This window comes from Anser anser (genome assembly GCF_964211835.1).
Source record: "Anser anser genome assembly, chromosome: 2".
In the NCBI taxonomy this organism is placed as follows: Eukaryota; Metazoa; Chordata; class Aves; order Anseriformes; family Anatidae; genus Anser; species Anser anser.
Genome location: NC_139721.1, coordinates 136072205 through 136141444, shown reverse-complemented (window position 1 = coordinate 136141444; position 69240 = coordinate 136072205). Strand labels below are relative to the sequence as shown.

The 69240-nt window shown below is 42.7% G+C and overlaps 1 protein-coding gene across 16 annotated transcripts; it reads left to right on the top strand.

The window, feature by feature from the left end:
* The first annotated feature begins 25952 nt into the window (after positions 1 to 25952).
* Positions 25953 to 53383, top strand: SDHAF3 (succinate dehydrogenase complex assembly factor 3). 16 transcript variants are annotated; one of them, XR_014579932.1, is made up of 6 exons: positions 26083 to 26223; positions 26600 to 26727; positions 42647 to 42783; positions 43962 to 44146; positions 51434 to 51504; positions 52635 to 52782. XR_014579932.1 is itself a non-coding variant. In XM_083824581.1 (5 exons), the coding sequence occupies exons 1-4, from the start codon at positions 26053 to 26055 to the stop codon at positions 51464 to 51466; spliced, it is 477 nt and encodes a 158-aa protein (XP_083680707.1). In that variant the 5' UTR covers positions 25953 to 26052; the 3' UTR covers positions 51467 to 51504; positions 52635 to 52782. The 16 variants fall into 16 exon arrangements, 3 of the variants coding, with proteins under 3 accessions (XP_083680707.1, XP_083680706.1, XP_083680708.1); XM_083824581.1 differs by lacking the exons at positions 26600 to 26727; positions 42647 to 42783; positions 43962 to 44146 and adding exons at positions 30589 to 30737; positions 30884 to 31007 and having other exon boundaries at positions 25953 to 26223; XR_014579926.1 differs by lacking the exon at positions 42647 to 42783 and having other exon boundaries at positions 26600 to 26690.
* The last annotated feature ends 15857 nt before the right edge of the window (positions 53384 to 69240 follow it).

Here is a 69240-nt window from a genome sequence, read left to right as displayed (position 1 = left end):
GGGCTCGTCCCCCTTTCCCTCGCCCCCCAGCACCCCAAAACCCGTCCAGAGGAGCCGCAGCCGCCTCCTCCGAGCCCCGGGACCGGGGAGCGGCCGGGACGGGGCGAGCCGCTCTCCGGCTGTGCCCGGCCGCGGTGATTTCTATGGCGAAAAAAATGGATCGGATTTTACAAGACACTAAGGAAAACAAATAAAAGGCTGTTTTCAGTGACCTGGAGTTGTAGATTTTTTTTTTCCTTTTTTCTGAAGTTGTTTACCCTCCAGATTTAGCCTGTTTGCTCACCGAAGATCTCGTAGCCAGCTGGGTAACACTTGTAACACAACCGTGCATGTTGTACTTGAACTCATTGTTTGCTTTGGAAATGTCCACAGCTCATATAAAATCACATTAAACAAACCCCCAAGCATTTCATTATATGATTCACTTAGGTCTATGGAAATATCCCCCCCCCCCTTTTTTTTTTTCTCTAAAGAGAGGAACCGGAGCGGGACACGTTTACGACTGGGGAGGGGGGGGTGGAAGCGGGTTTGTTAAAGCTCCCGATTTGCATCCAGTCGGAGAGATTTTGAGCAGATGAAGAGGGGGAGAGCGGGGGGAAGCCCATCGGTGCCATAAATTCCAGGGCACTGCTCTCCAACACGCCCGGGCAGGAAGGTGCCGCCTGAGCGCCGGGGAGAGGAGCGGGGCCGGCGGCAGCCGCTGCACCCAGCCCCGGGAAATGGGGGAATAATGGGGAATAAGGGGGGATAAGGGGGGGATAAGGGGGGATAAGGGGGGATAAGGGGGGAAGGGGTGCCTGCCGCGGCAACGGGTGCTCTGCCTTTATTCAGAAGCAAGGGGAAAAAAAGTTTGGATGTTAAAAAGCAAGCGTGGGGGGGGAATCCGCCAGGTATACCCACAACAGCCCCACGCTGACTTATTTTTTTCGGAAGGCATCCGCAGCCGCTGCCGTCCCCGCCTCCGCAACCCCTCGCGCGTTGCGGGACTCCTGCCCCCCGCCTCCACCGTCCCGCACCCGAATTTCTGGACTTTCCTCCCGTGTTTTTTTTTTTTTTTTTGGCCGTTTTTTAGCTTTTTTTTTTTTTTTTTTTTTTCCCCCAGCGGTTTTTATTTAACACATCCGGTGGGGCGAGCGCCTTCGCGGGGCAGGAGCCGGCGCCTGCCTCCCACCCCACAATACGCCCATTGTTTACCCGCACATGCTCGCCGCGCCGCCCCGGGCCCCCCCTTCGCCGTTCCGGGCCGAACCCCGGGGCCGAAGCGGGCGGAGAAGGAGGGGGGGGGGGGGAGAAACCGACGGGGGGGGGGGGGTGCGTGCTCGGAGCCTCCCCGTGGCCGTGCCAAGAGCGCCACGCCGCGGTCACGCGTGGCAGCGGCACGGCAGCGCTACCTGCGGTGTGTGTCCCCCCCCCCCCGCACTCCCAAAGCTCCGCCGCCGCCGCCCCCTCGGGGCCCAGACTGAGCGGCGGCGGCGGGCGAGGAGCCGGGCGGCCCCGCCAGCGCCGGCCCCGGCGGGCACGGGCACCGGGGAGCGGGACGGGGCGGCGGGACAAGGCGGCGATTGTTCCCGGGGAGCCGCGCGGGGGCGGCCCCGGGAGGGGGGCGCCGAGCTGCCGCCGCCGGGAGGAGCGGGAGCACCCAGCCGGGCCGGCCCCGCGGGTTTTGGGGGGCGGGGGGGGGAGCTGCAGCCGGACAGGGCCCCCCCGCCGCCGGCCCTGCGTGGGGCTGCCGTGGGACCCCCAGCCCGGGAGCCCGGAGGGTTTGGGGTGGGTTTTGGGGAGGGTTTTAGGGAGTGTTTCCGTCCCCTCTCGCCCCTCGGAGCTTTGTCTCTTCTCCAGCCGACGGGCGAAATATTTCGGATGAAGCCTCTCAGAGTTTTGGATGAAGTCTTCTCAATTGTTCAGAGAAAAACTTTTTGCTTTCTGGATAAAATATTCTAGGTTGGGCACCGAGTTTTTTTTTTTTTTTTTCTTCTTTTTTCTGGAAACTGTATTTCCATGGAAATTGCTGGCAAAGAATGAAAGGAATTTTTCCCCCCCTTTTCTTAAAAAAAAAAAAAAAAAGCACACACACACACAACCTCCACAGTGGAAACATGGATTAACTCTTGTTTTACAGCACCAGAAAATGGTGGTTTCTGAAGAGCTTGGACAACTTGAGGGCTTTGCTGGAGCTCCAGCGCATCGGCTTAGGGCTTGCTTGGCTAGGGGAGGATGTTCAGCAAGGAAAGGTGAAGGGTCTGAGAGTCCTCATATTCAGCCTAAGGCCGGGAAACAATTGCATCTGCTTCAAAGTAAAAATCTTGGTGTGTTCAGTATGGGGAAAAGGTAGATGGAGGCCAATGAAGAGGGCTAGCGAGCTGCCCAGAAGGATGTTCACAGGGCGATGATAGAAGGGAAACATGCAGGAAAGGGGCTTGGAATAAAAAGAATTGGGAGCAGGGGAAGAGAAATAAACCCAAAAGAAAATCCAGGCAGAGAGCCTGGGATTTTCTGGTCAGATTTCAGTAGGTTTCTGCAGAGCAACCTTGCTGGGTCAGGAGGCAGAAGAGGGGCGTTTCCCCCAGGCACGACGCACACTGCTCTGGAGAACTTGTGGCCCTCCAAAAAACAGGATTGTGGGGGTGCCCCTGTGAATGTCACCATTCGTGTTGACGGAAGGATGCATGTTTGAGTCTGGGATCAAAGCCCTCGAGGTCTCCCAAGAGTTTGGGTGGGCGTTGTTCCTGCCCTCCCGTCCGAGCACTTGCCAGGCTCTGGTGGCAGCCGCTGCGAGTGCCCAGGAGGCGCCGGGCCTGCAGCTACCAGGCCGCAGGGTCAGCCTGGCCTGCAAATACGCCCCGCAGAAAGACCACCACCTAAAATGTGTTAGGGATCGAATTTGCCCTTTAACAAACTCAGGGCAAATTGTGGCTGTCTCTTTTACTTGCCAAGGAGCTTATGCTTCTGCCTATTTTCCCCCAAACTGCACCGGCCTGACTGAAGGGAGGAGCCGGGGCTCCATGTCAGCCTCAGCTGTGTCGGCTGTGAGGGACAAGCTGATACTGGGGAGATTGCTGGAGATGTGAGATCCCTTCCCTCCTCTCCGGCGTCGCTGAGGGGCTGCTTAGACATCTCTTGACACATCACAACCTTCCCAAGGCAGGGCATTGCCTTGCCACCACGGCCCAGCCCACGGCCTCCACCTCCAGAATGGGAAATACTTGGCAACCTTGCCCACTCCCTGGCCTTTCTGACCTCCATCCCTGTGACCTGGTGACATGGGAGCTCTCGCTCGATTCGTCTTGGCGCATACACGACCCATCTTTACAGGAAAGGAGACCTGCCCTGGGCTGGGCGGTGAGGAAAAGACCCTTCCAGGGTTTCTTCCTCTTTCCAGCCCATGTGCTTCCACCGCGGTGTAACGCCACCGGCCTCTCTGAGGTCATGGAGGCCAGCAGGGAAACGCTCCCAAGAAAATATTTGCGCTAGCTGCCCTTCCTGAGCGGCTGTGGTGCCACTGGGCAGGTCTGGCACAGCCGTGACAGCGGCGCGAGGGGAAGGGCAGAGGGGGAACGGACCAGGAGCCGAGGAGGAAAGGACCTCGGCCACCGAGGGCGCTGCCCCGCAGGCACGGGATAGGCAGGAGTGGCAGGAGGAATGGCTTCAGGAAACCCGGCGTCCTGCGTGACTGGGCAGCTGGTCTGGATGACTGTAATGATCTTTTCAGGCCTTAAAATTTATTGCTGTAGCTTTCAGCTCCGAGTAGCCACAGGCGGTTTCTCCTCAAGAAGAGGGCTGATTCATCTCCAGTACGGCAGCTCTCTCTGCTTATTCTCTCCCGCCTGTCACATCTCCTTCAGCCGTAACTCACTTCTCGGTCTCTCAGATAGGAGCAGGGCTGCCTCTCTGCGGGACTTCAGATGTTTAGATAAGTCTCTTTGCATCCCGATGCGGTAGGAATGCTTTCCCAGATCGCTGACATCCCTGTTAAAAGATGACTGACTGATCAAAGAATTTGAGGCGTAGCTTTCCAGGGCTGTTGTTTCCCTTTGGTCTGTTGTGGCTGGGGCAGAGCCGGGCAGGTTTGCTGGCAGAGAGGCTCGTGAAAGCCCAGGCATAACACGACACGTGGATCTTCCCTTGCAAACCTCGGGAGTGTAGCTTACCACCTTTGTTTTGCTCATTTCGTAATTATCTAATACCGTGTTATCCTACAGAGGTCAGCCAAACTTTCATAATTTAGACCTTGACGGATCTGCGGATGATGGCAGTGTTGGAAAAAGCTCTCAGAAAATCCCGTTCAGCTAATTCCGTGTTTGGCGCAAGGTTCGAATGCCTGTGCAATCAGCACAAATCAGGCAACGTTAAAGCATACAAATCAATGCAGTAATAAACCGCAGCAATTAGGCTGCTCAGGCAGCGAATACAAAAAGTGACATTCACAAGGGGCTGAGACACCTTGCAGGTTAAAGATCAAAATAGCAAAATCACATCTCTTTTCGTACCATTCTGTCTTTACTACTCCCATCACATGACCTACCGGCCTCTCCTGTTCAGTTTGTCAATGTGTACTCATGTACACATATCTAGTAGATAATATGTATAAAAAGTCTTACTAACTTGTGACTGTCATACAAAAAACACTCCATGTTCAGTTCCTCAGTACAGCTTTGCCTTTTTTTTTTTTTTCCGATAAATTTGTGCTAGACTTTCCCTGGCTCCAATTTCTGGGCTGTATCATTTTATCTTCTTCCTTAACTTTTACGTCCTTCGCTGAAATGCATACTGCCATGATTGAAACTTTGTCTCTTAAAACGTTGCTGTGCAGCACAGGGGAACCTTCTCCTCCTTTGTCTTTCGCAGTCCGGGCTGCAGCTTCGAACAGCCCTTCGGGGAAGCAGGACGTCAGTGGCTGCGTTGTCATGCCGGCTGTTCAAGGGGCTCTGTAAGGTCACCATCATGGTCATAAGCGTAGAGGAAAAGACTTTCCTTTCTCTGGTCTCCATGTTTGAATTACATCTTTGTCCCTGAAAGAGGCCCTGCTGGAAGAAGCATCAAGATGCCCTGCTTTAACACTCATTTTACATTCCTGTGAAGATCTTCATTTATTGGGAAAATGGAGGTTATTTTCTTCTTCAGCTCAGATTTCTTCATCACGATGTTCTCTAGCCAGTGACTGAAAAATAGCTGTTGGGGCTTTATCTTTTGTGCTTCTGTGAGCCTGCCTGAGTTCTTTTATTATTAGGAAAATGCCTTGATATGGGACTGAGAAATAAGGTGTTTTTCTTAAGAATCACTCACTATTTTGAGGCAGGCAAGTACTGTGAGGTAAAGTACTGCCTGGATGAACACCTACAGAAGGAAAAGGATTTTCATCAAAGGTCTTTAGCTGAAAATGCATTTGGGCAAGGAACTGGGTGCATTTGATTGATTAATTTAATTTTTTATTTGTTCTTTCAAAGAGGGTAAATTCATCTTTGGAAAAAACAAAGGGCCTTGGTGGCTTCTTCATGACTTGTACTTTTTCATGAAGATGGACTCCCCTTCCAAGTGGGACCTTTCAGTCAAGCAGAGAATGAAAGAATGGTGCAGAAATTACTAAATAGGGTTGTATGGCTTGTACTGTGCAGGAAATCAGAGCAAATGATTACTGTGGTCCCTTCTTGCTTTCAAACCTGTATATTTTTAGTAATACTTCTGCCGGTTTTATAAAAAAATCCACTTTTTTTTTTTTTTTCTCATGTGCTGCCAAAAGAAGTATTAATGGTTAATGTGACATCCCTCTGATTTCAGACTCGCTCTATGTTAGAAATGATGGGCACATGATGATGCTTGCATTTGGATTTGTGACTTTTCTTCTCTTGAAGGACTGGCAGCGAACCCTAGGATCTCTGCAACAAGGTGTGTGTGCATGGCTGCCTCTTCCTTTTCCCTGTCTTCATGGGGAACCTGCCTGTTGGTGGGGCTTACCTGGTACGAAACACAGACTTCATCCAGATCCTGTTAACAGCAGCAGAAAGGGTTTCAGTGGGGGTGGACGGATGTTTTGTGTGCCCATGCTCCTTCTCCCGTCTCATCAACAGCTGGAAGCACATTGCTGTAGCTTCTGCCTTAGCCTCCCCATTTTGGTTCCTGAGCTTTAGTCACCCATCAGCCTCCCGACAGGGCTGCTCACTCGCCGGCTCATTCTTCCCAGTCCCACTGCTATGATGGGTTTGGCTTAAAATCTTTTCTTCCTCTTGCACTTCTTACTGCTTGTAGGCAGACCAGAAATCCTCATCGTGCCTGCTGCTCCTCTTTGTCTCAAGGCACTTACAGTCCGGAGAAGGTATCGGGAGACTGGAGAGCAGAGAAAGCCATCTCCCTGAAACCTGTCCCAGGCTTTTTTGTGGCGTAGTACAAAAGCTGGCTATTACCCTTTCTGGCTTTGGAAAAAGGAGTTAGATAAAATGCAGAGATTACAAAGGGAGACAGTCATCTTGCAACAATTCTGGGCAGCAAAATAATAGTTCTGGGCCGAGTGAAAGGATGGTGCAGTGAGATCCAAAGGTGCGCTGGTGCCAGCGCGAGGCTTTCCAGCCACATTCAAAAGAACTTGACGAAGCCCTTTGTGTTCTTACACATGTTGATGTAAAAGATGAAAACTTCCATAGTCCAAAGTGGCCAGGACCTCATTGGTGTGATCTTACACAGGGTTTCGGGGGGGATAGCTGTGGGTTTTTACAGTCAGAATTTGCGCTGAGGATCTCTGTCGAAGCCTGGCTCTTCTTCTAGTGAATGGCTGGTGGGGAACGGCTGCAGGTCGGAGTAGAGCAGAACTTCTCGACTGCTTAACATTTCACCTTTTCCCACTAGGACTTCAGAGAGTAACGGAGTGTCAAAATAAAAATGACAATCACATATTTCTGCACGTTTTGTTTTTATAATTATGATATTATAGTGCTGTTTACTCAACCAATATAAGCCCGGTGCTCTTGGCAAATACTTACAATGTGTGTGCTCCGAATTTATTCTTTGCAAAGCAGACTTTACACGCCACAGATGAAAACACTTCAGCCTCATTTGAATAGGAAATAAAAGCGATTGCATTACTCTGTTTCTTTGCAAGCTGGAAAAATAAATAAATAAGAGGCATTGTTCTCTTTGAGAGTTCAGATTTCATTCTCTTCAAATGAAGTTGCGGTGGTTAGATTTACAAAACCTCTATTCTTTTATTTTTATTTTATTTTATTTTATTTTATTTTTACAGATCTGCAGATTTCCTATCTTTAAAGAGATTGCGCAGAGTCAAAAAGAAAACAATAGAAACAAAAATCTTCAAGCCAGAAATTCCAAGCTGGCATGAAAATGGCAAGAACAAGATGTGAACACTTTTTAATACCAGTGCAACCACCAGATTATTTCTAAATTCCTTTTCTCTGAAATTCTGTATTTTAGTTATCATGGCAAAACAGAGTATAAGGCAGAAAAGACACTTGTAAAGATTTTCTTGGACTGCTTAAAGCTATATCTGAGGACATATAGACTATAATAGAAACACATACACGGAATTATTATTGTGTTTTACATTTTGGCATTTTTGCTAACTTCCATAATTATGTCATTTTGGTACATTAAAACAAACAGCAAGGAAATAGAAAATACTTCTTCCACAGCTGTGTTTACTACCTTAAATGTGTTTTTTTCTCAACTAGGCAACCAGTCTGAGATAAGAGGTTTCCCTGCTGTGTAACACAGCATAATCAGGAGCACACACAGTACCCACCTGGAGTATTCCAATGTACAAGAGTAGTGGAAAATTAAAGCAATAGAATGGAAAAGTCAATAGCTTTTTCCAGTGAGACACATTTGACATAGTAATAGACTTACTTTTTAAATATATGAACGTGCAGAAGACCTCGGAGAGTTCCTTTCAGTGAAAATCCTGTTTATAGACAGAAAACAAGAATATCAAAGCTTCCTTAAACAAATTCAAGTTTTATTTGAAAGACTTTAAAGTGCATTTAACTATAATGTGAAACATTATTTTGCACTTTCTTTACTACTTTGGGGAGCATATTTCACACAAATGAAAGCTTAATCATTTATTCTACTCAAATGAAAATATTTTGTCAAAATTGCAAATATCTGAAAAATATTATCTAGTCAAAATTGACAGCACCTTCCAAGATCTCCTGAGGAGTTTTAATCTGCTTGAATATCCTCTTAGAAATTAATTGAACTTTTTCCTGGCAACATTTCTAGAGCAGAAGTAAGTTGCAAAATCATTGTAGGAAAATGTCTTTCACTTGGAATTAGCAATATTGCTTCCAATTTTCAGCCACTGGTGATATGAGGCAGCTACTTTTGATAAAATCTGGGCAATTTAGGTAGGACTTTATTTCACCGGAAAGACTGGTGGATCTTTTATAAACTTGTTTCGAATGATCAGTCAATATTTACTCTGAATGTTGCAGAAATCAAAAAATCTGACAAATTTTTTCAGGTCATGTAAAACACATGTTTTGCTTGACCTGAAATTAAATGTTTTACTTCAGCCTTGAGTGTTTCTTTATGGTCTTCAGCTCCGTATAAGGGAAAGGAAATAAATTTTGCAATCGTGGAATGAAAATGTGTTTTAAAACATCAGTGTAGAATTTTTAGATTTCCGCATTATTTTTCTCTCTTCAGCATGGACTGTTGGATAAGAAAATTCTGAAATGAAGTCTCAGGATATTTCTGAGTAACCAATGTACAGTTTTGGTTAAAAGAAAAGTTTGGCTGAAAAGAAGACATCTGAACCCACTTTGTTGTTTATACTTAACACTGAAAAGGGAGTGTCAGCCCCTAAGGTAGGTGCTTGGAAATATTCCTCTCATCCGATGAAATTTTAGGCAACCTTTTTTTGTCTTTTCTGAAGGTTTTGTGTTTGAGCATCAATGCAATCTGTTCTGGCTGGTCAATAAGTTTCGTTTACATGGGATGCAGCCCACCTAATTTTAGTCAGGTCTCAAGTCTAAGCCCACGTGCTCTGCTTCCACTGCTGAGGTGGAGAAAGATGGCTGTGTCTAGGGCAGGAGTTGGGCTCTCCTAGAAGAGACCTCATAAGGCAGCTGTGTCACTGCGTAGCTATCGCTTACACCAAGAATATTGTCCCACTCGAGCATGTAGGATGCTCGTGGATGCTAATATACACTCTGCAAGCTGTATTAATTTGACTTGTCAGCAGTGCTTTCCAGATCACCTATAACACAATCTGAGCGTTAACACTGAACTGCACGTAACCCAGGTGGTGTGTTGAGAAGCAGCAAATAGGGGTGGCTTTGCCGCGTGCGCACACCCCATCAGTTTAGTGTTTGAGTCCTCACGTTTAGGTAAGCAGGGTGTCCCCTGGCAAGCCTGCCACGCTGAGCAGGTCCCACTGGCTGCATGCTATTTCACGCTTTGCTATGTCCTTTGCAGTACTTGGCTTTAAGTTGTGCTTCGGAAGTGTTGTGCCCTGAGTTGCTAGCCGGATCGTGTCCCTGGTGTTCTGCACATGCACCTCTGGTGGGTTGGTCCCAGCCAGCAGCTAAGCACCCCCACGGCCCCCCAGTGAGTGTGCCGGGGCAAAATTGGAAGGGCAAAGCAAGGAAACTCATGGGTCAAGACAGAGACAGTTTAACAGGAGAAGGAAAGAGAAAAAAAACAGCAAGTGAAGCAAAGGCAGTCACTCATCATGTCCTGCAGGAAGCCTGATGCCCAGCCAGCCTCTGTGCAAAGGCCACCTTGGAAGACAACAGCCTCTGTGAGGTTCCCTGATGTGCTTGCAAACTTCAAATTCCTGAGAAATTTCCTGCCAACTATTCAATTTGGATGTGACCAGTTGCAAAATACAGATCCTTCCTCAAAGGGTGTCAGAATGTCTCAGGACTTGTAGCCACCACAAAGTAAAAAAAAATAGAAGAACAGATTTTTCTGACCTGTGATGCTGACAGCCCTTTCTTTAGGAGGGTGTGACAGGCACTGTGATGTGGGTTTCCTCAAGGAGAGTAACCGAACGAGAGGTTTTTTCTTTTTCCTTCTCTCAGAAGAGCAATGCCCATTTATTTAAGTGAACAATGAAACAAGCCTTCCCATTCAATTTCAGAAGAAACGTGGAGTTATGATTACTTAAAAAAAACACATTTTCTACAACACAAAGCACTGTTCTGCTCATGGAGATATTTATAGAAGAAATTAACACAACTTCTTGATAAATCTGTTGGATTACAAAGTGATGTGGCTGGCAAATGCAGGTTCCCTTTTAAGCTGTTTGAGGATTTCTGTCATAACAAACATTGTCCCCAAATGCTGGCACCCTTTCCTCTAGCAAATTTTTGAGCGGTGCTGGAACACACTCTGATATGATTCCCTTTCATTTCTGACACCGTTATGTCATTTCGTGGATTCGCGCTGACAGCATTTCATTTCGACATCATTATAGCATCTCAGCTGACTTTCCACACTGAGCACACCAAGCGAGTTTTGTGATGATACTATACTAAGAACAGTTAGAATAAATAGGTTATTAACACGATCGCTGGAAAAAAAAATGCTGAAAATAACTATTGTGAATGAAAGTGAGTGGGTTTCCTTTTTTTTTTTTTTCTCCTCTTTTTTTTTTTTTCTCTTTAGCCATTGCAGAGTTTGATGCTTTCTTTTTATTTTGAATTATCCAAAGATTCTGGATAAGGTAAAGGTAGCTGTGAGCTGCAGAGTGCAGTGTGCGGTCAGTGCACAGCGGTGCACCAAGCGAGCAGCACCCCCAGCACCCCCTGTGACAGGCGGAAATAGCATGGGAAAAAAAAAAAAAAAAGATGCAAAAATCCCAAACCAAAAAACCCACAAACCAACACATCTCTTTTTATCCCTCTCAGTGCTGTAGCTTACAGATTTATCACCTTGCAAGCCAGGGTGTGCAGGTGGTGTGTGGGGGAGCACCAGGTGCCAAGGCAAAGCCTCTCCCAGGCCCCTGTGATGGGGGGACACCAGTCCCACCTGCGATGCTCTTGCAGTGACATCCAGCTCCAAGTGCAGCGAACCTTGGGTGTATCAAAACGTACAGAGTTCAGAAAGTCTCCACGTGTTGGATCACACTTCCATAAGGGAGATGCTTTAATTCCATCGTCACACTTTTATAAACATCATCACACACAATTTTTTTCTAATTGGAACATTTGTGTTGGCAAGGATATCCAGAGCATGCTTAAGAAGTGAGATAGGTCAGCATTTTCCCTGCCATTTTAAAATAGCGATCCTCTGCTTTGGTTACTGCATTTGCTACAACAAGTAGGGTCGGTCACTTCTTCACAATCTTCTGCAGGAGCGTGAGCTGCCTAGTATCATGTAAGTACCTTGGTAACATTTTTCCTTGGGTGAGACGAGGAAATGAATAGTATTACCTCCCCAGACTGAGATGGAGAAATGAAACAGAGCAGACTTGCTGGAGTCCAGACGCATGTCAGCTCCCTGGGCTCCCTCACCCATCCCACCAGTGCACGGCCTCTGCCTCTTTGTGGGTGTCCACGTCTTCCCTTTGCTTATATACACCTGCTTGACAGCATCATGCTGTAACGAAGTCGCAGGTGGCATGAAAATAGTGTGTAACCGAGAGTCAAAAAGTTCCCAATGTGGCAGGCAGCCCTGGCGGGTGGGACAGGGAGCAGGCGTGAGAGGAATCAGGTGGGGAAGCGGGGAGCTGGAATACAGCATCTCAAGACTGAGGCTGCGTGTTTCTCTTCATATTTTAGTGAACCAGAAAGTCACCTGAGGGCAACTCTAAATCCTCTCGCTGAGAAGAGCAATCCCAGCTGAACGTGTGGGTCTGGAGGTGGAGCAGACCAGGCCTGGTCTCAGCTGGGCAGGGCATCCTTCAGACAGCAAGAGGCACCCGTGTGGACACGAACGTGGCAGATGCAGGGGAATATAACATCCCCCGCTACTTGGCTGATGGGCAATCACGTATTTTGTCACACGTGTCTCACGTTGGGCATCCTTCTCTTTGCCCAGGGGGAGGGCTTGGTAGTCTGGACAGCCAAAGAGGTCCTCAGGCCTGAAAGGGGTTTTGGTGTTTCCACAAGCAAACAAGAAGGCGAACGTCTCTTCTCGTATCTCCCTTAGGCAAGGGAAGAGCATCATTCATCACGGCATCATCTCAGGGTTTTCCTGAGGTAGCAAAGCTTGAGCAAGGAGAGATTCACGGGATGGAGCCCGTCCTTTCCGCCCCACGCAGGCTCCTCTCAGCTGCCTCACCCCAACGCAGCTGTGCAGCGCCCGGCCTCCAGAAAACCTGATTCATGGCTTTACCCGCAGCCCGCTGCCAGCAAGCGCAAGATTTCCATTGACTTCACTCCCTTAGAGGCCGGCCTCAGGGACTCGGAGCACGCTGCCAAAGGCCAGCTCTCTGCTGAAGCTCTCGAGGGTGTCCCATGTCACTGGGACCGGTGGCAAGTCGCTAACCAGCGAGGAGCCAGGCCCTCCGTGCCATTTCGGGTGCCATGCCGTGAGCTGGCTTTGCCCTCCGTTCGTCTTGGGCTTGTTCTCTAACTGGAAAAATAAGGTCCTGTAATTGAGACTGTAGCTTTGTAGATATCAAAGGCAGTTTAAATTAATTAAGTTTGGGAAAAGATGGTTAAAAATAGCACCTAAAATGGTGTCTCATGAGCTTTTGCTGATAAAAAATATGTCAGACTTTCCGGGAAACCCTGCCTCTGGGATGGATGCCAAGAGAGACTCGATTGCTACCATATTTTGACCTCGGATGGAACTTTCTAATTACATCACAAATATTATTATATCATGCAAATTAGGAAGCTGTTAACGTAGTCCAAGATGAAATGGCTGAAAAATAACAGGCCGCAGTGACTTTTCTTTACACTCGGAAAGTCTGAAAAGTTTTGAAGCGTAACTCCTCAATCCCATCTCTTCAAATATCGAAGAGCAGATTCCCCACAGCAAAGAAAGCTGATTACTTAAAGAAGCTGGCTCATCCCTGAGACATAATTTCTGCCCTCCTCTGCTGGCATCTTTTGTCATAATCTATTAACAATGATTTGTGTCCTGCTGAGAAAGCGGTGTTTGTATAACGCCATTGGCACTATCTTGGCTGAGACCAAGAGTGTTCTGGCTAGTTAGTCACAGCTATCAAATGCTTGAACTTAATTTTCACCCTTTTCTGGCTAAGCATCTTTAACAAATATTTTGCCTCGGGGTAGAAAAAGTCCTAAATAGTCAACAGCATTGTTTGCAGGACTGGACACGCATTTGCAGCCAGACGAATAAGCCTGACGTACTCTTGCGGTGGAAACACAATGACATCTGCTGGCCACTTCGGATGGCTGTAGGAGTGCTTGCATGAGGCTTACAAAACAATCTGCGCAGATTCGCCTCTGCGAGGAAAGGGGATGTCATCACTCTGGGAGGCAGGATAATAAATCAGAAGAATATCTGTAGATACTCCAAGTAAAACAATGGAAACTGTGCAAGACATAAAATACAAGGTATTTTACTCATGCATTGTTTGTTTACTGTTATTTAAAAACAACAACCACCAAACAAACAAAACATTGGCCAAATCCTCAGATGGTGCAAGGTTTCTCTATTGTCTTTGGAATTGGCTGTCGGATGAAAAAAAAGGAGTTAAAGCAACTTACACTGGGTGTAACCACAAGAAATCCACCAAAAACGTCCGAAATGCACACGTGCACCTCCTCCTCTGCTCTTGAACAAGAAATACGTGCAAGCACAGGTCTCTGATATCCCCAAATGACACAGTCCTGGTTTCTGCACCGCATTGCTATTGCTGTGTTTTTCTCTTACCATGATGCAATCTTTGTAAGTCTTGTGCAGAAAATTATACATAATGTACCACAAACATATGGTTCTCCAGCAGTGAGGTGTTTCTTGCAAATAATGTTGTTAAAATAAATAAAGGGGGCAACCAAAGCATGTCTGTTTCTGAAAACGTGAATGCTAATGATAGGAGAGAGAACAGATTTCCCACCAGCTCACACTTTGTATGTTCGAAGTGTATTATTTCGAAATCCCTTGTCTTCCATCAGCTCTGCTCCTATAATTTTAGTTCTGTTGCCTCACCAAGATGATGCAGTTCAGCAGAACCAGCACCTTAGAAAATCATCATATTTGCTTTCTAAGACTGGTAGGCTATGACAATTTACTCAGTGAGCGGCACTAGGGTGGAAATGTGACACAGCTATGGTATCGGCATAGCATCCAGAAGAGGAGCATACTGTGCAGAAAGGAAGATTTGATTCCACTTGAAGGAGGCAAATCAATCCAGAGCTGAGGGGTGGAGCATGGACTAGACTCAGTCCAGGGCTGTACAGGCTTCTAGGTGGTGAGAAGAAAATCTAAGCTGTCCAAAAATGGCCAAATACTGTACCTGGGAGCAGGATCAACAAAGATGAGCAATGGGCTGTTATAAAGCTCTGCATTAAAAGCAGCCACCCTAATCCAGGATGACTGGAGGACAGTCACACGTGGATTGCACCAGGAGTCAAGAACGGGCTCAAAATGGAGCATCACCTTGTAGGCTCTATTTATGATACAGGCGAGAAGTCTAAAGCTCTGTACAATTTTGTATGTTACTCTCTCACTTACATCCCTTACAGAGTGAAAAAGGGAATGTGAGCAAAGGGGTAGGAAACTGACCCTAATGTCACAACCCTACTGCTCAACAATGGGCTTTTCACAGTGCTGTTTTCAAGGAAAAAAAAAAAAAAGAGGAGGGGGTGTGGAAGAAAAGACAAGGGGGTGCGGAATAGAAGACAGAAGAAGAAAAGTCAAAATTCAGAAAAGAAAAAAATGATAAAGTGTAAGTAGTCCAGTCTGTTGTTATAAAGATTTGGTATTCCTCGGAGCAATAAAAAAGAAATCCATGACTAAAAAAAAAAAAATCTGACAGTCCAAATATTACAGAAAGTTCTTACCAGACCATATACAGCATATTTATCCTTCTGTACATCAGAATTAGACATCCCCTGCAGGGGATGTAGGGCTGCTTGTAATGGGACAACTGTGGGCTGAATTTCGCTCCTCAGATAATTCCAGTGTCAGAATGTGGCATTTGGTCCCTGACAGGCATTCAGGATGCAGGACAAAACAGGAATGCGTGTATCTGCTCGGCTGGTCGTCTGAATATGCCATCCTGGGTTTCGGTTCTGAATGGCGATATTGTACTGAGGGAAAAAAATCAAGAGCAAGAAAATGTTTTCCATATTTTCTGATATGTGTAAGTTCTTTAAACAGCGCTATTATGGTTGGCGAACTTTCACGTTAAGCACAGTGACACCTAATAATGAATAAAACAATAAATGAGATGCAGGTTTCTGGTCTGCTGTCCTAAGCTACCACGACACACATGCCCTCTGTAAGTGTTCATACATGTTATTGCTTTTCTTGCTGCAGTAACCAAGATGCGGCCTGAAAACATGAAACTTGTGTCCCGGGTTGGTGGTAACACAAACCTTAAGATGGCTTCTGCCTTTTAGGTTGGAAGGTGGGCGTACATCTGTATGTCTCTGAGGTCCACCTGATCATTGTCTTCCAGTGTTTGACCTCCACTTCCATTTCCCATGTACTTGGTTACATAAAAACTAGTAAGAAAAATTATTTGTTCAGATAATAAAGGGTGTTTTTTTTTTTTTTCCACCCAAACAAACAAAAAAATAAAGTCTGCTGAATCTCTTGACCAGCAAGAGGCCAGTCCGTGGTAACTTTCGCTCTCCCTCTGAGTTGCATTGCAGTGCCTGGGTTATTTGTTTAAAGGGATGCTGTGACGTCAAGCTGGGAGCTAAAGATAGTAATCGTAAACACAGTTTTTTAACAAACCAAAGACTTGTGGAGATATGTCTATGTTTATCATTTTCAGTGGACAGAGGGGATTTTGGCGTCTCTTTATTACAAATAAACATCTTCCCCTAGGCCAGTGCATCAGACAATGCAGCCTTATGCTAGTGCATGGGAGTAGGGTGAGAAAATGATGAGAAATTCAGTTCTTATCTATGTTGTGTCTGTGTTGTGAGAATGATGAAATACGGAGAAGCAGATTAATACTCAAAAAATATTCATGAATTCTCAGAAAATAAGGTGGAAGGGCAAAGCACCCTGGTTAAAAATACAGATAGAAAAACATTTCTCCTCAGGTGTGCCAGATGATGCTGCGGGTGCTTAGACAGAGTGCGGAAGGGACCTTTACATTATTATTATCTTTTTCTCTTGTTTTCAGTATGGAGGTCTGCTTGCATATGTGGCTGTATAAATATGTATTTTCTTCACATACATGTGTACAGCTGAGCCAGAGAGCTCTTCCTGCACAGAGCTGCAGTCTCCGTCTGGAAACATTTTATGGGCAAATTTTGGTTCTTCACCTTTGGGTGCCCACTTTGAGACACCCTGGAAGAACCCACTTCTCAGGAGCACAGAGCCTTTAGGACACTTAATTCAGCCAGCAGAAGCGATGAACATCTTCTTTCCAGCTTTACAGCAACTTCTGGGAAGACCGAAGACAAAACTCCTCTTGGACAGACAAACCATGGGAACTGAGAGCTCTGCTTTTGCAACTGACCTCTCCTTGGCCCTGGGTAAATGTCTTCATTTTCTTCAGCAAGCAGGCAAAACGGAGACACTTACCCGCTGACGAAGGGAAGATTACTAGGTAGTGAATGAACAAACTGTGGAATGGGTAAACAGCACAGCCATGCTAATTATTCTTAGCAGCTTTTAGTCCTTAAACATGCTTTTTCACCCTGTGGCAATGCTCAGCTGTCTTCCTCTGGTCCTGCAGCGTGGCACAGTGCCAAGATGTGATTTACCACTGTCTGGAGTTGAAACGGATGGAAAACAAAGCTTTTTTTGCTAAACGACCAACCACAAACAACCATCTTTGACCCTTTCTCGTCCTTCTCCACCCTGAAAAGACCAACCAGAGAAAGGAATAAGACGCATGTAAAATATCCTCAGACCTGTAAGCATCTCCCGGTAGGTGGTGTTCAAATGGCTTTTGACTGTTTCAGCATATCTTTAGTTCTCTTTGATTCTTCTGAGGTTAAATGGGTGGTTACTGGCAGAATTATACAAATACAGCGTTCACAGCTCAGCAATCCTTGGATCCAGATTTGGAGTTCAATGTGGGTGGCATAGGAGTAAATGCCAATAAGAAGTCTAGGACAGGGTTTTTACTTACAGAAACTAAATGACTCGCTATAGAGCCTTTGCAAGCTGCTATTAATGATGCAGAAGTATAGTTTGTAACTGCTAGAGTGTAAGAGGGAAACCTCATTTTTTGTAATGCTGTTTTACTTTCCCCCTTTAATGACTGTTTTAATCTTGCCTTAAGACATATTTCTGTTACTCAACGTCAGTCAGAGACAATCAGCATCTTTCAGGTCTTTTTGCTGCTGGGGCATTCGCAGCTCTGCTGCTGGAACTTCTTTCAGCTCATTTTAGGGTTAAGACTTCAGACCTCAATAACTACGTGCTCTCTCTGTTGGCAGAACCTCGAGAGTGTCTATACATAGATTTTACTAAACTTGCCTTAAACTTTACACTGGTCTTGTGGGTAACTTATCACGCGATGACAAGGTATTGTCCGAAAAGTTTTTAATAAAAAGCCATCACATTTACACAGCGTGGATTAATACAAAGTTATGCAAAACCTCAAAAACAATATGAGCTATTGGCTAGAGCACTGAACTGAGAACCAGGCATGCCCGAAGTTATTGTCCTGTCTCTGCCACTGTCTTACTGGATGATGTGTGCGCAGTATGTCTCAGTTTCTCAAGTTTCCCATCCGTTGAACGGGGACGTAGGACCGGCAGGCAATCCTGATGTAGCTGAAGGCGCATTTTGAAATGCAAGCATGTAAAGCACTCGGTGAGTGTCGAGTACACAAGTACAGGGTACAGTTTATATTGTGGGAACTCCTGGCATGAGTTACCAGAAAGAAAGAAAGAAAAAAAAAAATCACCAAATTATAAACCTTACAAAAATCTGATTACAAAGTAGAACAGGGAAATATGGTTTCGGGGCGTTACTTCAGACCACTACAATAACACAACAGTTTTATGTGCATTCATGCATGCGTGTGCATGTGTGTGTGTGGGCAAACGTGTGTGTGCTTGGAGGGGTGTGGGGGTGTACGTATATGTGTACACATATATATAAAAGTAGGTGTATGCGTATATAGGCACACACTAACGGTTCATGGCGTATCTTTTGCTTGCACGATAGCACATGTATCATACAGACGAGCTGAGAGCAATCTACAGCACTTTCAGGCAGCAAGAAAAGGGATTTGTGTTTTAGAATCACAAAAGTAAATCTGGACTTTGCTTTACACTTTTTTTCCAATCAATCAGTAGTGTTAAGTATTTCCCAGTTCAGTAAATTGAAGAGCTTAGCTCAGGATCAGACCATCATGTATATATATATATATATATTTCATGGGATTCAGAGCTTCATATTTGTCTAAGCTGTTGATGGAAAACAACAACAACAACAATAAAGCGTTGCTATAAGCAGTTCCACAGGGAGGAAGGAATGACCCCAAATTTGCATCGCAAACTGTCCTGCAGTCGTTGCCATGACTGAGTTTTCAGGACAATCATATCCCAGTGGATTTCAGAGCAACTTGCATATTAAATGCAGTCCTTCCCACAACGGCTGAAAAGAAGGGGTATTACCCGAAGACCTGCTAAACCAAAGGACTTCAGACTTGCATGGATAATTTTGCCCCGGGCTCTGATGAGGTACAACAATTTACAAAACATGTTGGAGATGCCTGTGGATTTTAGTGAACTTTGAAATCCAGCTCTTAAATGAGCGGCTTTGCTCCCAGGGCATAACTTTGAAAACAGAATGCAGGAAGACAGTAAATGAGTCAGAGCAAAGCCCTCTGGAAGCTGTGAGGAGCACCATTTGGTATGTGAAACTGAACAACAGAAATTATACAATTCCTCTCCTTTTAAAGAATTTCTGAAATATTGATCCTCTCCAGTACAGCTCATGGTGCTTGTGTTCCTCCATGCACTAAAAAAAAATGAAAAAGGATCCCTAGAACACAGTAAGTTTTGCTAGATATTAATTCTGGAATATTTTTAAAGGTGGGCTTCGTTCTGGATATCCATTTCTTAAATGACCTGACATGTGAACCACAGACGGTACCCTAGACCTGGATGGCATTCTCTGATTTCCCAGCGTGACCCAGGCAAATGTTTGAATTTCAGCACTCACAGAAAAATTGGCAGTTTACAGAAGGCCATTTTCAGCAGAAAGTGCAGCAGCACATCGTTGCACCATAAAACACTCTGCTTGGAAGGCTCATTGTCAAGGGTTTTCAAATACATACATTGTTTTTCTCTATTCTATTAATTACTGTAAAAATGTTATAGTTGATATCTATCAACAAGTGGATCAGGAGAATAAAGGATGCTGTGACACTTTGTAGCTGCTTTGCCCCGTTGGTGGAAAGTCTCCTCATTTTTTCTTTTGAAGAGACCGTGGCCATCTTACCATAGAACACGTTAGCCTGAAACAGTCAACCTTTTTTTTTTTCTGCCCTTGTTTTTGCAATTGAAGGGCTTTGTTCTTTCCATAGCACCTAGAGCTGCTCCGTATCCTACAAGAACAAACCGACGTTCAACCCCTCAGAGTAAAATCAGATCTCAAAGAAGTAGGAAGCAAATAGCGCTTTCACAAAGCAGTGGGGAGTTTGTGATTACTAACTTGTTTCTCAGTCCAAAAGCTGCTCTTGTGGCACCTTGTAAATAACTTTTGTTTTGGTTTAGGAGAAGCGCAAAGCTGTAACTCACAAAGCAAACAGCAATAAAGTTATTATTAAAATCTATATTTCACAGATGTGATCATTTCAATAGCAAGAAATGTAGCGTGTCTTTTGATCGCTACCAATCCTGCCTTCAGGTGATTTGGGAGGGGGGGCGGAGGGAGGAACTGATGAAGAGCGATAGCGCTGTTACATGAAACAGGTTCAAGGAACCCTGACTATTTATGCTAAAGCTGCATTTTTTTCATGTGGTATCCTACAACCCCCTCCTGAATCTCAACCATTAATATCTGATGTTAAATCGACAAGCCACGAAGGAAAATCCTGGCTACCAAGAAATTAATCTCCAAATATTGCCCGATCCAGCAAATAATACAAATGGGGTGAATAACCATTGTGATACCCCTCAGTCTGCAGAGCGGTGATGACTTTTAGGTTAGAGAACAACAAATAGACATGCACAGTGGCAGAACAACACCGTGTTTCATGGTGGATTTCTTTTCTTGCTTCCTTACAACATCAGGAACAGGACAGAGACAAGAAATGCCCAACCAGTGCTTTAAATCAAAGGTGAAGTGTTTCAGTACAAGGTCAGGAAAGTACTCCAGTGCTTGGCCAATGTGTTACATTGCCCTGCACGAACTGGATGCATGCAGAGCTCTACCAAAGGGCTAGGAAGAGTCTGAGATATGAAAAATGTTTTGCCAATAGCATATTGTTTATGCCCAAATGCCGAATGCTGCTGGATTATGCATATTTCATTTTAAACAGTAGAAAACGACTGGGATTCTTCAGATGCTACGAGCATTTTATAAGCAAATGCTAAGAGCTTTTTATAAGAAAGCCGTGAAGCTGAAAACCCGCAGCCTCTAAGGAAGCTCACATCTGAACCCTTGCTTTCACGCTGAAGTAAAGCGACAAATCCAAACACCCTCAAAGCGCAACAAAACGCATGTTTGGACTCCACTTTAGCACCTCAGCTCTCGTTTCTGTGGCACAGCGCAGCCCCGTGCAGCTGCACCGCCCCTTGCCGATGCGGGCTTCTCGCAGTGGGAGAGCGCGGGCTCTCATGCTTGTGTGACAGGGCTCCTGCTTCACCCCTGGAGTGCAGATCGTTCCAGAAGATACGGGATTTTCAGTTGAGGTTGTTTTACTTGGTGGGGAGAGGGAGGAAAGAGAACACATGTTCCTCCCAGTCCCCTTTGCCACAGTACCGCTGCCAAAACTGCAGCAGCCACACAGAGTGCTGAGGAAACTTTTAAAACTTAATTAGGGAAGAAAGCAAACAAAATAATACTATAGTGTATTTACTTAGAGCTGCAGTGCTGCCAGAGAAACCACATAGCTTGCATTTGTAAGCTATGCTTTTCATATAAAATACATTTAATTAAACCAGGAGACAGGACAACAAGCTTTCTTCTAGCTCTGTTTAAACACATGTTTACGTTGTGTTTTAAATTCCCCTTGGGTTAATGTGGAGCTGGGCTAAAAGCTTACAAGTGATGTCGGCTGGCAAGTTTTATTTCCTGAGTTTGGACTTGGGGGGCCCTGACTGAGCGCCATCTGGAGCTCTCAGCACCCACGGAAGCAGCGGTACCAACGGGGGTCACTGGCGCTCCCCTTCTGACTTTAGGAGGTTAAACTCTTGTTTTGTGTTCACACGCATGGTCTTTTCCTGCAGATTTCCAAAATAGTTATTTATTTGCTTTGGCCATCTTCTCCCTTGCTCTGTTTCCTCCCCCGTTACAACCATCAACATAACAATTTCTGTGCTCTTTTGTGCTCTTCTGGAAGGAATTTTAATGTATTTGTAGAAGCATCTTTGCAGGGCTTGAAGTTTTACAATGACTTATTAAGGAACCCAGGAAAACAAAGCTTTGCCAATGAATGGTGCACTCTTCATATTGTAGTTGAAATAACAAAACATGCTATTTCAAACTGTAATTATCTGAATTAACAGGAAAATATTGCATATTTCATAGAATTTTAATGCAGTTGAACAAAACAATACACGTGGTAGAATAACCAAATGGATTAATAGTGTACTTGCCAAAAAGACTGTTCTTAAAAGGAAAAGACACACAGTGATTCTAAATATTGACATTTTAAATTTGTTTGAATTTTCAAAAGTAGAAAGATTGTTTTATAACCTAGGCAATCTTTCGCGTGTATACCTTGAACGTTGAAAACAGTAATAGTTTAAGGATAAAAAAGATGAAAACACAGGTTCTTTGCAGTCCATCACTCTTTCACAAGCACTTACCTGAGAAGGATTAAGTGGCTCTGTGCTCATGGGCAGGACTTGAAAATGGAAGGAAAATGGGAAGATGGAGAGCTTGAGGGTCCGAGGGTCCATGTTTGAGCCTAGCACTCCTCCTTGGGCTTAAAGGTGCCTAAATTTGTCTCACTGCAAAGCTCTGTTCACACACGTTCAAGTACAAACCTCGTGGAGTTTGGCAGCTAAATTCTCTAAAGATTTCCAATACACTTGGCATCTCTCAGGTCTGCAGGAGGCAAGCAGAGCTTCCTCAGGAACTTCTGCTTTGACTGTCAAAAAATGTGTTTTGGATGATACCAATCATATGCTTTGGATAAAAGAACAAGAAATCCTGCAATGAATGAGCAGCTCAGGCGGAAGCTTAACCAAGACAGAATCTTCTTTTAACATCGACACACCAGTTATTCAATTGACTGAAGTCCAAAACCAGCTGGCTCTGTCTCCCTTCGACAAACATAGTGTAGTTTATTTATTTCATAAGAAATAATTTCTATTATTTGGCTTCATCCCACTGTGAGAAACATACCTGAGTACCTGAGGCCATCCCGATGAGTTACATCAAGTAGCATTTATTACGGCATCTTTTTTCCTCCTTGAAATGGAGCTTTTGAATGCAAACCATCTCTGTCCCACTCCCTTTGTCGTGCCCTGCTGACCAGCGGGCTGGGCACAGCAGGCACAGCCTGTTTGAGGAACGCTGGCCTCACCTGGGCCAGGCACACAGCGGACAGGCAGTTGCCTCCCCTGCAAACTGCAACCACGGCTGGGATCTTCACCAGCCTGGATTTCTCCAAGTCCCGGGGAAACAGCCTGTCTGTTTTCCGTGTATACTCACCTGCACGTAAAACTTCTAGGTGGGTTTTGAAGCAGACTGTCCCATGCTAGGACTGATCTCACTCCTGCTGAATCAAGGACAAAGCTCTACTCGACTTTGACAGGGGCAGAGTCATTCCGTGGAACTCCAATTATTGGTAGCTTTTTCTAAGTCATTTATGAAACTATTCATTTTGTAGTTGATTCCCACAAAGAGATAATTTTGCATCTTTATGAGGCACACTGGAAGATGCCGCAAAATATCTAGCAGGCATTTAGCTGTCATAACAGATCTTTGGCTTGGCTTCTGAATCAGAAAAGTCTGTCTTGGTCTGCAATAGTATGCAAAAAGGAACTGTCTTGAATTTATTTGAATATTTAGAGGGCTTATTACAAACTTCACAGCTCTGAAGTAAGAGATGGAATTTTGTTGTGACCTGCACAATGAAAAGATTGGATGCATAGGACAGCACTGTATGGTTATTTTTGATCCCAGCAGGAAATTAAACACCCCAGGGTTCTGTACTTTGACATTTAACCTACAGTCTAGAAAAGAAGATTGCAGATTATCCTGTTATTTTAACAGATGACAATATAGTTTCGTTTCATCTGGATTACCAGAGGTTCTGGAAAGGCATATCATGTCATTACACTCTATATTTAATCACTTATTTTGATTCACAAAGAGAACTCTTCTCAGGACGGTCTTGTTAATTTTTAAAATTACAGCAATTATAAGAGCTCAATAAATAGTTCAGCTTCATCTTCTCTAGTCAACACATTACTGATAAAAGCGAAAAATAATCATGGAAAAGTTCCTCTAGTCTTCTTACCCTTGGAGTTGGGACTGTAGCAAACATCACTACTCTGGCAGGTTCAGAGGCTCAAAATCTGTCTTCCACTTTTTATTGTTGGCTGCTGGTACAGAAGCAGCTCAGCACCTGGAGCAGTGGGCTGGGACTTTGCAGCTATGCTGTACTACAACTTGCTTGTGCACCCTTGGAAAAGGCTACTCACGCAGTCCTAGCCATGGAAATAAATATTTGGTCTATTGGCTAAACCACTTTGCCTGGCTTTGTGCTGCCCTGTAGCAGAGCTGGTATCGCCTCCCCAAACCCAAAGGCACTACGGCACAGAGATATGCTGTTGTCTTTGTAGGATCCGCTCCAATTCCAGTGTAACTAACACCAAGCCAGTGCTCATGAGCCCAGCTGGACGCTGAGGAATTCTTTATGGCTTACCTAAATCACAAACCTCAGTAGGGACAAATTGCCTCCACTTGCTTCGGAGGGGCAGGATGTATCGCCCACCTGAGGTGTCCGTCCTTTGGTGCTAGGAAGTGCTGGAGCCCTGGGGAAGGCAATGCAGATGTCCCAGTGCCCACAGCAAGGTAGGACTACTGTCACTCCTCTCCTGCATGCTAGCTGAAAATGCGGCTGGACCCAAGTTGCTTATGGCACGGGCATGCTGCGTACAGATGGCTGAGAGTTCACCGCATGGAGATGTAATGAATATTATACGGAAGAAGGGCAAGATGTCTTTTGTTCCTTGCGGACAGAAAGACAACATGTAAAAAAAAATAAAATTGCAGATTACAGACTTGGCTGAGGTATCCTTGTTAATATTTGAGCCACAAAGCAAGTGTCCAGCAGAGGGCTTAAGCAGGCCACTGAAGGACGAGGACTCCTAAACTCACATGAGACGGATGTAGAAAGGAGAAATCTGTCAGCGTGTGTAGTGTGAGTACCGGGGTCATTATATGAAAAATATTTAAATGAATTCTGCAGATGAATGCACCCTGAGGTAATTCAGAGGAACTGCACCATTGCAAATACAACTGATGTAACAAGTTAGTTTTTTTAACTCCGATCTTTCAAAAATGTGAACATCTTGATGGACTCAGGTGTGAACAAAATGCATGAAGTTTAGAAATCCTCCCTAACGGAAATATCTGCAGAAAGTGCAGTTTGAGAATATAGCAAAACTGAATGAGGATTAGGCCTGCCCAGAGTACATCAGGGGCTGGAAACTGCCAGTGAGGAAAACTGGAACTGTAAAGAGCTTTCTGCTACTTCAGCCACTTTTCAGTTAGTTACTGGGAACTTCAGTTTTCCTGCACTGAAGTGCCTGGGAGAATAAATAAACATCAAAAAATGGTAAGGAGTAATAGTTTGTAGTTCACTCTTTTCTGTATTGCTTGTACATAATGACCTGGGCTTTTGACAAGGCAGTATATTTTTATTACATTTCTCAGTATCCTGGGGAAAGATTAATGCTCCCTGGGCCTATGGAAATGTTTCCTTTTTGTTTTGAAGAGTCAATTATTTGAGCGGCTGGAAGGAGCTTAACAGGATGGTGTGATTAGGCCGGACTATTGTCACTGCTGTTGCTGCCTGATTTTCAACCTTTTCTTTTTTTTCTTTTGTCAAAATATCTGTGACTGTTGAAGATTTTTTCCACGTGGGTGGGTTGGATATGATGTTAAACAGCTGAAAAAACCTTATTGCGAACTGCGGAGATGGAGCTTGCTCTGTATGTGGGAGGCAGCAGAAAGCGGGAGCTCGGAGATAACAGCGTGGTGGCACGAAGCCCCCGGCAGCCCCAAGAAGGCAGGAGGGCTTCTTACCACAGCTCCTGATGTCTCCGGCACAAGCCTAACAGCACCGATAGATTTAAGCTGATGAAGCTTGGTTTTAGTGGACTGCTTTATTTGCTCTGAATTCTGCCAAGGTGTAAAACGCAGTTTTCTTATGGTGGTAACAGAGCTCGAACAAGAGGGAAGGGCTCGGAGCTGCGCCAGGCTGGGCATGAGGGGAAATGTCAGTGCCATGAGGGCGGTCACACACCGGGACGGGCTTGCTGCAGAAGCTACCTGGTGGTGCCCCGTGCCTGTCAGTGCCCTGGGGACGTTTGGGCAATGCCCTCGGTGACACGCTTCAGCTTGCGGTCAGCCCTGGAGGGGCCAGGCGATGCTTGTGTGCCCCTTCCAGCTGACCTCCTCTAAGCACCTCCCGCCACTTTCGACTTCCACCATACCCCTCTATCCCTCCCGCCACCACAACACCCAGTTATTTATCCGCCCTCCGCCCCCTTCGAGAGCGGCGCTTGCTCCGGCGGCCGGGCCCCGCCCGGCGGGAGGCCGGCAGCGGCCCCGCCTCACGGCCCGGCCGCCGCCGCCATGCCGGGAGGCCCGGCCGGCCCGCGGGGCCTCTACCGCCGGCTGCTGCGGCTGCACCGGGCGCTGCCGCCCGCCCTGCGGGAGCTGGGCGACCGCTACGTGAGGGAGGAGTTCAGGAAGCACAAGGCCGCGGGGCCCGCCGAGGCCCAGCGCTTCCTGCGGGAATGGGAGGCAAGTGCCTGAGGGGCGCCCCGTGGGCAGGGGGCGGCCGGGGCGGCCCCGGGGGGCTGCTTTCCTCGTCCTGTGTGCGTGGAACTGCCTGCACGCGGGTGTGTGCAGCTGGGTCGTCAGCTATATGCACGTAAACGTATCAGCCGTATGCATATAAGCGTATCATCAGCTACCTGCGTATAAATATATAACCAGCTATATATGCATATAAACGGCACCCACACAATCGCACGTGTGATCTGCTTATAATACGTTGTTATAAATGTGTATATATAGCTATATAGGCAGCTAATTGCATAAGTACAGTTAATACACGTGTAAATAGCTTCCCCGTGAACTTGTAGGTGGTTTTTGAGCAATGTTCTTCGCTTTACAGAGTGGTTCCTAGGGAAGCAAGTCTTGTGTGAGCGCTGCTGCTCGCCTTGCCCCCCACGACGTGAACGGCTGGTTTCGGCAGTGACGGCAAGGCAGATAGCGCCCGTGTAACGGGGACGGGACAGGCAGGTAGTGCCCGGGTAACGGGGAAGGGACAGGCAGGTAGTGCCCGGGTAACGGGGACGGGACAGGCTTCACTGGTGCCATAGGAGGGAGGCTCTCGAGGTGCTCTGCCCACGTGCCTCAGCTCTAGCAGGTGCTAGTGCATTCATAGACCCCAACAGACCTCCCTTCTGCTCTGTCCTGGGAGCTGGTTAGAATGGGCAGTGTGCAGGGCTTCCAGACCGATCAGTTGAAGAATAACGGGGAGAAATCTGGCCTATCCATCTCTTCTGCTTTTAGCTACGGGGGTAGCTAAAATACAGGGAGCGAAGCAGCGCCGTTAACCTTGCACTGGGGTGTTACGAACAGGGAGGGAGAGCGCTGCTTGGTTTTCTCTTCAGAGGAAATGAATAGGTATGTTTTAATTGCCTCTCGCCAACTGATAGATGCTGAAATCGGAAATTTTGTATCATTTTCTCAAATGGCTGGTGCTATTATAATTCTCAGTTGTAGTTTATTTGATATTGCCAAAATGTTTCTGCATCACTGCTTCCAATTTTAATGAGCTAAAAAAACAAGTTGTAGGTTACTATTTTCAGTGCTAAAATCTTCTTTGAAATAGTTTCTTTTTTTTAAAAAAAGGAAGTCAATATTTAAATTGAAAAAGCTTTAGCCATTTCTGTGAATGCGTTTCTCAAAAGTATTTTAAAAGTAGGTTACAGGGAAAAATGGGAAAAAATAGATTACAAGGAACAGAAGTTGAATTTTGAAACCTGGTGTGCAGTGCTATTAGTTACGATATGTTCAAAGAAAGGAAACTAATTTAATAATTATTTTGAGTGTGTCAGCATAAAGGACTTTGCTAATATGTCTCTCTTTTAGCAGGATATTATAGGATATAGGAGATATTAGCGTGTAGTTAATGTGGCTCTTCTCATCTTTCCTTTAATCTTTTGTTTTGCTCTTGGATTTTTTCTCCCCTAAATCATTATCTCTTTCATGGGGGGAATTTGTAAATCAGACTTTCAGATTTTTGACCTGTAGGACTCTGTCTCTCACAACGTGCTGTGGTTTGCAGCCTCTTGAAGACTTGAACTAGGTAGCTGAGGAAGGTAGCCTGTAGAAGACTTGGTTTAGGTAAGAGAAGGATGCTCTACTTCATGGTGGAGTCCTCTTTCAACCTTTCCTGGGCACCAGGACACTCTTAAAATTTTGATCAGAAATAGACTGGAGGCTCCAGAACAGTTCTTGCAAAACACAGCAGCGTACTTGTGAAGTGCCCAGTTCTTGAAGGGTGTGTGTGTTGTTCACTTAGTGATGCTGAAGCTGTAAAATGCTACTTCACATAGATGAACCATTTCTGTATTTCTTGTTTACATATCTATTTTTATTAAAAAAACAACTCAAAACAAATCACTACCACACTAATGCAAAATGTTGTTTATATTCCATGTTCAGGTTTAACCATTTTTTGGAGAAAAACAAAGTTACTGCTCAGATAGCAGTATTTTGGCATATTGCATGCAAAGCTTTTTTTTCCTGATTAGCTTGTTCATTAAAGTACACATATGCCTTAATGGATGCACTTCAGTGCTATAAATATGTAACTTCAATTGGAAAAGTTATTTTCTCAAATTTTTTTTTTTGCGTCCATGCTATCTGGTCCAAAGTGGCGTGTTGTCTTACATTACAGAAAAATAGTAGTTATGATTTTATATAAGGATAGGGCATCCTAATGTATATTCTCCAAAAGATAGACCAAAAGTTGTGGAGAGGATGATCGCACTGACATTTCTTGACTTTGAACGAGGACTCCAATATGATGTGTAATCTTAACAGGGGTACAGTCGTTCTGAATATGCTTGCAGGGCACAGAGATTTCTGAGATGAAGCTTAAACAGAAATGGAAAAAAGAAGTGAAAAGACGCACAACTAATAATTGCCTTAGTGTGTGAATGATTCTAGAACTCCTTGTGTGTGCCCTAATGTTGCTGCAGTGTCAGTTTCCATTAAAGGAGATCAGAAATGATCTCCTTGTTTTGTACGTAGAGAAAGTGAGGGATTTATTGTTCTGTCCCAGTTGGGCAGGTCACAAATGACATTTTTTATGGGGAATCTAAACTGACCAGTTTGGGTTTACAAAATGGGGAAACTATTTGAATATTCTTGGAAGAGTTCTTAAGTAAGGCTGGTAAAAATAGTCTGCAGGTACATATAAAGTTATATAATAATAGAACAATACAAAAATTGCATTTTTCCCGTCGTTGCTGTTAGATTAATGCTTTGCCTCTTGAAACCCGCTGAGAAGTAGGAAGGGGAGATGCAAAGAAAACAAGCTTTGTTTTTCAGGAATCATGGTTCTTCAGGTAGATTCAAATTAAGTATATAAATTATTAATATACGTTCCTTTCTATTTTCTAAATATTTAATATTTTAATTAAAATAATTGGTACTCATTTACAGGAGGTGGCTGATATAATTAGATTGATAGTGATTATTACCTTGGAATGCTATTGAATTAATGTTGACAGATAGGGGAAGTGAATTCATTCAACAGTCGTCTAAATTGTATGGTAGCTGATGAGAACGCGTACTTAAGAATAGGTAATATTAAGATAATATTGATTACTTCATTCCAGGTTACAAATGATATGATGTAGACTATTCAGCTAAGTAATTCAGGTAATCATTTGTTTTACATGATTTAGGTTAATTCCTCTTCTGGTTAGGAAATAGGTCGTTTCATACTTACCTTGTTTAAAAAGTCTGACCCTGTAGGCTGGAAGGTCTGGACTTTCTTGAGATGAGCAGAATCATCCTGCAGAATTACATGACATTTTCTCACATCAGAGAGATTGAATAAATTGCCTTTGAAATGCTTTGGCCTCTCTTGACTCAGAAAGCCTTTTTATAAGCTTTCAAATTAACTGCGACTGATTTGGGAGCTGGCATCTGCTGTTGTACGCTTGGAAGAAAGGTGACCGTTTTTCATTCCTGGTGACATGTCTAGGCATTATATTGGCAAAATGAAGCTGGAACTGTATCTTTCTACCCGGGGAGCTGGTCACTTAGCCTCTCAAGAATGGCTAATTTTTCTAGTCAGTATGATATCATATATGATAAAAAAAATAATTATCGTTTGTCAGTTTGTTTTCAACTGCCCTTGTCACTTGCAGTGTTTGGTTGGCTGGGATGATTTGTGGCACGGTCCCGTAATGTCTCCCAGGACACAGCTGTCATGATGCACCCCTTTCTGTTGGTGGTTGGGTACACTGAATGTTTTGCATCTTAATTCTTTCAGCTAGTGTGATTCTCCCTCCCCCTTTTTTATCTGTGTTAAGCCTCTGGCGCTCAAAAATACGTTCAGAAGTTGAAAAGAGAATTTGAAGAGCAAATATCCAAAGTTGGGTGGGTGGACGAGGAAGCTGTGGCCAGTACAGGAATCAGACTGGGACAGGAGTGGGACATGTGGGTTGCCTTTTCAGCAAATTTATAGGTTGCATAAGTCTGAAACTGCTGCTAACTTTCTGTATTCTAAGTTTCCGTGAAGCACATTATATAAGTGATCTTTTTTTTTTGCCTGACAAAGAAATACATTTTTTGGGGGGAAGTGAAATATGACTGTAAGGTTTTTGCCATTTTATGACTTTAATAAAAACTGTGAAATAGGGTTTAAGAGTAGTATTTCATTGTAACATTACCGGATACATTGGAATTTGCTTTTAGCGATTTTTATGGCTATCTGGATGAAAACCTTCTTGTAAAGAGTAAATTCCTACTGAGACTTACGTATTTAGCCCCCACTTAGGGTGTTCACTGGGTCTTAATTTGTAAGCGCTAAATTGGAGACAATTTCCTTGATTTTCTCTGATATTTCTCAAAAAGCAGGAAGGAACCTCTCACTTCTCTGAGAGCTGGGTAGTTATGGCTGGTGTGGGATTCGGGCACGGCTGGATGCAGGGAATCGGCCTTGCCCTGCTGCCGGGGGTGTCCTGCTCCGGTGTCAGATGCCCCTTGGGTGCAGCACCCGTGGTTTGGTGAGTTCCCTGAGCCAGCTTTCATGTGCAAAGCTCCCTTTGACCACAACCAAAACCCCAAATCCCTTATAACGGAATTTTATGGTAATGCGTCCTTTTGGTATCATGGCTTTACTCTCATCCTTTCAGTGCTCCTTCCAACGCAGGTTTAGAAGCAGGAGTGGGGACCTGCTCCTCTTCCATGGAAGCTGCAGACAGCCTGGGAGCTGGACACAGCAAGAAGCAACATCCGAGTCATTGGGGTCTCACCATGGCTGCCAGTCACTTCAGGTTATCCTCCTTGCGCATGCCATTCACCTCAGGTTGTAATAAATTAATTGTGAGGTAAACGCCACCGAGGTGATGGAACTTTATAGAAATACGTGGTGTGCAAGTAGTTTTATAAATTTCGGATGATTTTATCATGTATAAAGCATATAGCTTGCCTTCGATATTTAAAGCGTGGCGTTAATTAAACCCAAACTGTACAGCAATTTTTATTAATTATAACTTAGATTGAAGAGTTGAAATTGCTGTATAAGCAGATTGAATCTCTAATATGCATTGACAGTTCACTCCTTGAGAAATCAGCAAGGCGTGTTTACGTTAATGCTTTCAGATTCAAGGACATCAGAGGAAATTCTGTGTATGCCTGCTCGTGGACACTTTTAAAATGAATACAGGTCTGTGACAGTCAGCATGTGATTAAATCTCTAAATAAGAAACTAGCAATAATGTCAGACCCCGTAGAAACACAACCAGCAATGACATTTGCAGAATTGTTGTTTTAAAAAGTAATTCAGGTTTCCATCTAGTGGCTGTATAAAATTCTGTCCAAGCTATGTGAGGCACAGCATATGCACAACCACGCTATGTAATGTGTCGTAGTACTTGTATATGTGGCTAAAAATTAGGAAATAGCCTAAGGACAAAAATTATATGCATAATAACACATAACTCTGAGGGTCTCCTTATTTTTAAAATAAAATTAAAGTTGTAGTGGTCAGGAATCAGTTATTTTAGTGGTGTGCACTCAGATCCCTGAGTAGTTTTTAATCTAACAGTTCATTTCACTGCTGTAAATTGATCTTACTCTGCTTTTTCAGAGTTCCTCGGCAGCCATTTCAAAAAGTTTAACTCAGTACAGGTCTACAGGAAAAAAAAAGTCTTAAAAGTTGTCTGCAAGTTGTATGTGTACAAGTATGAGTCTTGTTAGATTTCTTGTTTCCTCTATGACTTAAAAGGAGAGAAGAGGAGATGGGTATTCAGATTATTTTGTCCTCATTTTACTCTTCTAGCAGTGTCTGTTTTTCTTACATAAGTGTTTTACAGTAGAATTAAAAAATCTGTACCAGTGTAGGTTTTCAGATGAAGATAATAACCTGGATAATTGATCCACATTTTTTTTTGACTTTGTAGTGGGTCAAACAGACAAACTGGCTGTAAATTGGAATTGCAAATTTATCAGGATTTCCACTTGTTTGTATTTCACTGACACCTTCCTTGCAGCATTTGTTTGGTACTTGTGTGAATATTGTCAGCTTGTAGTGTTTTGTAAGCATGGTAGGTGTTACTGTGTTTTCAGTGCGTTTCCACTATCAACACTATAAACACTGCCAACTTTCCACAAGTGCTGTCAAGTACCATATTTTGTAATTACTGCAATAATATTATGAGTGCTGTAATTGCCTATACTGTATGGATGTGCTTTTCTGTTTTGTGTAGACGCAAAATTGATATTTTTCTGTGAGTTAAAACGGAATCTGGAGCACATCTAAATAATTGTTGCAGAATTGTTTTTTCACCTTTCAGCATCGTATGAGGTATCTGCACAAGTGATATACAAATTGGAGGATTTTTAAAGCCCCAGATTTGTATGTAGCATGTCTGAATATACAGCTAATGTGTTTGAACCCATTAAAGGATCAAGTTCACTAATAGTAGTGAGTTAATCAACTGTGTTTTTGCAAGAAGCTCAACCTCAAATTTCAGCTTCATAATCTTGTATTTAGCCCCATTTTTATCTTTTTTTTTTTTTTCTGGCATTCATAATCCTGAAAGCTTTGGCTGTCCACTGAAGCTCATTCTGTCTACAGCTATATATCTTCTAATTGACAGCCTGCTGTTAATACTGCAGCTCACTCCTTGGAATACACTGAGCAGAAAATTTCTCCTGTAATATTTTTATTTCTGTGCCTGTTAATTAAAAATTACATTTTTGAAGGCTATGATTTGGAGAAACTTAAGTCTGACAAAATGTTGGACTTGTTGGTTTTTAAAGGTTAATTCCAGAAGTAATGTTAATGAGATTTTTCTTTAATGAAATCATCATTATACTAGAACTAAGTTACAAGCAATCTTGCAAGTAGACTTAACTAAGTTTTATATCTTAAGGCTTAGTGATATGTGAGGAGCTTAATATGCTCTATTTTTTGTTGTTGTTATTCTTGCAAGGATATTAGTGAAAAACGGACCAGAATAAGGCAAAAGACAGCATGAAGCCCTTTTTTTTTTCTCTTAACTAGCTAAACCTGTAGAATACCTTCTAAATAGATCTTGCACCCAACTTCCAAGAATGACTAGCAACTGATCCATGAGGAGTAGATGTTTATTCTCTTGCTACATGGGAATTCCTGAACAATATGAAGTGGATAGTTTTATGCCTCTTTTTTTTTTTTCTTCTGGAGTTACTCTGTTTTATAATTTAGAGGAAGTGGGCAGATGATTAGGTCACTGCAGCGTTCTCTGATTTGTTTTCCCATTTTTCTGAGGCCTGGTAGGAGGGTGAGACGTGAGACATCTCCCCATCACCGTTGTTTCTTTTGAGATGGCCTGACTGAAGGTACGGAATTGTGCTGGTGGTGTTAATGTGTGCATGGAGTGAATCAGAGCAATTGGTTTATCTTCCGTAGATCACCAAACATCAGTTACCACGTAATCAGTCTCTTGACTTTTACAGTTGCATGGTGGAAAGCACATGGGCTGTATAATTGAATTAAGTTTAAATAGTACATACAAATATAATAAATATTTTAATATTTTATTTGCAATCTTTCAGGGTTTGGCACCTTCAAACTTCAGGCTGCAGTGCCCTCATAATGTACTCAGCTGATTTTTGACCTTGCTGATACATCAGAAGTATCCTTCATAAGTCTGCAGCTCTTGAAGTGTACGCGTGGTGGCAGCAAATACTCAAATTTATAAGGCACGTTCCCATACCAGAAACAAGTAGGGCTTTGAATTTTCTGATACAAAGTTGGATTTTCACAGATTCAATTCTTGTTAAAATATGTACTGAAATATATATTGAGAGTCATTAAACTACTGCTTCAGATTTTGAGACGGCTTTTTTAATTCAAAAAATGTTCTGTGCTTTCCACCTGGTGTAGCCATAACAGTTTCTTGTGGTGCTTTCTGGTTTTGACGTGCATTGGGGTAGTTTGCTACCCCAGCAGCAAAGGCTGCTACCAGCCTGAGTAGTTTGCAGTGTTTAGTGATGATCCCTCTGGTTCCTTGTCACAGAAAGGGGCACCTACACCACCCTTTTATCCCTTAAAGCGTTTGCCTGGCACGCTACCCTCTGGCTCCCTGTTGGTGCTCTAGTTTGCTTTTCTGAAGCCTGTTGTTTTTCTCTGTTTGAGAAATGTCTTCTCTCTCTGCAACGATGTCCCATGTAATCTGTTCCTACCCTCCCCTTTTTTACAGAGCTGGTCTCTCATTTTGGTACGATTTTCATTCAGATTGCTTTTCACAATTGGATTTGCAGTTGATGCAAACCTGCTACAGAAAACCAGCCTAACATAAACACCCTGCGCTAGCCTCCAGTATATTTATGTAAAAAAAAAAATCCTCATCACTTTCTAGGAACTTAATAGACTGCCAGCGTGTGACTATACTTTCACAGCAGACATTGATGTGGTAAGAGTCCCTTTTTTCCTGGAGTTGGAAAGTTCTGGCAATTCTTCGAAGTATTTTTTTTCCTCATCGTTTTGTGATTAAATAGTCCAACATAATAGGTTTGCTTCTGTTGTTCCTCTTTAAGCCTTGACGGCACATTATTACCTTAAATACTTTAATTTTCCTGTACTCTTTAATAGATGAATGTTTTTTTGGCGTACTGTGTAGTATTTTTTTTTTCCCTTGACAGTCATTCTTTCCGAGTTCTCACCTTGTAATCTAGACCACTGCTAGGTTTTTACAGCAGGTGTTCTCTGCCCAGTGGAAAGACCCCGAGTGCTTCCATCCCCGAACGTGCCTTGGCTGCATCCTGGGCTCTGCCGAGATGAGACTCCTGTGCACAGCAGCTCTCAGCTTTCCACCTGGGGCTGGCAGGGCGGCGGGATGTGCTGTGACCACATCCCCAGAGGAGGGGTGAGGACACCAGGGCGCCCACGTCTTTCTTCGAGCCTGGTTTGCGTTTACCAACAGCAGACTCACCTAGTTTTTAAGCCTAGCAGTCGAATGGTTGTGGATGTTGGAAATCAACGTTGGGTAATTGTAGTCAGATAACCATCCAGTTCTTGGGCTGCAGATCTGGTGTCAGATGTCTTACTTCAGTGACATCAAAGCACACCTTTTCTTGCTCCCGGGGTGTCGGGAAGGAGGTGACTAACACTGCAGCTTCCTGAACTGGTTCCATCCTACTGGTCTGGCAACTGAGAAGGGTCATTAAAAATTCCAGTCAGCCACAGTAGGCCACAGCATTGTATGCCTGGAGGGGTTGGAGCCTCAGTACATAGGCACAAATCTTTTTTAATTAGTCTAGTTCATTTAAATGATTCACTGAGTTTTAAATTGATTATGTTTCTGGAAACGTAACCCAATATGGGTATGGTCTTCACCAAAAAAAACCAAGCACCACCACCACCAAAAACAACAACAACAAAAAAAAAACCACCAAATTTTAGACTCTGTTGCAAAGTACATTGGTATTGCATGGTGTTTTTAAGAGTAGGAATTTTCCTTCAAAAGGAAAATATAATTAAAAAGTATATTTATTCCTGCTTTCATTCCTGGAAATGGCTGAAACATTTAAACTGAATATTGGACCTTTTTCTTGTCCATTCCAGAATGAACACAGGCATGTGTCAGTGGACCACCGTGATATTTTAGACCAAAGAGCTGTAGTCTGACACAGGTACAGGAACTGTGGCTTGTAAGAAAAGCATAGATCAGCTTTAGGCTGTGGTACAAGCACATTTGTGTGTTCTGGCTCGTGTTGAAATGACTTACCTTGCTCTGTGTATGTACTTTATTTACAGGAGTTTAAATTTGGTTTAACGCTTAGAATTCATTTTAAGGTGTACAGCAAAACACGATATCCAGTTGTTTTCTTGACCTCCTGAATTTTTAAATCCAGTTGATTGTTCTCAGTGAAGCGTACTGGCAAGCTTTCTAACACCCATTGTGGTGAGTCATGGTAAGGATTTGAGAGCCACGATGTGAAGAGTTTTAATTAAATAACAAACGCATATTATGTCCTTAGTGGTTTACAAGGATGAGATCTCGTGTAGCTGTGTTTTTTTTTCCACTGGTTCTGCTGCGGATTGACTAGTGAAAAGCAATTTAATGGGTAGTGTTAACAATGTCACTGGTTCACGGCAATTCCACCATCCTTATAACATAACGGAAAGAATTTACATTGTTAAGAAAAAACATCGTGTCCTCAATCAAGAAGGAAATGAAAGATACTTTGTGAATAATAAGAATACTGATTTATTTACTTTTTTCTTGTTGAATCTGATTTCTGCTGAGTGCCTGTCTGCCAGCAGATGCCACTCCAAAGCAGGAGACTAGATTCCCCAAAATGGACCGGATAGAGGAAAACAGTTGTGGTGGACCTTGTTTTTTCTTAGAAATGTTGATGGCAGTTTGCCTGGTGTTGCCCTTGTTTTCCTTGATAAGAACAGCTTATGCTGTAAACAATTAAATATTTATCTTTTAAAGAGGAGCTCGTTAAACTTTTGTTTCCTGCTGATGCGTTAAATCCCATGGCAAGGGAGATGGCAATACGCAGGATAAATTGCTTTTGTTCTTCCGTGTGGAGGTGTAGCGCACTGTTTTGGTTGCGTAGGTGGTGACCCAGAACTCCTGGGACTCGAGAAGCATCTTTATGGAGGGCTTCTGTGTGGTACAAAGGTGCCTGTGTCGAGATTGCTGAAAGCCTGTAGCAAGGCAGGTGACCGAGAAGCCCAGGTCGCAATGAATTTCAGCAGGACCTGTCCAAATAAAACTTTTAGAGGCACGTTGAAAAAAGCTGGCCAAGCTGTAAGCGTATCTGCCAAGAAAGTACTAGGAAGCAGTGCCCTGAAAATAAGGAATCCTAGGCAAGAGTACTCTTGTCTTTTCTAATTTTGGGAGGGGATTTTGGGATGAATTTGGGAGGAGGGGAGGGGATTCATGTGATGAGATGTCCTTGGTTGTGAATAATGCCATTTTGCTATCTCCAAACTTTCAACAAAAATACATGCACCGTTTTTTTTTTTTTTTTTTTTTTAAGCAGCTGATGTTTGGATGTGGATAGAGCCTGTCATGTCTCTGCAGACATCTGCAGCAGAAGACTGGTTTCATAATTGCTGGGAATTTAAATGTGGCTGAGAATGGCAGACCCTGGACTGAGGTGATGGATGCCGTCCTTCCAGCCCTGATCCTTTCCATCCGTGTGGTAACAAAAGGCTTTCACTTCCCAGTGTGGCTGTACAGCTGGAGGTTTTTCACATGCATCCACCTCTCTGCCTTGTTTTAAAGGGTCTGGTTTCATGCTACTGCGAAGAGAAGAGCATGGTAACTATATATATATATATATATATATATATAATTTTCCCTACTTTAAAAATAATGATAGTCACTTTGTTTCTGCTGGTGGGAAAACGGTGATGATCGGGGGATGCCATCTGTGCTGGTATCACCGCATTCCTGCATGTTTCCTGGAAAGGGGCTCCTTGACATTACAGATTGGGTTCTCTAAAAGTTGTGCTAGAAAGGAGCCCAAGAACCTGTTCAGGTGCAGCCCTCACCCGCTTGCTGCAGTCCTCGTGGTTGGTGTTACAGCATCGATAGCTCTCGGCTGGCCGATGGAGCTGTAACTGCAAGGTGAATGTTTGCCGTTCTGCTTTGCTTCTTAAAATTTAACTTTCTGTATCAGAGATGATTCAAAGCTAGGGTGTTTTAATTATCTTAAGTGTACGTTTTTCCAGTGGTAAACTTAATTTCTGTGGTCATCTGTATTTGATTTATTCTGAGCGGAGAAATATAAAGGCATGCTTAAAAATGTTTTAGTCCAGTGGAGAGCTGTGAAACAATTAAAATGGAACAATTAAGTGAAGGGTGAACATTGACAGCTACTGGTGCTTCTCCTGAGTGTGTGTTGTCTGACTCTGGATGAACAGCTGTGAAGCTGTTTTGTAAGAGATGGGGAGATAAGGAATAGTGTTTCTGAGGTACTCTGCGACTGATGTATCCATCAAGCAGTAGAGGTTGGCTGTACATCAAAACTCAAGGTCTGAAATAGGATTTAACTAGCAAATTGATTGAGACAGGAATGGGACCACTGACTGTATACAAAGTGATACTCTATGATGCTTTGTGTCTGTGTAGTTTGAAATCCTGTTCAAGAATTTATTTATCAGCCTTATTTAATAATTAGTTCACCAATAACCTGCTTTCGTAAAGGATAACATGGGCTTGGTTAGGGTTCTAAACCTTGCGTTTGTATTCGTTTAAGTTTTTCCAAATTTTCCATTCTGCATTTTGTTTCGTTCACATTGTCTTCAGGACAAAGGTGTTTTTTTTTTTTTCTCTTTCTGACCTCGTTTAGCATTAGAACAACCTTTCTTCTCCTTTTGAAGATACTTCCTGTAGCATGACCCAGCATTTACTATTCCACGTTAACAGGTATTTCACGCACTGAATTTCCTAGATGTTAACTTAGTCCTTCCCATAAGGACTTTTTATCCCCTGTATTCTTGTGTTTGTGTGGTATATTTCAGGGGCTTGGTACCTTACTTCTCTGAGTATTTCATGGCCATGATCAGCAGCAAAGCATGTGGAAGTCAGGTGATGATTTCGCTGGGTGCTTCTGCAGTACCAGCAATCTTTTCCATGGGCAGTGGCAGCATTGTGCTGCCTGCTGTACGTGAGCTGCGGCCACCTGATTGGTAAGTCCGGTCGCAAAATATTGATCAGTTTTGCCTTCCCTTTCCCCGAGTTCACCGTGGCAGAGCTGTCTGGCATTGAGGACACTGTAGGTCCCTCAGGCTGGAAGATGGCCAGGTCAGCGGTGATGCTAGCAGAGGGGTGGGGAGTGAAGTCTGAGGGAGCCAAATGAAGTGTGCCAGGTTGGTGGCTGCCGGGTGCAAGAGTACCTGGAGGAAACTGATTTGTCTGGAGAGGTTTTAAGTTAGTAAGGAAAACAGTCATGAAATTGCTGTACTTCTGGTACGTATGTTGGATAAAATAAGCACCTTTCCAGCGTGCTGCGGTTTGTAGCACTGCTGGATGAAATAGGGGCAGAAGTCGGGAGGGGATCTGTTAAATGATTTCTAGTTTTCATTTTGACTTTGCTAAATGGAATTGTTCCAGACTTTCAATCTCAGTTATTGAACTTGTGCTTGATTCAATAATTTGCCTGTTTTGAAGACGGGGGGTGCTTTTTGCAACAATGCTGCCTAGAGAGCAAACTTGAAGAATTTTGTTGTCGTGTTGCCATTGACACTTGGAAGGTGCTTCTGTTAAGGAGTAAACAATTGGATAAGAGTTTGGGAAGTTCATGGAAAGTAGCTTTAATTTCCAACTTCTTAAAAAAAAATATTTTAGTGAAATCTTTCATATTTATCCATTAACTGAAAATAATATTCACATATTTAATGAGATTAATTGCATGTAATATTTCAGCACTTAACAGCAGCAGAAAGTCATTTCTGCTTTTGCTTCATAGTGTTCAAATCTTTGATAGAATTTTTAATGTTTTAATTATTTTGTGACACAGAACCTTGGTGTAATTTCATTCTTTTAAGCTTACAAGTACCTGTGTTTTCTTATTTGAAGAGTTTACTTTTGGAAATACATGTTGTTGTGGTGCTTACAGTACTTGTTTTTTGACATACGAACCATATTATTACATTTATCCGTGTGATTTTGGTTTGGTTTAGAGGACATGGAGAAGAGGTTTGACTTAGAGTATAGTTTCCTGATGTTAGCTGGGAAAATTGCTGAAGTTTCTGGAGTTTAAGCAAAATTAGTCACAATGATAGCAATCAGAAAGCCGTAATTTAAATCAACATTCACAACAAAGTAGTGCTGAAGTACAGGCGTGAACTTGGTACTGTCAAGGTATGTGGTCACTGGCACACATCAGCATCCTTTGTGGTGCAGCTGATCGCTTGTTTGCAGTCCAAGAGCAATGTCCCTAGGAACTGAAATCGTGCTGTGTTAATTTTTGGTTAATCATTTGTTTAGTTTACGTGTAACGTGATGATGTAGATGTGTGTTGGCTGTGTGTTTCAACGACGTTTAGTATGCGCTAGTATACGAAATTCCATATTGTGACACCAAAATCAGCCATACAGATGATGTGGGTTTTCAACATACAAACAATGAGAGTTACTATGTTATTATGAAGCACAGCTCTGATGAAAAAACGTTTATGGCAGTTAGCAAGGACATGGAAAACCATGTTATACAGGACAGAAGTGCTGTCTTCATCGCTGTTAACTTCTTTTTTGTTTTCCATGTATCATTTGTGCACTTATGCACAAATACAAACTTCCAGAGCACAGCAGCAGGTATATAGGTAGGATTTAATTAGGTGTATAAGTCTGTGTAGATTTTTTAGTTTGAAGAACAATTCCGTGATATCAGGGACCTAGTTCCAGTTAATGTCTTTCACGCCATTACAGTTTGAGGATGCATTAGCTAAATTGGTATCTAACAGGGCTTCACTTGAATGTATTCAGCAGTCTAACAGAAAGCATGCAACGGCGTGTAATGGATTTAACTGCAGTATGAACGAGCACTTTGAACTTTTTTTTATTTGGCTTTGTCTTTTCTTTTCACCTTCAGATGTTCCCATTCTGTTGCGTTAGGTGACTTCTCACGCCCCTTGTGCTATTCAGCATATCCCATTTGCTGATTAAAGCTTTCGGTACAGCGGAGGATCAGCGCACGTTACCAAGTTACTTGCCAAAGGTTTCCTTTCTCCTGAGTGTTCTTTGTTTGTTTTCATTTGTGACTAGATTGCTTGTAGGCAGTGTTTGTGAGGGAAGGTAGGATCCTAAAGCTATTTCAAATACATGTGATAATTTTGACAGCACTAGTGGCAGAACTTTACTAGGGAAATTCAACACCCACCTGAGGAAATAAAACATTGTGGTGCTGGGTTCTGCGAAGAAAGGTGTTTTGCAAAGCTATTACTTTTAAAATCACTCCTATGGCAGGTGTAACAAGCAGTTCAGTGAAGATGAGGAGATCTGTTTTGTGGTTTTTTTTTTTCCCCATAAATGAATACAGTAGAATACAAATGATCCCATTGCTTTTCTGCCAAAAAAAACAATAACAAAAACAAAAAACAAAAGGAAAATATGTACAAGGATATGCCTACAAACGTATATGTTAGCATTATAGGGATTTTACATTTCTGTAGCTTAAATCATATTTAACTAAATAAAATGTTTGGGTTTTATAACCATGTCTCAAATTGGTCTCTCAAAACAGCATTGACAATGAATGTGTCTGTTCATTCGCTCTGGATGAAATTCAGAAGTTAGCCAGTCTTTATCCTCGCCCCAAAACAAGTTGTTGAAGTGCAATCTGTTAAACTGAAAACAAGACAAAAAAGGCCTTAAAAGATGTGTTGTCGTTGGTTCTTCCACCCACTGCTGTCTCTCTTAAGCTTTATTTTAGGAGAGCTTGGCGCTTTTTTTTTTTTTTGAGGTAGGATAATAGGCAAATCCTCCTGACTGAGCCTGTGTTGTTGTAGTGATGCGATTTGATTTCTGATACGTACGTTCCTGAAGTTCATCTAGAGGTAAGCAGTGTGTAAAAGAAACACAGGAGCAATCGGTCTTCTAGTGTCTCTTTTTCATACTAGTGTTCTGTCTTGTTTTCAGTGTCGTCCTGCTTTAGGTCATTAAAAGTACATATTAAGACATGCTATGGAAAAAAACTCTAAGTTACCATCAGTGTGGTTCAAGGGTAAGCACCTCTGGTAGGTGATGTAAATGTTATTCAAGATTACCTTGCTGGTGTCTGTGGGTAACTTATTTGAGAGTTTTGTGTGTTAGGTCTAGGTCTTGGTCTAGCGCTGTAGTGAATCCTGTGCCTAAATTACAAAGCAGAGACATTTAGTTGTCCAAAAGGCATTCTACAGTGTGGAGAGTGAGAAATACCTGCTTGAGATAAACATCAGGCCGCCTTTTCCACTTTTTTTCTTGATTAGCGATCAAAAATCTTTGACGTATAAACAGATTTGCAGTAATTTTAAAGCTGTACTAATATAAGTTAAGTCCTTAATGTTGAGAAGTCTTGAAACACAAATTGGGACCTCTGACTAGTTCAAATACTCTCTGACTGGTAGAAACCTCAAGGCAACCTATTTATTCATATTATCAGTGGATGGCAAGTAGAGATTTTTCTAGAGCTTATTAGTAGTCAGTTTGAAAACTCTTCTCTTCCAGGTCATCATACACAGTAGAAAAAGGACGTGTTTTCTAATACAGTACAAATAAAAAAATGCAGCAGTTTGTCATTCACACTAATGATAAAAGTGTCTTGGTATTAGTGAGGAGAGAAATTTGAAGGGATGCAGATGTGCCACACCGAAATGAGTAAATGCTACCACTTAACTCAGAGCAGAGGTAGTTTATTTCAGGAATCTTTGACCCACAAGTAGAACTAATACGCCGCACTTTCCATTCTGGCTGTCTTCCGTACAGGCAGCCCCTTCCTGGTCCAAAAGTTAATACTTCTTCACCTGAAGCTGGAGAGCATCGCGCTCAGCTGGGAAAGCACCAGAGAGCAGGACTAAGCCATTGTGACCAGTCTCCACAGGGTGTATTTGCTTTCGTGAAAGGTTGCCACGATGTTTTCTTGACTTTGGTGTTTTCTCATTCTTTTTATGATCCTTTCCTTTAAATGATAGAAGCAAATTGCTCTATTTTCCAGTCGGATGGGTATTTTGGCTTGGTAGCCGACAGCCTTTGGTTGCACAGAGGAAAGGAGAAATACCAAGTGGGTGAGAATTTTTAGGAATAAGCAGGCAGCCTGAATTTTTGTTGTGAAAGCTTAAGGTTTTGGTAACTGAGTGTTCATTTCAAAGTAAATACAGCTCTGAACTATTTGACTTCCTTGATTTTCATGCCTTTCTTACTCCCCACCCTGTTTTCCCTCTCATCTGATAATTCAAAGCAAGCTCCCTTTAATAGTAGAAAAGCCTTTTGCAGTGGTAGAAACAAGAAAGAAGCAATAAGAGAAGATTTAGATGAATTCATTTTGAAGTATTTGTTGTATGAGAGATTGTTGGAGAATGTGTTCAGGCTTGAATTTGATATATATATTTGATTTTCAGAAGAACAGTACAGAAATATTTTATGGAAGAAAAGTACAGAATATTTTATGGAGTTTTTCAGAAGCACTTTCAAATTAGCTCTCTCTACAGTACTTTATTGAATTTTGAAACTTGTTCAGCAGATCAGGAGTTGGACTGTAATCCTTGTGGGTCCCTTCCAACTCGGAATATTATTCTATGATTCCAGGATAAGTGAATTTTCCTTTTTCCTTTTGTACGTAATCCTAGTCTTTTGCTCTTCTGTGACAGCTCAGCCCATACTTGCTGTAAAGTGAGAGATGCTATAAAAATCCTCCTAATCAGAGCCATTGGGTAGAGGGATAAATAGACAGTGGATTGCAGATGATTACAGAGGGTTTTTTTTTTTCATTTTCCAGATTTGGGGCTCTGATGATGTAGTCGGTAGAGATGATACTCATTTATAGCAACTCTTAAACATAGCAATGGCACATTTGCTTTTTTCAGTTAACTTCTCTGGCTGCTTCTGAAGTAGTTCAGAGGTTGTATTGAAATCTGCAGACTGCGAGTTAAAAACCCTGGTAGGTTGCATAAATTTGCAGGCTTTAGAATTTCTTGACCTCAAGAAACCAGAAAAAAATAAAAATAAAAAAAAAAAACCAGCACTGTGTTAGAATTATATTTAGAAAGGCAACTTTTAATTTCTTTGATCTTTTTGTCTGCAGGTTTATATCAGAAGACTTTCTGGCTGCATTATATTTTAAGAAAAGCAAAACAGAGTAAAGACCCTTTCAATGCAATTTTGAGAGCAGTACAGTCAAAAAAAAGAAAGGAAGTGCTGTGATTTGTTCTATTGTGTGGGGAGTGTAGAAGATTTTGTAAGCAGTTTTGTTAATTTCATTAAATGATGGTAAGTTTATGTACATACAAAATGTATTTCTGGTCTAAAATGTGAATGTCATTTAGCATCTTTTGCTGCTCAGCAGCAAGAACTTTAAAAGAATATGCCCCAGGTCTAGCAGAGAAACTAGTGAGTATAAAATACATGCTAATTGCATTAATAAGCCTTTTTTACCACAAGAGTGAGTTTACAGATAAAACTAGTGTGTTGTAGTTGTCTTAAAGAATGTCAGGTATATCAGTATGCATTTATTTTCATGGAAATGCTGTATTAGTGCTATTTGAAAACAAGGAGGACTGAATTTTAACCAAATCATTGTGATTAGCTACATGGAGTTGTTGCTATAGAGTAGGACTTTAAAAATTACTAGACTGGATGTCCAACTTGTCTAGGTAGCACCCTTATAAGAATTCACCTGCATTTCCTAGCGGCAATATATTTCTTATTCCTGAAAGCTTGTGAGTCCACCAGTACATAGGCTTTCGTTTATTGAAGGCTGGTCTCCTACACAGTGCTCTGTGAAGAGCACTCCATGAAATATGCGTGTACACTTCTGCTGAAGAAGCAGGTAGATGAACTTGAAGGACTCCGCTTGAAGTGACTCTGCAGGGTGGTAATTCCAGCCAGTCAGGGCTTGTGTCTCTCCTTAGTTTTCAGAGGGACCACGACAGGGCTGGCCAAGGAGATGAGCCTCTGGGACAGACTTTGACTCAGGATTTTCTGTTGCCAAATTTGCTTTGCTAAATTAGGAGAGAGACCGCTGTATTGCAGGGGAACAGGGAACATAAAATGCGTTCTGTTGCAACTGGGGATGCTTCTGTCTGTCCTGAGGAATGGATCTGCCTTTTATGCTAATGGCCTTCTGGTTTGCTTATTAAATAGCGCTCATGATTTTTTACATAATTCATTCAATCACATTATTCTTCTGCAGGTCCGTTACAGTGAAAAATTCAGTGCACTTTCAGCAGAAAGGTTATTTGTGGTGTCATTGAAATCAATGCAGGATGCCTGTTTGCGGATTTAAATTTTGTTTGTATTTGAGTTCTTCATCGTTAGTTTATTGAAAGGTTTGGCTCTAATGAGTGTACAAGAATATGAGTAATGGAGAAAATAGGAATGCTGCGTGTCTTTTGTATGTGTATGTGTGCTTGAAGTGCTTTGTTGGGTATAAACGGAGTAGAAGAACATGCATGGTGAGTCTTTCAAGTGTCATCAGTTGGGATATGTAATCTTTTGCATGTTCTTGGTTAGTATCTAGCAGTCTGGGAGCTAATGTGGTTGTCTTGGAAACAGGCTTTATTTTCCTTTTGCAAATATCTGGATGTGAAATCATTGTCTTTGAAAATCTGGAAGTAATACTTCTCAAAGAAATAAAGAAAAATTAAGGTGATTGTCTCCTGTTTAAAGAATTGGTACGGAAGTCTGTAGATGATGTTTGTATTGTGTGCTTTAATTGTAGTGTTGTGATTATGTCGCTAAAACGGTCTTATTTTTTAAAAACCTAAAATGTCTCTACTCGTTTGTTAAGCTGATATTTGTCTTGGAATTATCTGCTGCTAACCACTTTGCCAAGATTTTCTAGGTTAATACTAAATTAGAAATATTACAGGATAACTGATGTATTGAACAAGTTACGTTCCTAAAGTAGGTACTGATACTATCACTTCAGGTCTTTTCCTTTGCTCTGCTTTAAATTAACCACATGTGATAAATCCTTGACTTTTCTGTGAGTTTGTTTTGTCTGGCAAATCGTATGCTATATCAGGAGTAGAAAAAAGTGCACAGGACAGCTCTGTTTAATGAGCCTGAGAGCTGCCATACACAGCATTTAAAAAAAAAGTCAAATCAAAATATGAACTGAGTCAGGGAATAACCATCTTTCAAATAGTCGAGGACTTATTAGGATTTGTTTAAAAACATGAAACAATGCTCTTGAAAGAAGTTTGACATTTCTGGTCTGCTGCTTGTTTGTCCAGTCACAACAGCCTTAGGGCTTGTCATATGTAATGCTGTAATTTCATCATAATTCGTACAGATAAGGTCTAGACTGAATAATTTGTTGTGTTTTGTCCTTCAGTTAAGTTCAATGGTGTTTTAACATATTTCTCTTAAAGTATTTTTGTCTCCAGTACCAACTTAAAAGCCTCTCAAACACTGGTTTGTGCTTCAGAGAAGAATTTTCTTTCATAAAATAAGTTTTTTGTTTGTTTGTTTGTTTTTAGGCTTAGGGTGGGTTTACAGTTTGAATTTTGCAGCCTGTCCAAGGAAAGAAGACCGCTGCAGGAGCTTGGCGAGCCTTTGGAACCCATTCATGTGACCATCTCTTTTGGCTTACCTCCCGCCTGTTGTTTCTGCTCCCCTTCTTATGCTGTATCTACATTTCAGCTTGATCTCTTTTCAGAACTTAATTGGTCAACTCATTTTTTCTAAAGAGTTGTTTTTGCATAGCCAGGATGTGCTGAATTTTCCTTCCTCCTTCACTAGAATGAGCTTGAGCTTTCTATTTAAGGCCTGCGATGAAGCTTATTAATGTAAGTGGAATGGATCTCAAAGGCTGTGGTTGTGACCAGATGATGCAAAAAGCTTTTAGTGACCTAGATTTTGGCCCTGAGGCACAATACTTACATCGGTATTGTACGTCCAGAAAGAAATGATTAATCACAGCTTGTTTTTCCACAAGTGACAGTAAAGTCACTCTGATGAACTGTAACAGTGCTGCATTCCTTTTTTCTTTTGACTGCATAGAATTGGTATATGTTTACCTTGATGGTCAAGCCATAGGCTTCCCACTTTTACCTCAAATTATGATCACATAAGTCTTACATGAAAAAAGGGTATTAAAATAACATATTATTTAAGCTATAAGCAAAGCCGAGTTGGTCCTTGAACTTGTTTCACATTCCTCTCAACAAATGTCATTTCTTCCAGTTTAACAACATTAGTAAACCGTGTTCAGAAAGTAGTCTATTTATACCTTCCTGATCAAATAATAATTCTCCATGCTGATTACTAGGTATTACGTAATTATATTCTCTGGATCCATTTTAGCTGAACAATTTTTCATTTACTCCTTACTGCAAACAAGCAAGCAACCAAAAAGAATGAAACCAAAACCATTTCAGTATAGTTGCAGCACGTGCATCATTGTGTTACTGTGATCACCACCCTTAACTTTTGGTTGATAATCACGTATTCTCGCATCCTTCCTGAGTCTCCTGGGAAAACTTGGTATTCTTAAAGTTCTCATGGCTTTTCTTTCCAGCTCAACTTTTAGAACATTTTTTTTTCTGGCTGTTTCCAGTCCTTACAAGCCAGTAACTTTGTACTGGAGAAATGTTTTACCCCCGTGCATCAGAAATGGTGATGTGGCCTTTCATCCTCAGAAATTAAAATACCACAGAATTCAGTTTTGTAAAGATACAAAGGAACTGCAATTTTTCTCTGTGTTTCATGGCAGGATGCTGCTGGGTCTGACATTGTTTCTGGACTTGGAAAAGGTACATCCACATAATCTGGAAAAATGAGCTTTCCTTCAATATATGAGAACTCTTTTTTTTTCTTTTCAATTGGATGAGTAACATTTCAGTTTTAATAACAGTCAAATACCCGTCCTGATAGCAGTCTTGATTCTTAGGAGTGCTTACACTTTCAGCTTGGTGTTTGTATGACCGCTGATATATGCTACTCAGTCTCTTTATTTAAGTGTTCATCTTTTTATACTTAGCAAACCTCTGAATAAAATTTACCTATTTTATACATGACACCCTAACTTATGCTTAACTGAGCTTTTACGTTATTAACAGAAAATGAAAAAAAAATGTCTGAAATTTGAAATGGAAAGGAATTTGTTTTAACTTGTGTAAGGGAAGTACATCTTATTCTTTATAAGCTGTCAGAATGTGGTAAACTTATTTAAGTAGGAGGGGCACTTATAACCAAAGTGCTCTCACACAACATAAGTAAATCAGGAGCAGGTGATCGAGCCTGCAGCTATAGCACAGTCCCTGCTATCCTCTGCATTAACCACACTGGTGCTTCACTTCGTACCCTCCTGTTGGCCTGAGAGCTGGGGTTTGCAGTTTGCTCAATTCGAGCAGCAAGAGGTCTGTGTATGAATGCAGGGAGCATAAGAAAGTTATTTAGGCAGTAATAAGGTAATGCGTGTGAAGGCAGCACTTGAAGAACATCTGCTTGCTTGCCTGCTGCAGCCTGTGCTGGCCGCGGTGCTGTGTCAGGTCTGCAGCTCCGGCTGCTTCAGCCCAGCCCTGCTGATGAAGGGTCGTGCTGGGGTTTTGTGACGTGGGAAACTCTTCCTGGTTTGGAAACCAGAGAACTTAGTGTAGCTTTACACAACTCTTCTAGTAGATATTAAGCATTTTGTTGATGGGTTTTGCACTGCAGCGTAATAAAGGAGATGTTAGAACAAGAAAAAGTGAAGCAAAACATTGATTTCTGTCATAAATAAGCTTGTCAGTAGTTCTGACTTGTATATACCTGTAAAATTTATATCAGCCGTATTTTTTGAAGATCAGCTTGTTACTCGTGCTTTATTTAAATGCAGTTTTAGAGGCTTTATTTTAGCCACTGAACGTAAGCATTGTCTGTGGCAATAGGTCTGAAACGTTTGGCCTCGAACATTTTGGGTGTTGGTGTTTTCCGTGCTACATGTGAAATCCCAAGGCATCTCCCAGCAGGAGCAGTGTTAAGCCGGTGCTGGGAGCTGGCAAACGCTCCCTTTGCTGAGAGTTGCCTCTGGTTTGGTGTTACGAACGTAGGGGCTGCGCAGGTGGTTTAAATGCCTGACGCTTCCAGAAGAGAGCTGGTTTCCCACCCTCAGTGAAGGCTTCCAGCCGGAGCGGGACGTCTGCCCACGGCCACGTTGTGCCACGGGGGTCCGGGGCCGCGTTGGGTACCCACCTGCCTTCCTTCGGTGCCCTTTTCCCAGCAGTTACTGCTTTGACTCTCCACATAAGGAACTCTGAATGCTGCAAGGAATATGTCATCTTCTGGTATCATTCAAATGCAACCGAGTATTTTAAAAAGCAGGAGGAGGGCTTACTCACCAGCTTTTCTAGTAGATTCTCAATTTGTATGAAGTCATCACGGCGTGTCCTTTACACAAAGAAAGGTGGTTTGAAGTTGTCTAATATATCGTTCCTGTTAGAGGGCTTGTAACTTAAAATAGCTGTTTATTCAGATCGACTAACTTATCTGAATGAGTAACTGCATCTGAATGAGTAACTGTATACAGTTTCTAAAAGTTTAATGGGATATTTTAAGTGGTCTTAAAGGGTGAAGCGTAGGTTGTTATGGTTTTATGTGTACATGAGTATATGAAAATCCATTGAAATAGTGCATTAAGCTGAGCTAACGTGTGGTAAAATTTTTCTGAGATTGCTATTACATTACTAACTATAGTTACAGCTTCAGGTAAAATAATAGGAAAATGCTCTGGAATTTCATGAGGTGTGTTCCCCATTTAAAATTCACTTCTGCGAAGACTTTCTTTTACTGTTACTTAATTAGCTTAACAGAACACAAAACAAACACAGATTTCTTTTAAAGTAGAAATACGGTAAATCAGCTGCAGCAATCTGTCTGAATGTGCATATAATCGTACATTCAGCGTCTCTCTGTCAAGGTAAGAACAGGTCGTTCCTTGCCTTCTGTTCGTTCACATCGTTGTTTCTTCATGCCGCAGTCCCAGCAGCATGTGTTTGGTTTTGCTCCTAGCAGCAGAATGAGAATTTGAAATGCCGCAATTTTGAGTTAACTCGCGGTGACCGATGAGGGTGGCCTGCCAGGCCATCCTTGTTTTTCGATGTCACCCTGGGAAATCAGTTTAAAATAAGTTGATACCATTTTTCAGTGCCTGGCTGAGATGTTAAACGAACAGGGCACGGAGCAGCTGCTTCTTACCTGGCCCCTGTAATGTTGTTGTTTGATCAGCGTTGTCATTAATTCGGCTGCAAGTGAAGATAGTCTTCTGGATGAAACGAAAACATCAGCTTTAACTGCTTATCACGTAGAAGGGAGATTAAAAATTTTTAGACCTTCTTAAGAGAAAATCTGGCAGCAAAATGAACCGTACAGGTAGTTACTGTGAATAGGCATATCCCTCCTGAATGTTTCTGTCTTAATGACCATCCTGAATTTTTCTATCTGAATGAATGAAAACCTTTTAGAGATTTTGGGAGTGATTGTTTAAGACGTAACGTACTACATGTTATGCCTACCTTTGAGGAGGATGCCGAAGAAAATGGGAAAGATGATTGCCATTCTTCCCAGTGCAAACGGGCTCTTAACCCGTTTAATCTTACAATTAAATCACAAATCTCTTATCAGCATTTCCTATCAGCATATCAGACAAATGTCTGCCAGCAGGCACTGGGCAAGATGGCAGTCTCTGCACCTGGCAGTCAGGAGCGGGGCTTTTGTTTGTGTGCTTGTCACTTTTATTTTTGTATCTAATTCTTTCTAAACTTTGAAAACAGCAAGGCTTACACCGTTTCTGTAATGTGTGGTATTTAAAAACTTCTGATGTTGCCCATCCCATGCCCTTTTGATAAAGTTGTGCGTTCTGTGAAAGCTTATGAATCAAAAGAGTAAAACCACTTATTCACTTCAGAAAATGAATTTATTTTCAGAAGGAAAGGTTATTGTTTACAGCAAATACTCGCTTTCTGAGTTTGTGTAGCAAACAGTTTATGTATTTAACAGTGACGTAGGATTTTAAAGCAGACTAATGGTTGGGCACCTGCCTTACTTCATTGCCTGCAAGGAGAGCTTCCACGTCCTCAGGTGTGTTGTGGCAGCGCAGGGACCTGGCTGCCTGCGCCTCGTGCTGCTCGTACCCTGCCCTCAGCCTGGGGCATTTGCAGTGAGGAGAGGGACCCCCAGTGTCTGTGACACGGATGGCCACATACCGTGGGATAAATAGTTGTCTTTTGAGTGTAAACCAGCAGGGGAGGTTGACTTGACTTGGTTGTCTTTGTTTCTGGTGGCAGTCATATGCAAGGGGCAAAGGCTTCTTCCTACGTTTCACCTGGTGGGTTTTTGGTTTGGCTTGGTTTCATTTGTTTCTTTATTTTTTTCATGTAGATGCCTGATAGGGTACAGCAGGTTCAGACAAGGGATTGGAACTATCAGATATTCTTACACAAACAGATGACCAGCCAACCTAAAAAAATCCTAAGGTGCAGAAGTAGTCCCTGACTGTCACTCTTTGCCATCCGTGCAAGGGAGAACACCTCTGGTACTGTGCATATACTGATTTTGGCTCTGCTGTTTCTGCAGGCTGCTTTGTCTCCAGTTTTGTCTGCTCTCTGAGGTAGTGCAAGCAGAGAGTGAACTGCAGTTGGGATAAGGTACCATTGAAAGATCTGTTGTACATTTGTGTCGTGATTGACAGAGGAGGTTTACTACGCTTGGAACATGTAGCTTTATGTAAAATGAAAAAGGAAGAAATGAAGTGGTTTTCCTTGTTTGAGAAAGCTGAGCAAGGGTTTGTTTCAGCTCTGCTGTTAGAGAAGATGACATTAGTAAATAGTTAAATTCTGTATCCGGTAAGTTCCAATGAAAACTAGAGCATGTGCAAGCATGCTGATTCATCCCGTTGCCTGTGAAGAATTGCGATCATCGTGTTTTGAAGTGCATTACTGAAAGAACAAATTTAAGCTCTCCCCCCTTATGTTTTTAAACTTATTTCTGAATTTTATCTGAAGTTCCACATTAAAGTTCATGTGCAGTTAGAAAAATGGTGCATCTTCTATTTAGAAGCTGAATGTTACATTACAGAACTACGTACCAGCAAATTATGTAGTACCTTTCCACAAATCACTGATACCAGAAAAACTATGAATTTCTTAGAGCACAATAATGTGTAAACATCGAAGCATCCGGAGATTTGTTTGTTCCTCAGCTGGATTGATAGATGGAGAAAATGAGATATACTGTGTATTTGTTCTGTTTCCAGTGTTTCTGTAAAGGCTGAAAGATATGTTCATTGGGGCATCATTGCTTTTTGGTAAAATGAGGTGAGAACCATTTTCTGTCATGAGAAAAACAAAACCCCTTCATTTTTCAGGGTCCAGTTTTGAATTTTTGTTTTTTACGCTTTAAATCGAAGTGAAGCCGTAACTACTGTGGCTTTCTGGCACGTACAAAGGATTTGTTCAGCTAGAGAATGAGTGGGGGAAAAAGAGCCAGGGGTGACACGTCCAGATGGGAGCCACTTTGGAGTGTTGTAAAGCAGGACCCATCATCAGGGCCTGTACCTATATTATATACATTTTAAACTATCTACTTAAAATTAATCAGAGATGTTAGAGATATCCTAACTTTTCTTTCCAATAGGAAGTGTACTTTTTTGTCATTTGGTGTTAATAGACTATTATAGAAGGTTATGTAAGAGTATGGTATTATGGTAAAATGGTATTTAAAAAGTTGACATCCTGCACTTGTCATTTTTGTGACCTTTATATTCTTTCTTTATTAGAACTATGCAGCACTGATACGGCAACAAATTAACGAGGACAAACAAAAATCAAGAGAAAAGACTGTATTTGGAATCCAGCTCACAGAAGAAAAACTTAATGACTTCCGTGATGAGCAGATTGGGCAGCTGAAGGAACTGATGGACGAGGCTACCAAACCTCATAAAAAAATCACAGTTTCTAAAGACTCAGAACACAAAAGCTAAAAAGGTTTTAAAGATTCTTTTAATGCATACGAAAGCATTTTGAAACTTTCTTTTCCAGCTGGGCTAGAATGTGATTTTTTTGTGGAATGATGGATGCTGCCGTTGCCATAAGTTGTCTAAAGCTGATGTCTCTGGCTTTTTATGCAAGAATGACTGCTAAAATGGAGTCATAACAATTTTATGTTAATTGCAGGTTTTTTTCCTCCTAATGGAAGGTGGAGACTTAAAGAATTTGGTAACATTAAACTGACATTTTAAAAAATAGGAAGTTTTATTTTTAGTCTAAGCACCCATAGGGCAAAACTTCTTTCCATTTGTACATCATCCTCTGCCATGATGGAAAAGATGCAATTAACATTTGTTTTCTGATGTGAATTCACTAGGCAATGAACAAAAGTGTGGTGCTAGACTGTATTTATTTCAACAGAAAGAAACGAGCAGTATTAGAAACACATACTGTTGTTGAAGTTGAAAGTTGGTTTTCTTCTTGAGCTGTATTGTGAAATTTGCTTTAAAATAAAAGATATGATTCATTATTAAATTGACTTGTAAGGAATTGCTGGTTTATGAAAGAAATTATTTTTGAAAGCTGTAATTCATATCTAAACCTTTTTTTAAAAGAAAACATTCATTAGTTGGTTGATTTATAGTTAGAGTTCAAATAATCTTTATAAGCTCTGCATCCCGTATTATATTATTATATTATATATAATATTATTATATTGTATTGACCAAATTTATGAAGTCCTCAGTCACTGAAATCACCTGGTTCATAATAATGTATAACAGACATCAATTGTTTTGGGTAACGGGTAAGTCTTCATCAGGACAATGCATACCTATAGTAATACTCATATTATTGTGACTAAAAAAATAACAAACAATCCTACTTTATCTGCTAAGAAGAAACAACCCCCTGTGCAAAAGACAGTTTTCATTTCATATTCCAAACCTAGTTTTATATTAATAGTTTTGTTCTATTTCTCGACCTTTCACTGTCTTACCCATGGAGTGTTCGAGACAACATAATTTCTTGCTTCGTTGGGGATAACAGCTTTGACAAGTAAGCACATTTCCATCTGTCTCAAGTTGTAACAACATGCTGTTTGCCAAAGCTACACTCCTGGATCCCAACAGGGGGCAAATAAGGAGAGCAGCCTGCTTTGGTTTCCCGCACCTCTCTTCCCAATTCTGAAGCCTTTGCTGGGATTTTGGGTTGCAGATTGCTCATTTCTATTAAAAGGTCAATTGCAAGACTCCTGTAGAAGGTACACTTACATACTACATCTTCCTCTGGCAGCCTCAGCCTCTGCTGTAGGAACATTCTTTAGCATAATGGGCAGGCTTTAGAGTTCCTAATCCAAACAGATATAAAAGAGGTGAGATGACAGCCAGGCTGTAGGGCTGGGGCTCACAAGTCTCAGGTGTTGGCATTTCAGCAGATTCTTGGGGAGAAGTACAGCTCCCTTCTGGCCTGCTGCCTGCCCAAATCTTGCCCAGTAGCAAAGTGGGAAGACGATGGGATGTATGTGCAGGAAGCTTGAAAATTGTCTCTAATACTGCCGTTCACACATAACTAACGCTTTTTTCTTTCAAAGAAAAGATCAAAGGCTATAAGAATCTAACTCATCTCCAGAATTTAGGCAGAAAGATATATTCTATTGCACTTAACCTTCAGGTTTACAGTAACTAGTAATTTTCCACACTAGATCTACCCCATTGTAATATCAAAAATAACGTTCACGAGTTCGGCAACATAGTTTGATTCTGTTCCTTGATTGCTAGTCCATGACCCTACTTTCATGTAAGTATCCAAACTCTTTCAGATTTCTTTGGAATACCGCAATAGAGAGGACCACGATTAACATTTAATTAAACTTGTGAGTTTAATGAAACCAGTTAGAAAATACAAAACTAGAAACTACTACTTTTGTATCTGCTAGGTACTTTTGTACCTAGATAATGCACATTTCTAGAGGCTAAATTAATTTATAATGAAAATTGTTTGGTATGAGAAATTTAAGCTTGTAATGAGATCTGAAGTGGGTTGATAAGGTAAACATCTGCGTGCTCACAGTCCCTTTTCTAATAAATCTGACAAGTTTTTTCTTTTATTCCCAATAGAAGCCAATATTTTGTACAGTGTTTGTATTTTTCATATTTCAAACAACTCTTAGAAAAGCCAGAATTCCACATTAGGGAACAAAATGTCTTAAGATTGCTGGCTTTAAGACAGTCAGTGTTAACAATAAGGCATGCTCTGATCCGAGCAACATTTAGACAAGCAGCAGGCATGGATGGCCTGCCAAGCACCACCAAGGGTTACTGAAGTTCTTTGATTTCTAAGTGTATGTATTTATTAATGGTTGTTAGTTGAGGCAGGCAATGGGCATCTCATAATGTCCATAGAGAGTGACAAAGATCCTTTTTTTTTTTTTTAAGGTATAGGATACTTTATGTGGGGAATACTACACAGTATTTGATGGATAATGAACAAAGGAAGGCGTCCATCAAAATTACCCCCAAACTACTAGCAGCTTGTGGTTTTGAGTGGCAAAATACTTGCTTAGAAAAAAGATATTAATCACCCTCTGAAAAATATAATGGATTGTGAAAAAAGATCATGAAAAATAGTTATGGGTGTGTTAGAATTTAGTACAGTGCTTTAAGCTGTGCTGTGTGTGTACTGGGATGCATTGCTTTTATGCAGCTGAAGATTGAAATGCTGCTAGCACCCTTTCCTCTCTGCGTTCAACTCAACCTTTAAGGAAGATCCTTTGTATTCTCTTGATCTCAAATTCATTGGCTCTCTAGAGCTAAAAGAGAGTGACAAAATTCATTGGTTAGGTTGGCTAAACCTTGTCTGCGGTAAGATGTGTGACTGCCTGCCAACTGGTAGGAGCTGGCCAGAGATGAAAATGAAGGGAAGGTTGAGAGAGCTGAAAAAGACACATGGGCTGAGGTCTTACCAACACGCAGTCTTGAGAAATATGTCTCATTGAAAATTACCACGCTTTTGATGTGCAAAATACAGCTATATATCTCAAAAAGAACAACAAAATAATGTCATTTGTTACTTCAGCGATGTGGGCTTACCCGTTTATTAACTGGCTGCCCAGCAAGAACTGTTAAAACACGACCTTTCTTTCCTGAAAATAAATAAATAACATTGAAGAGAGAATTTATGAAGGAGTTGCATTTCTCAGCTATTTGGAGTTACTTTAATCTTTTTTGAATTAGTAGTGGGCTTTCTATTTCTTCATCTTGGATATGTATTTACGAGAGGCTGGCTCTCCACGGATGATTTAGTGGCCAAGTTTTCACTGTCTTCTAGGTAACGATGTTGAACAGTGAGTGAAGGAGTAATAATTAGATCTTACCCTGCCTGTTGTAATCTAGTCTATTTTTTACTCTGTTAGCCAAGGTAATAGCAGAGGATCACTCGGGCACGATGTTGCCTGTAACACATCTTAAGGACTACAGTTTTAATGCCCATAGACATCCCAAGATCATAATTTTTAGCGTATATTTGATGAATGGCTTGCTAGCTGCTTCTTTCAGAGAAGCAACTATGAGATCTGCTCTTGACGAGAATGTGATTTAATACAGCTGGATCAGCTAGAGCAGCTTGATCTCGTCCCTGTGGCTTTTGAATATACCTGAGGGTGTAGACTCCAGTTTGTGCCGAATTCAGTCACCTGCATTAGCAATGGCTGTGTTTCTGGCTGGTTCTCCACAGGTTCCTGGAAGCCCTCGTATGTGCCTTTCATTTAAAGGAATTCACACAACAGAAATTGCCTTTCCCTTAAATACTTCCTGTCCATTTCAGAAACTGGAAGAGTTTTGGGCCTCAAAACCGCCTGACCCGCCTCCTGCCCATCTGTGTCGCTGTGCTGGACCCAGCCCTGGCAGCGTTTGGTACCGAGCAGCCCCACGACGAGGAGTTCTGGTGCTGGGAAGTCAGGTGTTTTGAACCACATTGGGAAGTTCTCAGTAAAGCCTGGCACAAATCAAATGATTCGACTTCTTCCAGTGCACTGTTTATCCTTAGAGCATTATACATTTCTCATGCCAGCCCTGCATTTTTCAATGGGTGATGCAATTCACCGAATGTGTGCTTTTAAAAGAAAGCAGTTTTCATTTCTCTGCCGGGTAAGGGGCTTTACACTTCTGTAATCATATTTCCATTTACGTTCACCCAGCGATGGAATCCAGGTATCAGAAATGCACTCAAAGGTGCAGCCTCCCGAGGGGAAAGTAACCCTTTTCATATGATTAATGTACCAGCAAAGCTGCTGGTTCACAGTGCTTCCAAACAGTCCATTAGGATAATATGAGTTATTTCAAATTGAGCCTTTTTTGACCAGGTGATTTGTGTTTACTACCACCAGAAGCTGACAATTTTTTTAGTGCAGGTATTTTTACGTGGCTGGTGTTAGAAGTGACAATAATGGCATTTGAAAATGATCTGCCCGTGTTCATGGAGATTACGTACCTGCTGCAAAACCATGGCTTTGGTAGGAGCTTATTCAGCATTTCAATGGGCACAGCTCCGCCCTGGGAACAGCCTCGACAGTGCTGAATTCTTCCAGCTTTTCCAGTGATTTGTGCCTATCGATCAAAGCTCCCAAAGGTCACAGAATTGAATTTTATTTGGATGCAACCGTTATACAAATATAATACAAAGTATTCTTTGTTCGTCAAAATTGAGCTGTAAGTCACCTTCGAATGACCAAGAACTGAATTGAGATTTTGCTGCTTGTAGCAGAGCGTGTTACGAGTAAATGCCGGGTGTTTCAACAAGCCCAGCTAGGTGACACATGATCCAGTGGAGCCTTTACTTGTTTCTGGGGAGTTCACTCCGTAATATGCTCCCTACCAATTTCAAAGCTGGTACTTGAGACTGTAAAACAAGAATCCCTTATTTAATAAGCTGGCCTTGAGTTACTCAGTATCTGCCAACATGTTATAAATGCTGAGGAACGTAGAAACAAGTGTGCATTATTACTGTAAAGCCCTTAATAAGTAGTTTGTTGAAACACTGCCATTTGCAACACCATTTCCAGCAAAGATGAGCCTTCTGTTTTATGCCAATTACACTCGTGGAGGGATGAAGTGAAAGCTAAATTGCTAAATCCTCTGTTAAGAGAGCTAACATATTTAACATTTTTCTTTTCCGGAAGGTTACTATTTCTGTTTTTGACTGGTAAAACATCCAGTACAGAATGTAAATGGTGGTATGCATCTATCATGGTAGTTCCACAGCAAAAGTGGTAAAATATATACAGCCAAGTACGCTGTTGGGGTTGTAGAAAGGTAGGGTATCGCTTAACTTTGCTGTGGTGGAATAATGTACAGAACCTATAGCATAGAAAGTCCAGCAAAGCAATGAAAACTTGCCTTGCTCAACCCTAGTACAGGAGACCCCCATCAGAAATGGGATGGTGTAGTGGAGGAATCGGCGACTCACCCAAGTGGGTGACAGCCTGGGGTAGGTCCTTCCAACAGGCTCTGCCAACCAGACAGAAATTTAACTTACCCACAGCTCTGTCAGCACCTTAAAGTCTGTGACATGTGGCCCTGCTCTGGGTTGACAGGGCTGCTAAAAAAGCCTGAATTCTCTCTTGGTACTGCAGAAAAGCATAAGGAGCTCTGGGCTGATCCAGTTTATCACAATCCACATTTCCTATTCACAGAGGGATTCTTTCCCAGGACATCCCTTCTACTGTTTGAGTGCAGATTAACGGGATCATGCTGTCATCAGTGCTGTCACCTTGGATAATGACACAATAAGTTAAAACAACTCTTCAAAGTGAAAGAAAATATGCTGTTTTTCAAAGTCCTTCTTAAAGCTGATTTGAGAATTTGTATTTCTTTCTATTGATTTTTATAATGAAAGTGCATACAACCAAGTGTTGGGAAAATGGACCTGGCCTAATGTCTTTAAATGAGACTTTCTTAGCCTCCTAGGACAAATCTTGCAATCCTTTATCACTGAAAAACTTCATCAAGTTAAGATGTTATTGTAAAGTACTCCCAAGGTGCTGCTGGATCTGTCCCTAAGGTACAATAAAAAGGAAAACTCATTTGGGGATTTTGTTTAGAAACAAGGAAAGTCAACTCTTCTGTTGCATTTTTTCTTTTGGGTTAAACTACGCCATGCCTGTCAACTCAGCTATTCCAAGTTTGTATACTGGAAGATCAGCTTGAAAAATAAATTAACTTCTTTTTGACGTGCTTTGAAGTACAATAAAGTTTGTTTGGATGCATCTGTATTTCAGCCTGTTTTTGTTGTCCATGTCACACCGTTGATTGCTGGTGGGACTTTGCTCAGATTGTGTGAGATAGGAAACACCTTTTGTATAAATGACTAGATGCCCTCATGACACGTGATTAGCACGCACCAAGGGCAGGAACACGGTGAATGCAACTGCTGATCCTCAGCTCCTGGCCTGCCGCTCACCAGGGGCCGCGCTGCTCAGGAGGAGGCTGTCAGACAGGGACATCGTGAAGTGCGAAGTGTGCCTGATCACGTCGCTACAATAAGTAGATTGTTGCAGTATTTGCTTAGGCACAGTTTCAAAAGCAGCTCGGAAACTTCAAAAAAAAAAAAAAAAATGACACGTCTTAAGCACAACAGATCGCCCCTTCAAAATATATTACATCTACACCACCTAGTGAGACTCCGCCAGACTAAAGCTATTTCGATGCCATGGGATCCACAGCCTGGAGCAGAGACACAAGACATCCCCAACACAGTGATCAAAGAGGTTTCAGAGCAGCATGGAGAATTACCCCTTTTGGTTTACGGGTGTTGAAATCCTGTGCTGGAGGAACACACGAGAGGGCTGTGTGCCCCCCCCCCCCATCCCTAACCTTGCAGATCCATGGCTGTCACCATGACCCCGTCGCAGGACGTACCCAAATCACTGTGCTTTCCCACCAGTGTGTGTGTGAGCCCAGAAGAAGCAGTTCGCCAAACGAGGATGCTCCAGGATAAGTAAATCATATGGAATTACTGTTTGGGTTTTCTCTTTTCCTCTGTTCACGCTGGCTCTGCCAAGTGCCGCAGACTGTCCTGGACAGTGCTGCCCTCCTGGCTATTTGTAAACAGGTACTGTAACCTCCATGCACTGGGGGCAGCCAGGATGACCATGTACTGCCTTTTGTGCTGACTGGCAGTGATTTAAAGGATGGCTAATAACTCTCGGAGTGAAAAATAAACAGAACTGAGTGACAGGAAACACACTATAGGAATTTACTAGTTTGATCCCTAGTCTCAAACTGTGACAGTGATTTTATAAGATATCAGTATAAAAGCTCATTTCTGAGCTCATTGTGTAGCTTAGTAAAATCTATGCAGTAAGGCAAAACAAACAAGGAATATTGATCTGGAATGCCAGGGGGTATTTGGAGTTAGGGGAAATCCTGTAAAAGCTGCCCACACGTTATTGACATCCTGCGACGTTCTCTCAAAGCCAATTTCCAGCAGGTCTTACCCCTTTGTTTCTTTTTTAGCTCTCATTGCCCTACTCTTCTATCAACTGGCAGTAAATTAAATTAGCCTTCCCCAAGCTGAGTCTGTTTTGCCCGTGTTGGTAACCGGTGAGCGATAGCCCTGTCTGTACGTCAACCCATGGGCGTTTTTCATCCTATTTCTCCCTCTGTCCTGCTGAGGAGGGGGAGTGAGCAAGCGGCTGGGCATCTGGTGGCCAGCCAGGGACACCAACCACACCCGGGCTCCTAAGACAACCATAAAGTTGATGTAAGTAGCTGAGGTGCTAGAAATCTGAAAGTGCCTGGGCTATACTGCAGCAAAAAGAAAAAGAGAGTGAATAATGTCACTGCTTATTCCTAAGCAGAGCCTGCGGAACAAGACGCGTGCACAGTTCCGTGGCTGTGTCACAGGAACGTTACATGTGATTTGTAATCTCTGCTGGGTCCAACCACTGCCACACAGCCCCTTCTACTAAAACAAACAGATCACCGTGTAATTGGTTATGATGTAATCACTTGTAAGAGCAAAACTTTGTTTCCTGCCTAAAGGGAACCGGGGAGAGCTATAAAGATGAAATATCAGTGCTACCTGTGGGATTCAGCTGCTGTTCTGCAACAGCTCGATATGATTAACAGGATGCTATACAGCGTATTTCTGTAGCATGGATGCTTTGGGAATGCAAGGCATGATGCTTAGCCATGATTAAAAGCTAAACCACATGCTCTGGCTTCCATTTGGCTTCCTTCTAAAGCAGATTTCACTGGGATGTCGCACCCCTACAGCACCTCCATGGCCCAAAGGGTGGTGGTGGGGACCAGGGGGCGTCCCCGTATGGGAGAGGGGACCCATCCCCAGGGCCGTTCTCCATGTTGTGGGGAAGGGAACTCCTGGCACAGCACAGAAAGCCACCGGGATAAATCACAGTGTTACCTGCTGGGGCTGAAGCTGCTCAGCCTGGACAGGCTTTGGCCTCAGACGGCTGAGCTTTGGACTGCAAAGGGTTTGCCTCTTCTCTACGTCCATGATATGCCCACAGTCAGCATTTATCTTCCCCTTGGGATAAGTACCTTTTGAAGGTACGTGGTGAAGGTGATCAGCTTGATGTGGTCGAGTCAGATGTCGCAGCATTACAGAGCTGCTCAGGATGGAAGGGTCCTGGGGATATCTCCCCTCCAACCTCCTGCTCTGTACCCGGTCAGGTCTTGAAAACCCCCATAGACGGAGCCTCCACAACTTCTTCCATCCACATAATGAACACTTTTTGCTTTATAGAGAGCCGGAACCTCTCTGGTTAAATTTCTGTCTGTCATTTTTTGTCTTGCCACCACACACCACTGTGGAGAGCCTGCAAACCTTCTGCTCCACGGCATGGGGACCCGGTGCCACACCGTCCTCCTTGGGACACCTGGGGAAGGCTGAGCCCCTCTCCCCTTCCCTCGTGGTGAGGGCTGAGCCAACATGGCTTCAGAGAGTTTTAAAACTGATGCAGTTTTACTGCCATGTCTGAAACTTCAGGAAACTCAGTGCCCAGCACACCATGCTAAAGATCACCTCCATCCAAATGAGGGGGGGGCCTCCGAGGGAGCTGTGTGTTTTTTTCCTGACATTTTTAACTTATTGTAGAGGGCAACAGAAAGGAAACTTTGTCTTGTCTCTCTGTCTTGGGCTGCAAGTGAACATTCTGGTAATTATTTAAGCCCTTTGGTATGGACGTACTGCTCAGATTTTCCTTTGCTACGAACTGTTCTTCCACCTTGCCATTGCGACAGGACGCAGCGTGCTACTGCTGCCTCTCCTAGGCACGGACAGATCGGAGATCAAAGCTCTTCCATGTTGGCTTATTTTTCAGCCTCAGGGCACTGGGTAAGGCCTGCAACACCAACTTTTAAAAGAAGATGTCCTTAAAAAGTTATATCTTTAAATCAGAAATGCACTTTTTTTGGTCCCTGCTCCTCTCTCACCGTGACCCTGCTGGCTGAGCTCTGCTGGTCCCAGGCTGTGGTGGGACGAGCCTGCTGGCTCCTGCTGGCTCCTGCTCGCCGCTGCTCTCCAGGGCACACCTCCAGCTCTGTGCCATCCCTGATCTGCCTCCTTCACACAGCACCGAGGAGTAGGATCGAGCCCGAGGAAGGGAGCCAGTCACTAGAGATGTAGCCTTCGTATAAACAAAAAATTCTGGGCTGTCCCTTTGCCAGTGGAAGGGACAGATAGCTGCTCCTTTCTGGCTGCAGAGCAAAGGTCTTGCAATGCTTTTGGTGTGCAACATGCTTTGAAGCATTTGGAAGTGGCCATACGAGCGATTTATAGTGCTTGGCGTCTTCCTGTGAAATATTTATAGAGGCACTATATTCCAGTGAATTATACTGCTGGCCCGTGCAACTTGGATGATAAAAATGTCCTTTGTAATCTGCAGAAAAGGAACTCGTCAGCGCCATGGAAATAAGATTTGTAACCGGCACCATCATCGACTATCTGGAATCCAGGAAATTGGAAATCATCTTTCCTCCGATAAATCCCTGGTACAGTGAAGGCGATGGCAGAGTTCATCCACGCAAGTGGAGCTGGGCTGGTGTTGGTTGCACCAGCGAGGAAAACGGGTCAGTGCTGCAGGGCCAGCCAAAGCAATGGCAGTGGCTGATGTAGAAAAAAAACAAAGCCACAGGCAAATAACTTCATAGTCCTCTCTGGGCGGAGATAGAAATCACAAAATCCGTAATGTCTGTCCAGAGGCAGGAACAATATTTAATTTGTTTAAAGGGGCCCTTTCCATTCCCTGGTCACACAGATAAATGCTGGTGCAGAAAAATACACAAATGAATGAGTTTTCATCAAAAACAGAAGTGAGCCATGAAACTGTGTTCATTATAGTAGTGATTTTCTCTTTTCTCTGCAGAACAGGACTCTAAGGGATGCAAGACAGAAAGTCTCCGAATGAAAGTCTTCCTTGCCTATGGAGGTTTTATTTTTGTTCTTCCTCTGTGAGTTATTTTCCTTCCTTGAAAGTCCGTGTGCAGCCAGGAGCCCCCGGCACGCTCCCTCTTTGGGAAAGGCGCAGCCTGCAGGCTCCGGGCTCTTTCCATAGGTGGGTTTCCTGAGTCTGGAGGTTTTTCAAAATATTTTCACGTAAACTGAAAATAAATCAGGCAGGTACACGTCAGAAGTCTCAGATAGCCAAGTTCACCCCGTTTCTGACATAAATACCCAGGTTAGAAACCAGTCATCGTCTGGAGGGGACGGGTGGGCCCAGCTTCCTCCATTGCTCTCAGCGGTGAGCTGAGGCAAGGGTGAGGCCATCCCGTGGCCACCTTGACAGGACCTTCTGCAGCTGTAGGACACACACCTGTGGACCAGTGGGGTTAGATTGCTACCAGCAGGCTTCAGAGGAGAGACATGTAGGGAAAACAAACCAGCTGAGCAGCTCTAGGTCCTGCCCAGACAAGATCTGGGGCAGCAGACACCTACTGCTGATGAGCACCCTCGTCCGTCAGCTGAGAGGTGAGATGCCTCCGTCTCCTCGTTAGCCACTAGCTTGTCCCCATCAACATCTTTAGGAGGAGCTCTGAATCCTTTCCAAAGCCATTGCTGCTTTCCTTGAGCAACTCATTTATCACACTAATTGTATAAGATTATAATCATTGGTAATTTTCACTAATTACTAAGGCAGTTGTTCCTTCTTTAATACCAAATTGATTCAGAGAGGGAGTTTCAATTGGAAGCCAAACCTATTACTCATGCTAAGCCCTCCTAAGTGTTTACACCTTGTGTACTGAGGATTAACAGCCAACTGGGAAACCTCCAGGGGGATCGCTCTTTTTGACCTAGGCACTTGCATTTTCTCTTGTCCCTGGGCCAAAACAGGAGATGTCACAGTGGCCTTCCTCCAGGAAAGGGGTTATGCTCAGTGAAGGGCTCCAGCACACTCGGGGAAGGGCATCTTTTATTTATTTATTTATTATTTTTTCTATATCAGCCTCTGCCCTCACCAGTCTGTGACAGCAAGCTCGCAGGTGGGGAGATACTCAGGAGTCAGCACCTTCATCATCTGTTTGTTCATCTCAAAGCAAGGCAAATGAAGAAAACACGTGGGGTTTTAGAAAAAGAAAATCATTTCTCCATTGTTTAGAATGCCCCTATATTTTAATTTGAAAAAGGAGAATGACTGCAATTCCTAAATACCTTGGCCATCTAGACTCATGCCACAGTGCATGCAACAGCAAGGTGCTCATGGAGGGTGATCCATCCCATCCCATCCCATCCCATCCCATCCCATCCCATCCCATCCCATCCCATCCCATCCCATCCCATCCCATCCCATCTTCCTCTCTGCGTTATTGACAGGAGTCTGGACAAGAAATTTAGAGCAGATGATATTGGTCTCAGATTTGGGCAGATGAAATTGGTCTCTTGCCTTGTCGCAGGACTTTCTTCCTTATGCAGGTTGAGGGCAGCATGCTGCTGGATGCACCGTGGAGGATGGAGTACTTTGGGCATCTGGATTATCGAGGAATAAGGCTGTCATCTTTCTGCCAAATGCAGAAAAGTCGCCTCCTGGGTTGCCATTCTCCTGCATTGTGGTATAACCTCAGCCTTGGTGCCCTCACTGGTTTTCTGCAACTCGACCTTGTGCGGTGCTGTGATGCTGGAAAACGTCACCCTTTCCTCCTCCCCACTCTCATTCCAATTTTCTCAATTGTTAATAACACAAAAGCATAAATGATGTTTCCTGTAAGCAGGCTGTTTACAAATAGGTGTGCAGTAATTTCAGGATCATCCTTATTTCAGTGTAGCTTTACATGAATTTGTCTTCACATCTTTTGGACAGCTAATTCTTTGAAACTGATGTAGAAGCATGCAGTGATTCATCTCTGAAATAATAATCACTATACTGGCTGCACATAGTTTAATCTTTCAGCAAATAAAGAAGTGATTGAAACTTGCTATTATCAAACCAGATCAAGTTTGTTCAGAAGAAAAAAAATAATTCTCTGTTATTTTAGTACAAATTGGTATAATGAGCTGTCTCTGCGCTATTATCTCTGAGCATTAACTGGCTCTACTATGCAGGATAATACTCAGAATAATTATTACTTATCCACATGTACATACATCAAGCAATAAAATAATTAGACCTTTTAAAAGAGAGGATAGAAAGATTCCACTTACTGTAATTCTGACTTTCTGATTATAAGGTTGAAATAAATAATAGGTGATATTTTATCAGTGTGCCAAACCAGTAAATGCTGTATTTGTAGATGTCAGTACAGACTGCACATAGGGTATATATTTTATCAAACTCATGAATGAGCGGAGGTTTCAATAAGGATGTGGAGGACCTGAGCTCTTGAAATTCAGAGGTGGGCACAGGCTGCTGAGGGCAGTGGGCTCTGTCCAAGGGCACGCTTCCAGCCCCAAGGGGCTCGCCATGGCCAGGAGCCACGCTGGGCATGGGGCTGGTGTGGGACACTGCTGCAAAAGCTGACAGACCCTGCGGTCATTGGAGTCTCCCATTACACGGGTCCAAGCAAGAAGGGATTGACAGGAGGTGGACGCTTCAGGGGGTAATATTAAAGCATTGCAATGGGGAGGTAAAGGCACTGGGAGCTCCACCTGCTTGGCTACTGCTCCTTATTTCTAAGAACTGCATTTCTATATATCGTCATATATATATTTTCTATATATCATTCTCTCTCCTTCACCCACATCCCCCTGTGAGCACCCTGGCCAGAGCTGGTCTCACCATACGTTTGTTCTTGGCCCATGATTGATTTTGCTTCATCTGCAGTCTCAAGAGAGCAACATTTGGACGTGCATACAGCCTGCGCAGTGGTCCTGAGGTATGGCAGTGGGTGTTATCCATTTCTTGAAGATAATTGTTTTAAGGGGGTTGCTTGTTTGCCTGTTTCTTTCAGGACACCTCAGGAATAACTGAACCACGTCATATAATGAAGAGAAGCCAATTCATCTCATACTCCCTTGCAAATCCCAGACACTGGGTTAATCACTCAGATGATTAGGAGCTCGAAGCAGACTGGTGGAAGGTTTTAATTCTGTTTGTTGAGAGCTGTAAACATAATTGATTTACATTTCTCTCCAATAAGTTAATTAGAGAGAGTGTTCCCATTGTGAATAATATCAGATTCAAGGCTAGATGGCTTACAAATCTCAGTGACTCCACTGGAGAAAATACAGATCACTCCTTGCTGCAAAAGGATGAAAAGGATAAAGACTAATGACTGATAAATGTGGACTTCCTGTAAACAGAAAATTACCAAATCTGACAACTGCTATACATTAGCACTGTAACGCAAGAAGCAACATGTTCCCTGTTATCCCTGATAAGTTAATGGATCAGTGATGAAATTCAAATAAATAATGAAAAAAATATATTTGAAAACAGTTACCAGCTTGATTCAGAATACCTTTGGGCTTATAAAAACTCTATTTCTTACAAATACTACAGTTAACTGAAGGTATGGAATATGAAACACTTCACCATCACCAAACGAAGGTTGGTTAAGATTAAGATTCTTACAGAAGGAGATCCCTTTTGATGAAATCCTCTGCTTTCATTTGGTGGGACCAGGGAGAGGGAGGGAGGGAGGGCTCAAATGCAGCAGACCCAGATTCAAACTGCTGCTGCTCTATATCTCAGCTGGCAAATCAGCACTGGCTTGTCTAAACTCTGATTGGTCTTTCCTTTCTTTACCTATTAATTTTTATTTATTTATTTATTTATTTATTTATTTATTTATTTACTTTTGGTGAAGAACTCTTGTTTTGTAGCCAGCTGTGAGCTGACCCCTGAAAAGGCAGGGACACATGGGGGCTATGGAAGGTCTCTTGCTTGCCTTTGTTACCTACAGTTTGTATGGCTGTGAAACAATTCAGAGATTAGGCACGCTCCGAATTCAGTTTAATAAAAAATAATAATAATAAAAATTGCCTAACTGGCAAATAAAAACCCAAACCCAACAAAGGTAAGTGTGACAAAAGCACCGTTATCAGCATGATGCAGACAAGTGGGCGAAAAGAGCAAGAGTCAGAGACTTATTTGTAGTCTAAAGAAATTTAATTAAATAATGCTTTGAAGTGTTTCAGCAAATATTAATAATTAAAAATGTGAAAAAAATTTCCTTCTGACACAGCCTAATCATTGTGACAGGCAAAATAATCCCCCTTCTTGATGTGGTTAATGCAGGTCGGGGTTGGCCATGTGCTCTCACTGAGCCTGGCGTGCGTTAATTCCACAGGAGCCACGAGCAGCTTCACCCTTCCCAGCGCTCATGTTCCTGACTCCCTGTGGTGCCAGCACAATACGAAAGACAGGCTGGGTATTTTCTGCCCCATCCCGTGATTTATAGGGATGTGACCATGAGTGACACCGTGCCATTGGGATGCAGCGGATGGCAGCCGTGGGGCTGGGGCTGGAGGGTACACCCTGAGTGGGGACGTGCTCCTGCCTTGGTCCTCGCTCCTTCTCTGGCAAAGCTGTAGTGCGAAGGACACAAAGGTCCCAAAACTGCTCTTTCTAGATGTGGGAAACTAATAATTTCTTTAACTGGGATGGAATGGAATGGGATGGGATGGGATGGGATGGGATGGGATGGGATGGGATATTTCATCTGGAAGGGACCTACAAAAATCATCAAGTCCAACTGCAACTTCCCCTCTTTATTATAGTTTATATATCAAGCAAGTCCCATACTTTAGAATTATTGTGTTTTTCCCATTTGCTTTTCAAAATTTGGGTAATTCATGAAATGTATGGTAATGGCATATCTGTTCTGAATAGGTCCTTGGTACCCAGATACCAGCACTGCTTAAGATGAGAAACACTGATCTGACCTAATTTCCTTTGTGAAACCATGTCACTCCTCGTGCCCTTGGAAAGTGTGCTGATCCTGGTTTTGTATCGATTAACTCATTTAGAAACAGGTCTACAGCCCTTTCCTTTGTCCTACTGCCCCAAGCTCCTGATGGAGCTCTTTCTTATACAAGCACATTTTTGTTGCAACTGATCATTTGGGTTAATCAGCACTGACTGCTCATGTTTGGTGCAGAAGCAGCTCTGAAGGATGCCAGCTCTCATAACACTTCTTCTTTTCAAACTATCCTTCAGAAATTCTGGAAATCCGGTAGTTAACACGTCATATTAGCTCTTTCTGTAGCTCTTCAGTATGCATCTGCTCATGCCGCTATGCCTTGCATGCTTTCTATCCCCAGTTTTAGTGTCTGACAGTAAAACAGAAACCGTGGAAAGAAGTGCTGGGAGGCATCACTACTCCTTGCATTGCCCTTTACAGCTTAACACACTGCGAACTCTAGAAAGGACTTGGAATAAATTAACAAAGCACCTGCCTTGCCACACCCCTTTACCTCTTTTAAAGTCAGCCTGGAAGTTTAACCAGCATGGAGAAATGCTGAGGGGCTGCTCCGGTGCACGCTCCCCGAGCTCGGGGTGAGCCTTTGGGGTAAGAAGCCCCATCCCCAAGCATGTCCAACATTGCTTGGTGCAGGGAGCACAAGCATGAGCCCATGGCTGCTGGAGCTTTCACTGCTCAAACTCCTTTGTGACCCCACCAGCACATGTGCTTTCCCTCGCACACCACAGCTTTTTGGGGCTTCTGCAAATTGAGTTTGATTTTGGACTGATGTCTGGGTTTCGAACACGCACGTGAGAAAATAAACGAGAGTGGAAGAGCCAAAATAATCATAGAATCATGCCTGGTGCTATTTGAATTTCTCATGTAAAAAGCCTCCATCTAATATTCTGATGGTTCACTTGTACAGTAGTTGCTTTGAAGGAACAGATACTTAAAGTTTCCTTTGTCTAAGTCATTTTGGTGGCTTCTTAGATCAATAAAATATGCTTGGAGTTTCATTGACAAATTTACTTAACTTGCA

Excerpts from the sequence above, each read along its gene's own strand:
- SDHAF3 (XM_083824580.1), top strand. The coding sequence starts at position 26,053 with ATGCCGGGAGGCCCGGCCGGCCCGCGGGGCCTCTACCGCCGGCTGCTG. Across the intron at positions 26,224-30,588 it reads GCTTCCTGCGGGAATGGGAG|GAAGGAACCTCTCACTTCTC; the intron begins GCAAGTGCCTGA and ends CTCAAAAAGCAG. Across the intron at positions 31,008-52,634 it reads ATGGCTGCCAGTCACTTCAG|AACTATGCAGCACTGATACG; the intron begins GTTATCCTCCTT and ends TTTCTTTATTAG.